This window comes from Carex rostrata, chromosome 28 (genome assembly GCF_964058835.1).
Source record: "Carex rostrata chromosome 28, lpCarRost1.2, whole genome shotgun sequence".
NCBI lineage: Eukaryota > Viridiplantae > Streptophyta > Magnoliopsida > Poales > Cyperaceae > Carex > Carex rostrata.
The window spans coordinates 6,554,378-6,626,466 of record NC_135945.1 but is presented as its reverse complement, the minus strand read 5'-3'; the positions used below and the strand labels follow the sequence as shown (position 1 = coordinate 6,626,466).

The following is a 72,089-nucleotide window of genomic DNA, read 5'->3' as shown; positions in this document are numbered from 1 at the left end:
CGGTAATGCTCATGCACCCGGCCATCCATATCTCTCCGCAGCCGATTCAGTTTGCAGATGATACCATCATCATTGCAGAGGCTCATCCAACCACTCTAAAGGTAATAATTCTTATCTTAAAGTTATATGAGAACTTGACGGGTCTCAAGATAAATCATTCGAAGAGCTCCTTTGTGCCCATTGCTATACCCACAAATCTCATACCAAGGGTGGCGGCCATTCTGGCATGCAACCGTTCTTCTCTACCGGCTAGATACTTAGGAATCCCACTCACAGTTGGGAAACCTACGAGAGATCAATATCAAGCACTAATCCTTGCGGTGCAAAACAAGATGGCGGGTTGGAAAGCAAATTTGTTGTCATATGGTGGAAGATTGACCCTAATCAAGGCGGTTATGTCAGCTATGCCTCTTCACTTCATGCAGGTAATGGAATTACCACAGTGGGTGGTAAAGCATATTGACCGCCTAAGGCGCTCGTTCCTTTGGAAAGGTAATGAGATTTGTAGGGGCATAAATTGCTTGGCTAATTGGGAAAGTGTTTGTCTCCTTAGAGAGAATGGGGGACTGGGAATTATACACATCCCCACACAAAATGGTGCCTTGTTAACAAAGTGGCTGTGGAAATTGGAATCTGATACAGATAGCTATTGGGCGGCAACAGTCACGAAACTATATGGGGTGAGCCGCCCCGACCAGCTACCTCTGCTCACCAATGGATCCTTCTTCATTAAATCACTGGCGGCATTACAACCTTTTTATGGGGCTTCAACAGTCAATGACCCACTGACATCCGCTCTAACATGGAGATGGACGGCTACTGCTATCTTCACCACCAAATCGGCATATGCCATGGTACACCGTACCGGGATAATGTGTCCATTTTGGAAGAAAATTTGGAAATTCAGAATACCGACGAAGGTCAGAATCTTTGTCTGGCTAGCCATACACAACAAGCTGCTCACTCAACAGGTACTGCACGTGCGAGGTTGCCCGGTCGCACAAGGCTGTGCACTTTGCAGGGGTAACTTGCTAGAGGATAGAGATCATTTGCTATGGCATTGTCCCTATGCTTCTTCCTTCTGGAGAGGTTTACGGGCACATTGCAATCTGGTCATACCAATCAACTCAAACAAGCCGCTACAGTGGATCTGGTGGGACCACAGACACGGACTGGCAGCTCTGGACCGGCAAAGGTGGGACGTGGTTTGGGCGGCGGGAATATGGGCTTTGTGGCGGGAGAGGAATAGAAGAGTATTTTCGCAAAAAGAGAGAACAGTGGCATTCTTAATCAATGAAACGGTACTCGAAATACAACAATGGACTCTCAATTGCTAGCTTTGCGAGACTTAACACAGAAGAGAAAAGTCCAAGAGAAATAGATAGGTTGTTTACTGTTTGGCTGTCTGTGCTTTTTTGTATCTAGAGTGACTTAATGTACCATGGGGTAAGCCGGGTACCCCCGGTACAATGTAAATATTTTTCTTATTTATACAATTGTTAGTAGGCTATCAGCCACTAACCTTCAAAAAAAAAGAATACAAAAAGGAATTTGTACATCACGCCCTAGTTTTGCTCTCTCTCTCTCTCTCTCTCTCTATATATATATATATATATGAGGAGGGTTCCAATGCCTCATGTCTTTCATACCTCATCATACCTCATATTGTATATTTTCGTTTTCAAAGTCTAAATTGTCGATCAAAACCATTCAATATGATATCCGTACTAAAATATGATTGGAGATGAAATTTTATAATTTTTGGAATTTGTTTACTATTTTTTAAGATGAGTAGAAATCCCTGTTTTTTTAACGGTCCAAAAACAGTGATTTTGTACCTATCTTAAAAAATAGTAAACAAATTCCAAAAATTATAAAATTTCATCCTCATGCATATTTTAATATAAATATCATGCTGAGCAGTTCGAATAACAGTTTGAAATTTGAAAATAAAGATATACAATATGAGCTATGATGAGGTATGAAAAATATGAGTGAACCCTCCTCTATACATATATATATATATACACACACCTGTAACTAATATTTACATAATGGATTAAGCGCGCAAAGCTGCCAAAATTAGTTATTTGGAACGTTTGTAAAGCGAAAATTGTGAGTATATAAATAAAAAGTTTAGACAAATGTTTGCTAGCATGCATGCTGCATCTTTAAGACCAGACAAGAAATATGAAAACATGCACATACTATATATTATTGTAGGATCTGTGTTTTAAAAAGCAGTCGTTAAAAGAAAGAGAAGGTAGCACAGTAGGTTAGGGAAAAAAAATTCTAAAAGTAATAGTTATTTAAATATTGAGAGTTTGATTTTTTTCACGATTTTGCAGTCTTTGTAGAGATTTTCAAAAAAGAAAAGGAAAGAAAGATTGACTTGTTGGAGTTGGTAGGCAAATTTGTCACAAATATTATGATTTGAGGATATTTTACTTATCTGAATGATTAATCAGTTGTCAAAATCTACCAGTCAGTTGTCAAATCGGAATTAACTGATCCAGGGATCTTCAAAGATATTATAAGCCATGAGAGCATTCCTTTTTACAATAAGTCATTATTTTTTTGGTGACACCGGTTACACCCTATGTTTACAAAGTCCAAACAGTCGATCCAAACCGTTCAACTTGTTGGATATGTTAAAATATGCTTGCAGATTAAATTTTATATTTTTCTGAATTTTTTTACTATTTATTAAGATGGGTACAAAAATTCAACGGTATGAATATAGCGATTTGGTTAAATACTTAATAAATAGTAAAAAAATTCCAAAAAATGTAAAATTTGATCTGCAAGCACATTTTAATATATCCAACAAGTTGAACGGTTTGGATCGACTGTTTGGACTTTGAAAACTTTTGAAAATGGAGAGTGTAACTAGTGTCACCAAAAAAATGGTCTAATCGGATCCCTCCTCTTTATATATTGCTCTTGTTAATATTTTAACATAAAAGAGTTACTAGTAGTAAGAATATTGCTCTTGTTAATATTTTATTAGTTTATTTTAACATTTAGTAGTTACCTTTATCACTTGCATAGTTATCAAGGTGTTTAATAATATTATAATAATATAGATGTCATGTGGCCTGTCACCAATACATTTTTGTGTGATCATCAGTCACTTCTTGAGAAATACAATTGTACAAGTACTGTTTAACATAAATATATACATTTTATAAGTAATAGTTAAGTTTTATATGTGTGTACATTTTTGTTTAAACTAACTAGTTTAACAATAAAAATACACAGTAACATTCACATTTTTTGATAAAAATATGTGAAATAACTAAATATTTACATAAACAACCTATCTTCTAAATCAAGTCGACTCTTAACACATTTGGCTCCGCATATTTGTCGCCTTTAATCCAAACATATTAAATGATCCAAGTTAAATAAGCAAGAGCTAGATCATGAGAATCAGTTTCTGATATAGTGATAAAGATATTGTCCTCCCTTTAAGAGGTTGCATATTTGAATTTTTTTTTTTATAAATATTAAATTAACATTAAGGTGGTTGACCTCAACTCTTACTAATAAATTAAGGTGAGGTAGATTAAGATCCGGAAGAACATTTTGACATATGAGTTTAAAATTGCCAACCAGTGAAATATTTATCATGACCCGGTTAATTACCCGGAGAAACATGAAAACTTGAAATGAGATGTTATGGACGGAATTCACATCCTCTCAAGTTACCGGACTGAATATAATACAATTGAATTGGACGGCCCAAAATTGTTCTTTTTAACTTGGCACGAATCTCAAAGCACAAATAATACTGCCTCCTGATTGAGCCATCCCGAGTAAATCTGAGCCGTCCGTTTCAATTGTGTTGAATCAGGTACCTGGGAGGATACGGATCCTTATGGACGGGTGGTCCCATGCATAATATCCACACAGGCATGAACTTTGAATTTGAGAAAAGTCGTGGGATGTGGGCATGAATTTGTAATAAATTTGCTTGAAACTCTTAAAGTTATGAAGTACTATTTCCACAATTAATGCATGTCAAGGCTCGCCCCTATGAAAATAGAGAGATGATATGAGTACCCGCACTCTCATCCTCCATTATACCCCCAATTTTATTTGTTCAATCTCGTCCACATTTCTCATGATCTATAAGGAATTTTGCGAATCTAAAATCACGAACGTCTTCTACACAATTTTATCTTTCAAATGAGATCCATGATGACATACTTTCGAGCTCGTCATCACACAAGTATTTATACCTCGTCATTTAAGTATTTATACATAGTATTTTTCACATATGACACTGCTGACATTTAAAAGTATTAATATCAAGTATTACAAGTATTTATATCTATTCACTGAAGTATTTATACTTATGTGGTCAACTATTTTTGTTAGAGAAAGGTTGACGCAGAGACGATTAGGGAAATGTGATGCGGGGTCCACGATTGGGGATAAATACTTACAAGTATAAGTATAAATACTTATACGATGCGGTATAAATACTTGTACAATGAGGTATAAATACTTGTGTGACGATGAATCCGAAAGTACGTCATCATGGATCTCATTTGAAAGATAAAATTGCGTAGAATACATTCGTGGTTTTAGATTCGCAAAATTCCTCATAGAACGTGAGAAATGTGGAAGATATTGAAAAAAAGAAAAAAAAACTCACCTCTAAAAACGTGTATGATTCTTCTCCCCATGTAGTTTGAGTGGTATCTCCATATAGTTATATATGCAAGTATTAATATCTTAATTTGCAAGCATTAATTTATTATCTTCCAAGTATTTATACTAGTGTTTTGAATAAATTTAATTAAATTAGCTAGTTAAGTTAGTTTATGGGAAGTTAAAATCTGTTTAAGAGATGAGGGTATAATGCAGGTACTGGAGTGTGGGGATTGAAATAATTATTCATGAAAATATGGGTAAACTAATTAACACTGATCTGTTCTAAACTTAATTTAGTCTATAGCACTCTGCTTAACATTATTTAATTATTTACCCACTTCGTAATCAGCGCCTACAGCTACAAATTAAGTATTAGGTCAGTATATTGTTTCTCAATTGGTGTATTATCACGAGCTGAAGAGATAAGATTAAATATACGGTCGTCAAATATAGTAATAGGTGGATCATCAGGTCGCGCACCAATTGCAAGATAAAATAGATTAGCTAGCTTCCCGTGTCTATTTTATTTCTTGTTTCAGTACCTTCTGGAGTAAGTTTTTTTTTTTTTTTCTTATGATAGAGCATATCTTTTTATATATCGTACATTTTTTTTATAAGAAATTAAGTCAAGTGGCGTTCAATGGGTCATTGGTTGATATGGCTATTGGGGTTTTATTTATTAACTTCCGAAAAATGTAAAAATGAAATTTGTTGTAGTTGGATACTTGGATCCAATGTGAACAGGTCTGAAAATAAGCAATACGGTTTAGCGTGGTGAAATTTTACTTTTTAATTGTAACCATAGTGACAAATGAATTATTCGGATTCGGTTCAGCGAAGTCAAAAATTCGTAATTCGGAAATAATTCGGGTATAATTCGGGAATGATTCAGAATTATCAGGATTAGAGATCTCAGTCCTGCAAATGAGAAAAAAAACGCCCCCCAAAGAAAAAATGTTCTGGGAAAAATTCGGGAATAATTCACGAATAATTCTTAAAATTTGAAATCTTTTTGTAAAATTTGTGAATTATTCGGGTATAATTCGATCAACCGAATAATTCAGCATTAGATTCGGTATCACCAAAAAACAAATTATTCATGTTTAATTCGCAAATAATTCGCAAATCTTGTGACTATGATTGTAACCACATCAATGGACATCTTCCCTTTCAATTATGGGTCAATTTAATGGAGAAATTTTATATGTATCTTTTAAATTTTTTGAAATTATCGTATTTATATCTTTAAAATTCAATATAAAATTATATTTGTCATTCTAAATTTTTTAACATTTATGAATTTATCCAATTTACTGTCTTTTTTATTAAAACTAATTTCAAATTATAAAGTATACTTTTTTAGTCTTTATTAAAAAAATAAAAGAAAGTGTGACATGTTTAAGAGAAATGTTCGAACTTCTAATTAGGTAGTTGTGGGACAAATGGTTCATTTTCTTACTTTCCGTACAGATACAAATGTATGCTTAAATGTCTATATGTATGTATGTGTTAGAAGCATGGTAATAATCATATGTCCTTGGGCACTGACCAATTAAGAGATTGAACATTTTTCTTACCAGCTTTAGAAGTAATAAAATACTATCAAAATATATTAATAAAATAGCTGAAAATTGTCCAACTAGTATTTTATATTTTAATTGTTTAAATTTTTTATTGTTTTGAAGGTTAGAAATAAGAATAATTATATGAAACCCCCCACTCCCATTCCTCCATTTTCCCCGCATTCTCTCTCTTCCTTAACTGTCATATATCTCCCCACTAATTTCGTTAAAAGTTTTCTTTTATCCCCGCATTAAATTAGACTGTCATTTAATACCAATCCCTGCATTAATTATGTCTTCCTCTAATAACAATTCCCGCATTAATTATTCTTTTAAAAACAATCTCCGCACTAATTATACTATTATCTAATAACAATCCCCGTTAATAAATGCTTATCTGTTAATTGATGTTCAAAAAAATATTTATCATTATTTCTGATAAGTATTTACTCTTGTAACATAGAGTATTTATTCATGTAACATAGAGTATTTATCATTATGTTTGAGAGTATATTTATCATTGATGTTTTACTGAAAGTTGTAAGTATGCCTGAGAAGTATTTATCCATGTAACATAAAGTATTTATCCATATAATGTAAAGTATTTACCTATGTAACATAAATTATTTATCATTATGTCTCAGAGTATTTATCATTAGGTGAGGGGATTGTTTATTTAATGGTCTCCAGTTGTGCGGGGACGATTCAAAAAAAAAAGAAATTTTGTGCAGGGATAATTAATGGATTGATTTATTCTTTCATAAATATAGATCATTACATAGGGTTTAATACCTGACAAATTCAAGTTAAATACTTTGATGATTCAAGTTAAATACCCGCAGTTTTTTAAACGCTCATTAATGATTGAGCGGTCCCCCCCATGTTTAATGGTCCCCAGTTGTGCGGGGACGATTCAAAAAAAAAAAAAATTTTGTGTGGGACAATTAATGAATTGATTTATTCTTTCATAAATAGAGATCATTGTAGAGGGTTTAATACCTAACAAATTCAAGGTAAATACTTTGATGCGTCAAATTAAATACCCGCAATTTTTTAAACGCTCATTAATGATTGAGCGGTCCCCCCATGTTTTTTTTGGCAGTATCTGCGTGAATAAATGCGGGGTGGAGGCTGCGGGGATTGTTATCAGCGTCCTAGAAATAAAGGGTCATGTAGCATTTTTGGCTTCCATTGGCTTTAATGTAATTTCAAAAATACAATTAATTTAATTTAATTAGCATTTTTGGCTTTCATTGACTGTTTGGACTTTGAAAATATAGGGTATAATCCAGTGTCATCAAAAAAGAGTCTAAGTGGATCCCTCCTCATTATATAAACGTGTTATAAGAAAATTAAATGGAGTAAAGGATTTAACATTTTGTGTGAAAAAATTGAAGAATAATCCATTATTTGTTTTTAGTAGAACTTCCAAAGTAGACCTTGTATATTAGAAGTAGAATATCCAAACCATGTATATTCAAAGCAGAATATCCAAAGTAGACCTTGTATATTCAAATTAAATATATATTTTGAAAAAAATCGTAAAATGAATGAAAAATATTAATAATGTATTCATGACGTGTGCCGGTTGCTTTGCTGATTTTTTGGAAAAAAAAATAATAATATACCAAATAGGCATCAAGGTCAAAATGATACCCAAATATGGACGCAGACCCAATCTTCGCTTTTTTTTAATTAATAAAAAAATATGAAAAATTTATATAATACATGAAGTTGCAAAATGAAAGCAGCCCATTGAAAAGAGGGAAAAGATAATTAAAAGAAATGAACAAAGCCAATAATTTGGCTAGATACTTAATACTTTCATAGTGACAGGGGCGGATCCAGAATTTTCATCAGGGGACAAAAAAATATCGAATTGGATTTAAATAACTAATTAGATTTAAACCTATTAACTAATTAAGTACTAAAAAAAATTAACTTATACTTTCCAATACTCTGCCTTCTAATTTCTGATTATCTAACCTATAATTCTAATTACCAATTATAATTCAAGAAATTTATTTTAATTTTAACTCTAAATTTAATCCGAATTAAAAATCAAACATCTAGAAGAGAGCACAATCAATCGAAACATTCCAATCTCCACTAAAATTCAAAATTCATGAAAGAACAACTGCCCCCCAAGACTAGATGGGTCTGCCCCTACATACCGAAAAAAAGCCTAGAAATGAATGTTGCTTATATTATGGATTCCCATTCATAGCACTAAGATAATGTTAATAATTTTTCTTTAATCGATGATAGTACGGTCCCTTAACAAAGAAAAACCCATGTTTGATTTTTTAAATTTAAAGCGCGCTTTTTAGGAATATGTTAGGCATTATGTTGTGCTATTCTAGAGGGTTCAAATGCACCATAACTTTGTGCTCCAATATATTTTACATCTTTTATCTCTGTTTTAAAAGTTCAAACAATCGATCCGAGCCGGTCAACATAATCTTCATAATAAAATATTCTTGGAGACCAAATTTTATATTTTTTAGAATTTTTTAACTATTTTTTTACATATGTACAATATCATTTATCGGATGGTAGGGCCGGTCCTGAAGATTTTGGGGCCCAGGGCGGGATAAAAATTTGAGTCCTTTATATAGGGGTGTAAATAAATCAAATATTATCCGATTTCGTTCAGATCTGAATCAGGAAAATTACTTAAATTATCTAATCTGTATTCGTATTCGAAACTATCGATATTTGTATCCATATCCGAAAAGTTATAACGGATAAGGATACTATTTAATAATTAACTATTTGTATCCGCATCCATATTCGTATCCGAAAAGTTACAACGGATAAAGATACGGTTTAATAATTAACTATTCGTAACTATCTTTATTTGACCATTTACACCTCTACTCCACAAGAAATGATTTGTTAAATACCAATGATTTATTACTTATATTTTAGTTGCATGGTATTGATATATGATCGTTAATGTAGCTGGTTCAAGACTCTCTTTGTTTTTTTTGTCCTATATGCTTAGAAAAAAACATTATTGATCTTGAATTGATATTTCTAATTAACAATATAATATTAGGAGATGAATAGTGACTAATATTTTTGTAATATGATATATGTTTTGTATCCAACAAATTTATTATGAAAAATATTAGATCTAATTAATGAATGAAAAAAAACTATATTTAGATATTATACTTTACTAGAATGTATATTAGTATTTTTTTAGTTATCCGAATTATATTCATATCCATCCGATATCTCATCCGTATTCGTATATTTAATATCCGATCTGTATCCGTATCTGAGACTAACCATATTCGCATCCGTATTCAAAAAATTATTACAGAGAAAGATACGATTTGATCACTATTCGATCTGTATCCGACCGTTTATACCCTTACCTTTATATACATATATTATTTTATTAATATGCCAATAGATCATTCCTATTTATAAAAAAGTTTAGAGCTTTTATATATACAAAATTTGATTTCTAATATTTTATTTATTTTTAATATATACAAATAGTTTTTTTGTAATATATACATACTAAAATTTTTTTTCGGACCTCTGGATCCTTGGGTCCGGGGCCATTGCCCTGGGTGCCCTGCCCCAGGACCGGGCATGTCAGATGGTCTAAAATCTCCTTAAAAGAATGATTTTGTATTTATCTAAAAAAATAGTAAAAAAATTCTAAAAAATATAAAATTTGGTCTCCAATCATATTTTATTATGATGATTATGTTGAGCGGTTCGAATCAACTGTTTGGACTTTGAAAACGAAGATAAAAGACGTGGAGCATATTGAAGCACAAAAATTATGGTGCATTTGAATCCTCCTCACAACTCAAATACAGCAGAGTTGACATTAATATTTTGAGGGTATTTTAAGAATAACAATGTACAATGAGGGTTATGTGGACTATTAGAAACGAACAAAGACGAAATGGTGTCTTGGTCCATTCGACGTACATATAATATTGAAACTCAACCTCTCAAAGTCTTTTGACAGTCTACAGTATAAGTTTATAAGAGATATATATTATGTACAAAGGATTTTTAAAAATAGCAAATCTTATAAACGTATTATAAGAAAATTAAATGGAGTAAAGTATTTAATATTTTTTGTGAATGAAATTCAAGAAGAATAATTCATTATTTGCTGTAGGGCTGCTAACGAGCCGAGTTAGCTCAAGTTATGGACAACTCGAATTCAACTCGGAAGATAGAGAGTCGAGTTGACTCGAGTTGAGAATATTGAGCCGAGCTGGCTCGCTAACTTGAATTCAACTCACGAGTAACTCGAGTTGGCTCGTGACCCGTGAGTCAACTCGTTTAAGGTATTGAAATGTTGAATATTTGAACTGATGATTGTTGTTATGTAATAATATGAGAAGTAAATATTGAATTAACAAACAATCCACAACAAAATGATCAACTGAAATGAGTTGGGTCAATTTGAGTCAGTCACATCTAGTTGGAAAAAATAAAATGGGCTGAAAATTATGAAGGAAATTATTAATCAAATGAGTCACGAGTTGTAACAAACGAGTTGAGTCCAACTCGAACTCAACTCGAATCAGACTAACTTGAATTTTAAATGAACGAGTTGTTAGCGAGTTCATTACCGAGTTGAGTTCAAGTGGCTTACGAGTCGCGAGCTTTTTATACAACCCTAATTTGCTGGGTACATTTTATTTTTAGTAGAATATCCGAAATAGAATATAATAATTTGGAAAAATCGTAAAATGAATGCCACATACTATTAATGTATGCTGACAGCTTCGCTGTTTTTCCGTTTTTTTTTTTATTAAATAATAATACTACCACAGGCAGGAAGGTTTATTAGGCTAAGGTGATGGGCAGTTTACAGAATGCATTAAGGTGCAAAATAAACGCAGACCCATTGAAAAGAAATGAACAAAACCCATAATTGGGCTAGATACTTTCATACCGAACCATACCAAGAAATGAATGTTGCCTATATTATGGATTCCGATTCATAGCATGCGCACTAACATATTATATAAATTTTCTTTAATCGATGAATGACAGCGGTCCCCTTCACAAAGAAAATTCCATGTTTTATTTTTTAAAGAGCAGTGTTGAAACTAACGTTATCCTCTTATCGGAGAGATAAAGTATTGTTAAGTGATTAATCAGGAATAACTAAAAATAATTAATTATAATCGAAAATAATCAGTTAATTATTCAGAAAAATCGGTCATCGTCAATGAATAATTGATTGATTAATCAGCTTAAACGGACTTTTTTACAACACTAGCTAGTTAGGAGTATGTTAGGCAATATGTTATTAAAAAGCATGAGAGTTGACAATAAAAAAATTAAAGAGTATTTTTAGCATAACAATGAAGGGTTATATATATGGATTGTAAACTTCAAACCCAACTGTTTATGGGCTAGGATTTTCTTTAATCCCCATAAATTTTCTTTAATCGATGAATGACAGCGGTCCCCGGGCTATCTAAAAGCACATTAAAAAGGCCCAAGAAACATAGAAGAAAAATCTGAGCTAACTTTAGAATATAATAAAAAAAGGCTTAAGCGTGGACATTTGCATTTGACTTGCAATTAGGTCTATGAAATTAAAATGCGAGATGTTTTGATTTATTATGAGAATTATTGTTAGAAATCAACAAATTGGCTAGGATTTTGTTTCTCGATGTGAAAAAAAAATAGAAACTTGGACTTAACAAGTAATAGATAATAGCAAAACACGATAAACAAATTAGACTAGTTATTACATACCAGCTCGATCTTCTTGACTCTCTCCATAGCTTGAAAGTGGTGTTGATAAGATGGTCAAGAAGAATTATATACAACAGTTAGGTTGTGTTTGACCTCGGCGCGACACACCTAAGAGTGTCATGGACATTTAAACCCACATGACACAGTTACTGAGCAGATATGTCTTGTTCTAATAACCGTCGTCAGTCCGGGCTATATTTCAAAAGCTGGCTTACAATTTACCTTTCTGAGATAAGATATATAGACTATGCAATCAGAATTACTGGTCCATCAATATGGAAGCAAAACTGACGGTCTGGCTGGCAGACAACTAGCGTACAATTGGCCACGGAGACCATCCGATCGATCGGTATACCAATTTCGTTACTAGTGAAACATAGGCAATAAATGTACGTGACAACATCAATTAATTTTCTATAATATTTGTCATCATGTGCTATCAAGGTCATCAACAGATTGGGAACAGAACATGGGACCTCAAAGCATCTTTTGTTTTTGCATTGACATAATCACCTAAGGAAATAAATCTGCTGTGATTCTAAAGGGATCACAGGACTCTGTGATTCCAAATCTAACCTTTCACTTTTTGCAATGCACAAATCTCAACAACACTTATTTTTTATGCACGAATCTCTAGACAGATAAATGGATGGATTTGAAATAACAGTCCTGCGATCCCTTTAGAATCACAGCAGATTTATTTCCATCACCTAAAGCCTTCTTTACTGTAGTTTAACTATTTAATTGGCCTCATGTACTATCTGCTTGTAGTTCTTCAACAATGTGTTAATCTACTTGTACTATGTCTAATTAAGGGCTTGTGTTCCTACAAAAATAAAAGCAGAAACAAAAACAAAAGGGTATTGGAATCCCAAGGATTTGCATATTTTACAACCAAAAAAAATAAAAAAATTAGCAACTTCTGGGTCATGTTGAACCACAAGCATGCATTGATGGCGAGACAAAATAATAACTAAATTCTTGTTTATTTTATTCTTAATGGTTTAGTATTGAACTATATAAAATTGGATGTTCCTGTTGACCATTTTAGGTACCCATACGACCAGCATATGTTAGAGCAAGATTTATTAGGCCATATATGCTAAAGAAAAGCAAGATATACAAGACAAAGCAGCAGTTGTAGATTAGCACTAGCTCTTTTATTTGAGATGACCATGAACCACATTTACATATATACAGCATTGTAACAATTTCACCTCATAAACCTTATTGCAGAAGAATAATTTTTTATCAGGTTAGATTTATTAGGATTGTGAGTATTAATACTTCCTTATCAGATATATAAATTGGACTAAATCCATTTTATTTGTCGCTGGCTTGATACCCCAAAATTTCAGATTAAATTAATGATTTCAGCTACTACTGCATTTAGGGCTTTGTTGATGGATGCCCGTTTACAATTCGACAATTTGATCCAAATCTGGGACAATAGAGTTGGATTTGATATTGAAAAAGCACCCCGTACTAGAGTGGAAAAAACGTACCGTGCCGTGATTAATACGGTGTGACTTTTGTTTCATACCGCGTTGTGCCCAAGTTAATTTCAAAAGCACCCCAAACGGTCATACATGCAAGGCCTATGGGCTATCAGGCCCGTTAAGCTACTAAAAGACTTCGCCTCTTTCCTCAACAAATTAATTTTTTTTAACTATCTTTTCAAAATCCAGAAGTCTGAGTACCAGACTAATTAATGTTAGGATGCCACTGTTCAAAGTTCAAACTGTCAAAATCAGTCCTAATGACTTTAATTTCAAAATCAACCATCTATCAATTATTAGTTTGAACTTTACTTGCTAATTATTTGGTTACATTTTCGGCTTGAATATATTCTACATTGTCTATATATAATCGTTGAATGCCACACGGGTTAATGGCCAAGATTTAATTGGGAGTAATTTCAAGTCATTTTTGACCTAGCGTAATTTCGCACCTTCACTATTTATTCCTCAAGTCATCTAATGCTTCATTAGGTCTCACTATGGACTGTGGTTTACAATTACAACGTAATTTCACACATATTATTTTGGGGTGCTGATATTACCACCAAAAATTTTTTATTATCGACACAACAATTGTACTTTCTCTGACAATATTACATTCATTATAAGAACCAACATTTAGTCTACTGGTAAAGACACATGGTCTGTAAGTGAGAGATTATGAGTTCGAAATCTGGATGGGAGAAATCATTTGTTGTAATAACAAGAATACTAAATAGTTAGGTGGCTCGACCTCCAACCTTTACTCAACAAATATTACACTCATTACACTACAACAAAAATGATTTTTAGTGACCGGCGTCAGTCCCAGTCGCTGATATTAAATTTTTCCAAAAAAAAAAAGAAATTAATCCAAAAGTATCAGTGACCGGCGCCAACACCGGTCTCTGAAAGTTTTTTTTTTATTAATGCCACTAAAATTTTGGAAATATACGCACGGCTACAAAAATAAAACGCGCCATCCCTATCGAAACCCTCTCCTCCAGTTTGTGCAAGAAAGGGGCCGCCTCCCTTCTCCTTCGTTGTCGCTGCCTACTCCGGTGCCTCTCCCTCCTCCGGAGCCGATCTCCTCTATCTCCTCTGGCGCCTCTCCCTCCTCCGGTGCTTCTCTCCACTATCTGCCGTTGCCTCTCTCCTCCCAGCGCATCACCGTCTCTTCTCCAGGTATTTCATTGAATTGAATTGGTTTAGCAATTTTGTCACTAGATTTGGATCGTTTGGTTTAGCGATTGTTTGGTTTAGCTATTGACAAATTGACAGATTGCGACTGATTTAATTAGGTGCTCTTATTTCGGCTGTTCTGTGATAGAACTAGTAACGAACTAGTAACAAAGTGACTAACTTTTCACATTAGAACTAGTAACAGTAATGCTTTCTTTTTTAAAAAAATTTATTTTCTGGTAAAGAGAGGTCTCTTTTCACATTAGTTGATAATTAGTGTTAGAAAAAGTGTTAAGTATTATTAAAAATAGCTAGCCGGAGCCATGACAGATCGAAGGTACTAAATTAATACCAGAAGGTTTGCAACTGGAATGCTCATGAAGCCTTTGGACATGCCGGGATTGTAAATTTTGGGCTTTAATAAAGTTGATGCATGTGAAAAAAAAAAACTAAACTTATGGAAAATATTAAAATAAATTACAGAATATTAAAGTTTGATTTCCTATAAAAATTTAATATCTAGTTTAAATTAAATCATTTGAACCGATGGTAAAGTCTGCTTGATTTTAATATCTTACTAAATTTTCATATCTAGTTGTAGTATATGTTTAGATTGAATGAACTAAGTCTATTTTTTTTTTTTTTTTTTTTTTTTTTTCTGGTCAATACTCCTCGCGATCCATCTATCTAACCATCATGACAGGAGGCAAAGAAAAATGGTCATTTCAGGAAATTTGGGAAGTAAAGGCACCTCAGACTGTCAAGATATTCGGCTATCTACTGCTGCAGAATCGCATCCTCACTAGAGATGTCCTCAGAAGAAGGCATATCTCCTGTCCGACTGAATGTGTATTATGCTCTACTGGGGAGCAGGAGACTGCAATGCACCTCTTCTTCCAGTGTGAATATGCAAGAAGGGTATGGCTGATGGCAGGTGGTAGATTTGGATACCATCTGATTACTATTGATCAGGATGTGCGTACCAGTTGGAGGAGGTCTTGGAACAGATTCAAATCGAGAGGCCTACATGTGTCTAAATTCATCTCTGCCTGTTTTGTTAGTATTTGTTGGCATATATGGCTACAGCGCAATAATCTCATTTTCCGTGACAACAAGATACCACCTGAGATTATCGCTGTAAGGGCTCTAGATGTTGGTAGGATGTGGGCTGAGAACTGTTAATCACAGTCCAGATATAGATAGAGTAGCGGGGGTCTGATGCTGTAAATAAATCCAGGATCACCTGCTGCTTCTCTACGAAATTTGTAAATGCTGAGCTTTTATTCAATAAAATTTTCTATTGGCAGTCACTGCCAATACTTCAAAAAAAAAAGTCTATTTTTTTTTTTTTTTGAAAAAGAAATGCGGAAAGTCTGCTTGTTTTAGTATTTACTATTTTTAATTAGTCGGCAACTTTTAATTATAATTTCTTTGGTTACACTACTTTTAGTTTGAATTCTACGTGGTCTAGAGTCTAGACCTATATATTCAAATGCCACACGGTTTGGTCAAGAATTAGAGTCGTTGAAATGCCACATGGTTTGTTTGTAAAAAAATATGTACAGAGCACGTTGACTTTTTTTTTAAGATAGATCCAGAGCACATTGACTTATCAATTTACAATTAATACTTAGCAGTTAAGTATTTGTCTTTCCTGATTTTAAAACTCCGCAGATTTTTAATTTGTTTGTATCCTTTCACCTAATTAATATCTCACTTGATGCTTATTTTAAATAAAAAAAAAACGAATACTATGTTTTATTTTTTCAGAATAAAAGCTTTAAACTCTTTACATACAAAATACAAATGTTTGTAAATTTAAATATAAACAATTAGCACATAAGTATAAATAAATAATAGTTGGGCTATTGTACTTTGTGAAGCAAATAACATATTTTACTTCACATCTATATTTTGTGATTTTAAAGTTCAAACAGCCGATCCAAACCGTTTAAAATAGTTGTTTTTTATGATCCTGAATTTAGAAAAACAGCAAATTAGTCAATCATAAGTTCTTAGATAACATATCATAATAGAACTAAATGCCTTTGCGGAGGGCCGCCAAATGCCCTTGCGGACCCTCCAAAAAATAAATTAAATAAACCTCTGAATTTGATAATATGTCACTTTGTATGAGATTTTTTTTCTCTTATAATAAATTATGTTGCAATGCACGGACACAATAATAGCATTTAATTTAACTACTACTGATTAATATTGGTTAAGAGGCAAGAATACCTAATACATTTTTTTTTTTAACCAAATCAGGTAGTGGCTACCAGATATATTAATAATAGTAAAGAGATTGTTTACCTAATACATTTTAAAGAGAAAGATAAAGGTCTAATTTTCTAAATTTCAATATCTTTAAAGGATTTCTTATTGGGATTCTGAGCATGCTACTCTCACAAAGATATTGGATATAAGAAGGGTTCATTTATGGAGGGTTTGCTTCAACAGATTGGCTTCAACGAATCAAAGATGAGAGGTTACTACTTTCCCGAGGAATTTATTGAGGCACTCAACAAAGGAAGTTCAAACAGTGGAGTGTCTGCAATAGTTCATTCAATACCTTACATCAAGTTGTTCCTTGCCAAGTATTGTGATTCTTACACAATGGTTGCACCCATTTATAAGACTGCAGGATATGGATTTGTAAGTATATCATTTCTTATGTAAATTTATATGCTACAAACTAATTATAATGGCATACTTACACAAGCAATAACTTGTAACAATGAAACTCTTAATACTTGATAAACATGACAATTTTCTCAGCAAATAATGTAAGATTCTTCACAATCTTTAATTAAATTTGGAAGAACTCACAAATAAGAAAAGAAAAGAGCAGAAAAGAGAAAGGAAGCATTTTACATTTTAAATTGTTAATTCTAAGATCAAATACGGATACCAGTTTCATCTTACTAATTTCTAGTTCTACATAGGCGTTCGCCAAGGGTTCTCCACTAGTCCCAGACATATCCCATGCAATTCGAAACATTACTGATGGAGACGACATAATATGAATTGAGAAGAAATGGATTGGAGACAAGAACTGTCAGAACACTGGCAGCATCATCCTCGAGTTGTTACTACCATCTCCCTACTAACATTTGCAATCATGTCATTTTGCAAATGACAATGATCAGCAATACCAAAATAGTGACATTTTTGGCCCATCATCAGATGAACACAACACTGATCCTTTGCCATAGATTCCATAGAATGATCGCCAATAAGAAAATATCATGATTCATGGGATTTATGTCAAGAGATCATAAGAAGTATACATTACAATTAATCAGTTGAAGTTGTGGGCTTTATATTTTAGTTAGTAATTATAGGTAGGTAATGAGCATAGTGGATGTAATCAGGTCAGACGAGGTAGCTGGTAAGTTTGTAATTTCAAAAGTAAGCTGCTCATCTATATTCAGCTTTTATAAGATTATCTTGAGTGGTATTAACTTTCAAGTCTATTTAAACTTGAGAACTGCTCAGACGAAGTGGTATTAACTGAATGCTACATAGTGGAGATGGATCTAAAGAGCAATGTAGCAGTTCATTGTCCTGAATAAAAAATGAAATAAGAACTTAAAATTGAGGTCGACATAGAATAGTTCTGAAACCCTAGCTGGGGCAAGCACCAAAGCATTGCTTAATTGCACATTTGAGGATGATGAAGATGCTAAATTGGGTTAAGCTGAGTCAAATTGAACAGCTAAATTTTGGTTTGTCATCACAATTTTGGGAACTTCTATAACCAAATTCAGCATAACACCAAATTGCAACAATTCCTAACGTAGCAACAAACTGATCCTTTTTGAAATAAGAATGTGCTGTAGAGTAAAAAAAGATTTTTCATAGAGAAAATTTACCAGAGATTCCCAATTACAGCAACGAAACATAGTTGAGTTTGAGTAGCAAACTGACCTGTTCCAATTGAGACCTTTAAATACACCTGTTTAGATCCATCTCCACTATGTAGCATTCAGCATTTCTCAATGCCTAGCAATTGCATATACAGAAATTAAATCAAATTCAATCTGTTCTTCTAATCTAATACCAGTAAGAAAACAACTTCAAAATACCTTACATCTATATATACTGACTGAGCCCTGATGCAGCACACCTCTCAGCAGCCCCATCTCCAATGAAGCCTCAAGAGAGTCTCCAACTCGAATTTAACTTGAGGAGGGGAGTTACTTGGTAGAGAGAGAATTCGCTGTAGCGGCGAGTGTGGTAGTTGCGATCGCACCTTGCTCGAATTCGAATCACAGGTAACAGAATATTTATGTTTAGATCCAGATTCTGATCGAACGGATGTGATCTAAACAGACATATTCTTTTACCTCAGACCACTTTGCTCAAGCACCAAGTTCCATCATAGAGAGGAGAAGCGTCCACCCGTGAAGTAACATCCTTTCGTAAAGGGCTTGTAGTATGGACAACCTGCCCATACATGCAAGGCCTATGGGCTTTATGGCCCGTTAATCTTCTAAAAGACTAAAAATCAGGCTAATTCCCCGTACACGGTACACCAACTTCCAATGACGATGACACGCCAGTAACCGCGCAATTTTTGTCAGCCTTGAAATATTCTGCGGCGAAATCAGCGAGTCAAATTAGTACTCTCCGACCTCCGACCTCCGACCTCCGTTGCACTGCAGACGACAACGTTAAGGCTACAGAATTTTGTGCGGGCAGCCAATATGAAATTTATGAAGGTTAAGATTACGTGCAAATATTACAAAGAATATAGGATTGACATAATATTTGAGGTGAGATGTATATGATTCTTTTAATTTTAGTGCTAAAGCACCGGATCTAAACTATATAAATTTTTTTGTTCATCTCAAATCATATGAATTCTGTAGGATCTGAACCGTGCCAATTAGTTAAATAGAATATGCATAGTTGGTAGGGTAAGTATCCGAAGATTTTTTAGTTATCACCTCAAATTTCTATAATTCACATTTTTCAGAAGTTGTCACGTGCGCAGATTCAGTATGTGCACCAAATTTTTTTTTACACATGCTAGTTTTTGAATTTTGATCCAAATAGTGGTATAAATTGTGAATTATGAAAATTTATGTTGATAACTCAAAAAAATTCGAGACAGTACCCAGCTAGTAAGATTAAGTTCTCCAATTTTGCATCTAATTCCGTCTATATAATTTTTTTTTGTAATTGTTAATTATCTAATAAAATTAGGAGTATTATATTTTTTTTTTGATAAAATGAGGTCCACTCTCTTTATACTAAATATTCACTAGGATGATGCTCTGATCAGATTTCAAACTTGCGATCTTTCATACAAACTATGTCACTGCATAGCTTCTCACAAATATAATTAAATTCAGGTACTTCTCTCATCTTTGAAATAAAAAATAATAATTAAGAGGTCCATGTTCATTTTTATTCAGATATATTAATGTTCATTAATTTTATTTTAAGATGAGTGTTACTTTTGGTTCAAATAAGTGCTCACTTTAGAGTGATTTAAACAATGAGTTTGGATGCCCAATTTTTTTTAAGTGCCATCATAATATTATAGAATTTTAATTCTACCACTTGTTTCTGAAAAAAGTCCACTCATATTGTACACATAGCCTTTGTCAGCGAGAGAGGTTTGTAGACAAAGGCTATATTAGCTAAAGTTGGTCTTCAAGTAGTGATTTTGTATCTATTTAAAAATATATTAAAAACTAATTTTAATAAAATATAAAATTTGATGTCATCTATATTTTAATATAGATATCGGATCAACGTTCTGTTTGAAATTGATGTATATTTTAACCATCATTTATTTTACAGACACATCTAGGATTTTTTTTTAAAATAGAATTTATTTTAATTATTTCAACGGAACAAGTCTTCTTTGTGTGAAAATTAGAAAACTAGCCTCCACCGATCCTAGGGATCGGTGTAGCAAGAAAAACACAACCTACACCGATCCTAGGGATCGATAGAGTCAGTTTTGCACCCGCCACATCATCATGTACTGTTTCAGGCAGAAATCACATGTTTCGATCCCAGTTTCTAGCAGAAACAGTCAGTTTCAGCCTTTTGTGCAGTATGCTATGGCGGGTGCAAAACTGACTCCACCAATCCCTAGGATCTATGTAGTGCTAGGGATCGATGGAGATTAGTTTTCTAATTTCCACGCAAAGAAGACTTGTTCTATTGAAATAATTAAAATGAATTCTATTTAAAAAAAAAATGCCACATCTAGTTGGGTTTTAATACTGGTGATTTATTTGATTGGGCCATATGTGCCAGATCAGTTTGGACATTCATTACACCAAGTCCGTAACGCATTACCTGATATATATCTTGAATTTGGGATTTCGACCGTCCAACCAGAATCTTAATCAGTCCGGTCTAAGTCTATGATGCATGTACGAGAACTTCTTCAATATTCGTGCCAAGACGGATCGGATGGTCCGAATTTGTTTTGCAGAATCTCATAATTTGAGTTACTGAAGATGATATGATTCACGGACGTGCATCCTATTATTATTATTATTATTATTATTTTTTTTTTTTTAGTGATAGTGATTCGCAAATATCTGTAGAACCCGGGTCAAGCAACCATATCTGTACAATTTTGCATAGATATATATATACAACTTGAAAGTGGGACGTGTAATGCATGTGAGCATTACACTCAAATCAATTTGCTTCATGATAAGTGTATCCACCGTATCAATATTTGTGCGGATGAAACACAGACACATACAGTGAATCCGACAGATTGATTTGAATTCAATGTCTATCGGACGCGTCGCTCCCATATAACATAATTAATGCAGGGAAGGCTTAGACATCTCCCACTTTTTTTTATTAAGAAAAGTCGACTATTTTAAATCGACTTGTACGATTAAAATGAACAAACTAATTAAAGCCACACAAGAAAATTAAATCCCTAAATTTTAAATTATTGAGAAAAACATCAACCATCAAGTACCCCCGCCGATCCGTCTCTACCAAAATTGTGGGCCACTGATAAGAATCGTTCCAAGTCACGCAACAATTCATTTGTGGTTTACGCTTCCACACTTATTCATTTGAGATAATCTATTATAAATGAGTCTGGCTAATACGCTTATATAAAAACTTCATCACCATATAATTATAATTCACTTTTGCATTTTCAAAGTTCAAGCAGTCAATCCAAACCGTTCAACATGATCTCCATATTAAAATATGATTGAAGAACAAATTTTACATTTTTTTTTATTTTTTTTATTTTTTAGGATATGTAGAAAATTCATTTATTCAGAAAATTTTGGACCATAAAAAACAACAATAATTTTCTACCTATCTAAAAAAATAGTAAAAAAAAATTCAAAAAATGTAAAATTTAAGTTCTCTAAGTACATTTTAATATGGATAGCATGTTGAATGGTTCGGATCAACTATTTGGACTTTGAAAATGTAAAAATAATTTATATGCATATGATGTTGAAGTAATTATATAAACGTATTATCCAGACTAATCATAAATAAAGAAACATGATGATTCAAATCAAGAATATTATATGGGTTAGTGTTAAAGGCACAGGTCTCTACTGTGGCAAAGACAAAGGCAATGTCCTCTGTTGTAAAAAAAGATAAGGCACATGTATTTTTATGCTGAAGGTTATGAGTTCAAAATTCAAATGAAAGAAATATTTTGTTATAATTACAAAAGTTAAAAAAAAGTGATAAATAGCTTAACCTCCAACTCATTTATTCAATAATTCAATAAATCGAGATCATGTTTTTCTCATATCCCATGAAAAAAAGGAGGAAATAAATATGCCACAACAATATTGTATCGGACAGGGGTTGTTTTTGTTAGAATAATTATTTTAGTGATCCCTAAAATGGTTAGGCCCGATAGAATAGATTAATTTTCAATGATGCTTCCGTGCATTTTTTAAAAATACAAGATGTTTCCGTGCATTTGGTATTACCACCGCTAATATTAAAAATATTTGTTTCGAACAAATACTTTGATTTTTTACATTTTTAAAGTCCAAACAGTCGATCTAAACTGTTTAACATTCAATCTACAATAAAATATGCTTGAGACTAAATTTTATATTTTTGATTATTTATTCAACCAGTTTTAAAATAGCTATTTTTAATGATTCATAAATACAAGATGTGCATATGCAACTTGAGCTACTTATTCCTCAAGTCATCTAATGCTCAAGTCCTAATGACTTTAATTTCAAAATCAACCATCAATCCCAATCCGTACGTCTCTATCAATTATTAGTTTGAACTTTGATTAGTAATTCTTTGGTTATATTTTCGGCTTGAATTCTACATCTAGAATTGTTGAATGCCACACGGGTTAATGGCCAAAATTTAATTGAGAGTAATTTCAAGTCATTTTTGACCTAGCGTAATTTCGCACCTTCACTATTTATTCCTCAAGTCATCTAATGCTTCCTTAGGTCTCACTGTGGTTCACAATTACAGCGTAATTTCGCACCTATTCATTTGGGGTGCTGATATTACAACCAACATTTTTATTATCGACACAATAAATTTGAATTTTTACATCTTTTGGATAAATATTGTGTATGTGTCCCTACGTACTCTCTTTAACTTGTATTCATATATTTTAAATTAAAACATTTCCTTACAGAAAAGTTTCTCTATTTCCTTGAAAACAAATTGTATAGAAATTTCTGACGGTATATGTTTCTCAATTTTTTTTTTTTTGGTATCCCATGGAAAAAGAGAGGAAATAACTATATATAACACAATAATGTTGCATCAGACATTTTTGTTTTTTTGTAGTACACTTTTCTTTTACTATAATTTGCAAGTATTTATTGAGTGATCCCTAAAATGATTAGGTCTTTAATATGGATAAGTTGGACTTCAATAAAAAAGAAGAAGATATTTTGATAATTTTGACAATATATTTCGAAATAATTTTATAAAAGATAAATTAATAATAAATATATAGATTTGTTGTTGAACTGATGAACTATATATGTATCAAATATCATGCAATTTTAGTACAGTCAATTGATGTCATATATATATATATATATATACAAACTAATTAAACGGCAAAGGACGATGATAGTAGTATCACATGTGTAATAGGAACGACTTAGATATCTCCCACTTTTTTTTAATTTATTAAGAAAAGTCGACTATTTTAAATCGAATTGTACGATTAAAATGAACAGACTAATTAAAGCCACACAAGAATAATCGTTAAATTTTAAATTATTGAGAAAAACATCAACCATCAACCCCGATCCGTCTCTACCAAAACTGTGGGCCACTGATAAGAATCGTTCTATGTCACGCAACAATTTATGTGGTTTACGCTTCCACACTTATTCATTTGAGGTCATCTATTATAAATGAATCCAGCTAATACTCTTATATAAAAACTTCATCACCATATAATTATAAATCACTTTTGCATTTTCCAAATTTAAAAAAGTTTATCCGAACTGTTCAACATGATCACCATATTAAAATATGCTTATAGAACAAATTTTATATTTTTTAAGATAGGTATAAATTTTATTTATTCAGAAAATTTTGGACCATAAAAAACAATAATTTTCTATCTATCTAAAAAATACTAAAAAAAATTCAAAAAATATAAAATTTGTTCTCTAAGTACATTTTAATATGGATATCATGTTGAATGGTTCGGATCGACTATTTAGACTTTAAAAATGCAAAAATTTATATGCATATGATGTTGAAGTAATTATATAAACGTATTATCAAGACTCATCATAAATAAAGAAACATGATGATTCAAATCAAGATTATATGGGTTAGTGAAAAAGGCACATGTCCTTTACTGTGGCAAAGGCAACATTCTCTCTTGTAAAAAAGATAAGGCACATGTTTTTTTTATCGTGAAGGTTATGAGTTCAAAATCTGAAAAAAAAGAAATATTTTGTTATAATTACAAAAGTTTAAAAAAATAATAGATAGCTTGATCTCCAACTCATTCATTCACTAAATCGATATCATTTTTTTCTCATATCCCATGAACAAAAAGGAGGAAATACATATATATGCCACAACAATATTGTATCGGACAGGTTGTTTTTGTTAAAATAAATTTTTGAGTGATCCCGAAAATGGTTTGGCACTTATTAGGCCCGATAGAATTGATTAATTTTCAATGATGTTTCTGTGCATTTACTCAAAAAAAAAATGATGTTTCTGTGCATTTGGTATTATCACTGCTAATATTAAAATGTTTGTTTATAAATTGTGAAATAAACACTTTGCTTTTTTACATTTTTTGAAATTTTTTACTATTAATTATACCAGTTTTAAAATCGCTATTTTTAATTATCCATTAATTTTTCACTGTTTATTAAAATCAGCAATTTTAAATTTTGATCTCCAGGCACATTTTAATATAGAGATCACATCTAATAACTGTTTGGACTTTGAAAATCGAAAAACCAATTGGTTGCACCACAGCTTCTATATCTATCTATCTATCTATCTATCTATCTATCTATCTATCTATCTATCTATCTATCTATCTATCTGTCTGTGTGTAGAGTTTGGCTAATATTAAAATGTTTGTTCTATTATAGTAAAAAACATAAAAAATGAGGCACTAACGGGTTCCAAAATTATCAATTATTATTAGTTTGAACTTTAATTAGTAATTCTTTGGTCACATTTCCGGCTTGAATTCTACATTAATTGTCTAGACTCGTTGAATACCACACGGGTTAATGGCCAAGATTTGGGAGTAATTTCAAGTCATTTTTGACCTAGCTATTATTGGAAGATATGCTTATGCATGCAACTTGAGCTACTTATTACTCAAGTCATCTAATGCTTCCTTAGGTCTGACTGTGGTTTACAATTACAGCGTAATTTCGCACCTTTTCATTTGGGGTGCTGATATTACAACCAAAATTTTTATTATGGACACAATAAATTTGATTTTTTGCATATTTTGGATAAAATATTGTGTATGTGTCCCTACTCTCTTTAACTTGTATTCATATATTTTAAATTAAAACATTTCCTTACAGAAAGTTTCTCAATTTCCTAATAACAAATTGTATAGAAATTTCTGACGGTATATGTTTCTCATTTTTTTTTTTGGTATCCATGAAAAAAAGAGAGGAAATAACTATATATAACACTACAATTTATATGTAATTGTTGAGTGATCCCTAAAATGATTAGGTCTTTAAAAATAAGTTGGAATTCAATAAAAAAAAGAGATATTTTGATAATTTTGACAATATATTTTGATAATTTCGATAATTTTGCAGGAGATCACTAGACTTTATCTTTTGTCACGAATTGATCACTTAAGTTTCATTTGTCCCTCTATAGCCACTGTACTTTGAATTTATTCCAATCAAGTCACCCCTATAACTTTTTCATCCAAAAAATTAATAAAATATACTTTTGTATTAGTATTTTGGACGAAATGAGTATATTATGTTAATATTTTGGACGGAATGAGCATATTTGGTCAGTATTTTTGACAGAATGAGCATATTCCGTTAATATTTGAGATGAAAATGTTAGAGGGTGACTTAATTAAGACAAATTCAAAGTTCAGTGGTTACAGACATACAAATCAAACTTGAGTAACTAATTCATGACAAATGACAAAGTTTAGTGACCTCCAACGAATTTTACCCTAAAATTATATATTATTTTTTACGCCAAGCTAGTTTGCAATTATATGACTAAATGATCTGGTATGCTATATATATATATTTTTTTTTTTTTCACAAACACACATATTTATGGAAAACGAAATTTTACTCTTTTTAGTTTTTTTGTTTGCTATTTTTTAGATTTTCTAAAATGACTTCTTTAACCATCTTAAAAATCAGGAAAATAGTTATCAAAATTTGATTTCCTATAAAATATTAATATCTAGTTTAAATTAAATCATTTGAACGGATGGTAAAGTTTGCATGTTTTAGTATGTGTTTAGATCAGAGGTTTAAATAGTGTTCGTAGTAGAATGACTAAAATAATGGCTTTATATTCATATTGTGTTGCTATTGTTCTATAATTTTTTATGATCTAAAAACACTATAGTGTCTTAGTGTGCTATTTAGAACGTTTATTTAGATTGAATGCACTAAGTTTTTTTTTTTTGAATAAAAAATAGAACTGCGGAAATTCTGCTTGTTTTAATTAGTATTTAATAATTTTAGTCACTTTTAATTAGAAATTCTATGGTCACACTTTTAGTTTGAATTTTACGTGGTTTAGAGTTGTCCAAATGCCACACGGTTTGGTCAAGAATTAGACTCATTTTCGACCTAGTTATTATTCCAAGTTATGATTGCAACTTGAGGACTTATTTCTCAAGTCATCTAATTTAATTAATGCTTCCGTAGAATAGATTTTTTTTTAAAACCTTCGCGGAAGCTGCGAAGTCGTGAGGGGGAATCGAACTCTCGACCTTTGAGTACAACAAATCTAGGGCTTTTTCCTAGCCAATTATGCTACCTCCCCTTTTTCTTCCGTAGAATAGATTGTGGTTTACAATTACAGCTTCCACACTTATTCGTAAGTTGAGTTTGTTCGATAAATTATTGGAATAGAGAAAAAATAAAGAAAATTAAAATTTGAAATATATTTCAATTCTTCACTATTTTGATCGTGTTCGGTTAATGTTGGAAGAGTAAAATAGTGGAAGAGGAGTATTAGTAAATGAGTCAAATTCATCTCTTGAAAAAAACTAATTCCTCTATTCTACATTAATTTCTCATAGAATAGAGAATTGACTCATAGATGAATAGAGGAGGGATCAAAATATAAAAAATAAGGATTTTACTACAAAAATTTTAGAGTGAGTCTATGGTACTATGCATATCACGGGTTGTTACCGTACTACGGCTCTATATTCGAGTTTTCAAATTCTAACGGTCGATCCGAACCGTTCATCTTGTTCTCCATATTAATATGTGTTTGGAGACCAAATTTTATATTTTTTGAAATTTTTTTACTATTTTTTTAGTTATTTAGAAAATCACTTGATCTGAAAATTCTGGACCATCCAAAAACAGTGATTTTTAATAAATCTAAAAAAATAGTAAAAAAATTAAAACAAATGTAAAATTTGGTCTCCAAACACATATTAATATGGAGAACAAGATGAACGGTTCGGATCGACCGTTAGAGTTTGAAAACTTGAATATAGAGCCATAGCACAGTGCCAAATCGTAATATGCATAGTACCATAGACTCACTCAAAATTTTAACCCATTTTTTTTTTTTAAATTTTCCAATTCCACTCGCTTTTTTTCTAAAACATCTTTTTCACTCTATTTCTCTATATCATGCTTGTCGAATGAGTCCAAAAAAACTAAAATAAAAGATAAGATAATGATTCAAACACAAGACATTTTTTTTCTTGTGACCCTCAAAGAAAAAAAAAGGAAACAAATATACCACAATAATGTTGTAGCAGACAGTTGAGTAGAACTAAGGTGTTCTTAAGTTTATCCAATATTTTTGTGGACTTAACTCAAGAATATATGGGATTGGTTTTAAATGACTTATTCAAACTGTTGAAATCATTTCACTTCATGAATGATGCATTTATATGTTAATTTTATAAAATTTTGAACTAATTTAGTTCAAAGTCAGCTGTAAAAAGAAGAAGAAGAAGATGGTTTATAAGTGAAAATTTAATGCGTTCATTTTTTATAATTTTTTAACTACTTGACTTTAATTGTACTAAATTAGTTCGAACATTTATAAAGTGACAAGTAAAAGCATTGCTTGTGAAGTCGAATATTGGTTTTAATAGTTTAGATGAATCGTTTAAAGTTAATTTGATAGATTTTTAAATTAAGTTCACGAATGAAGGAACTTGATTAATTGAAAAATATCCTAGTTCTACGAACTCTAGACAGTTTATCTTTTTGTGGTATAATTTTCTTGAGTGAGACTATGGTTCTAGTTCAATATATATATATATATAGAGTTAGGCTGGGGTGCTATGGATAGCATAGAGGCCTCTATGCTACGGCTCAATATTCGAGTTTTCAAAATCCAAACGGTCGATCCGAACCGTTCATCTTATTCTCCATATTAATATCTGCTTGGAGACCAAATTTTACATTTTTCTGAATTGTTTTACTATTTATTAAGTATTTTACAAAATTGTTGATCCAACGGTGGCTGCACAAAACAGTAAAACCGTTGGATTAGCGATTTTCAAAGTGGCTTAATAAATAGTAAAAAAATTCAGAAAATTATAAAATTTGGTCTCCAAGCAGATATTAATATGGAGAATAAGATGAACGGTTCGGATCGACCGTTTGGATTTTGAAAACTCAAATATTGAGCCGTAGCATAGAGGCCACTATGCTATCCATAGCACCCCAGCCTAACTCTATATATATATAGAGATGGGCTACGGTGAGTTGCGAAGTAAAGTGACTATTTTACTTCACGCTCATATTTTGCGATTTTAAAGTTCAAAACGTTGATCCGAACCGTTCATCTTGTTCTCCATATTGCAATGTGCTTGGAGACCAAATTTTACATTTTTTGGAATTATTTTACTATTTATTAAGCAATTTTGAAAGTCGCTGATCTGATGGTCCAGAAAATTTTACTGTTTTTTACTGTTCACAGCAAAACAGCAATTTTAAAAAATGCTTAATAAATAGTAAACAAATTCCAAAAAATGTAAAATTTGGTCTCCAAGCACATTTCAATATGGATTAAACATCTAACGGTTCGGATCAGTCGTTTGGATTTTCAAAATAAAAATACGGCGTGAAGTAGAAACGCGTTTTACTTCGCAACTCACCGTAGCCCACCTCAATATATATATATATATATATATATAAAGAGAGAGAGATGAGCTACGCTACTCCATGGAGTAAAACGTGTTGGTGCTCCATGGCACTATATTTTTATTTTGAAAATCCAAACGACCGATCCAAACACTCAACATGATCTCCATATTGAAATGTGCTTGGAGACCAAATTTTACATTTTTTGAAATTTTTTTACTATTTATTAAGCAACTTTGAAAATCGCTGATCAAATGCTCCAGAAATTTTTACTGTTTTTGACTGTTCACAGCAAAATAATAATTTTCAAAATTGCTTAATAAATAGTAAAAAAGAAATCTAAAAAATGTAAAATTTGGTCTCCAAGCACATTTCAATATGGAGATCATGTTGAGTGGTTCGGATCGGTCGTTTGGATTTTCAACATTTTTAGGTAGGTAGAAAATCACTTGATCTGAAAATTCTGCACCATTCAGATCTAGCGATTTTCTACATATCTAAAAAATTAGTAAAAAAATTCTAAAAAATATAAAATTTGGTTTGCAAGTACATATTCATATGGAGAACATGTTGAACGGTTTGGATCGACCATTAGAATTTTGAAAACTCAAATATTGAGCCGTTGTACGGATGCCCTTTATGCTATGGATAGCACCGTAGCCAACTCCTATATATATATATATGAGTAGAACTAGGGTGTTCTTAAGCTCTCCAAATTGTTTGGTGAGTTTAACTCCAAAACCCATCAAATCGGTTTCAAATGACGAATCCGAACCGTTGGAACCCGCCTACCTTACAAGTGATACGTCTACATGTGAAAATTTTAAACATTCGAATTAATTTAGTATAAAGTCAAGCGGTCAAAATTTTACGTGACACCCTTTTTAAGTGACACCAAATTACACCCTGTATTTTAAAAATTCAAACAATCGATCCAAACCGTTCAACATGATGAATATGTTAAATTGTACTTGCAGATCAAATTTTACATTTTTTTAGAATTTTTTACTATTTATTAAGATGAGTACAAAATTTCAATGGTATGAAAATAATGATTTTTGTAAAATATTTAATAAAAAGTAAAAAAATACAAAAAAATATAAAATTTGATTTGCAAGCACATTTTAATATATCCATCATGTTGAATGGTTTAAATCAACTGTTTGGAATTTGAAAACTTGGAAAATAGAGATGTAATTTGGTGTCACTAAAAAAATGTAATTGCATCCCTCCTGTGTGTGTATATTTATATATATATATATATAGAGAGAGAGAGAGAGAGAGTAAGGCTTGGGTGCTATGGATAGCATAGAGAGGTACGGTGCTACGGCTCAATATTCGATTTTTCAAAATCCTAACAGTCGATCCGAACCGTTCATCTTGTTCTCCATATTAATATGTGTTTGGAAACCAAATTTTATATTTTTTGAAAATTTTTTACTATTTTTTTAGCTAGGTAGAAAATCACTTGATCTAAAAAATTCTGCACCATTCAAATATTAGATTTTCTACCTATCTAAAAAATAATAAAATATTTCAACAAAATGTAAAATTTGGTCTCCAAACACATATTAATATGGAGAACAAGATGAACGGTTCGGATCGACCGTTAGGATTTTGAAAACTCAAATATTGAACCGTAGCACCGTAGCCCTCTATGCTATCCATAGCACCCAAGCCTTACTCTCTCTCTCTCTCTCTCTCTCTCTATATATATATATATATAAGCATCACTCAAAAAACATCTCAAAACAAAATAACACGATCTACTACTGTTATTAATTCCTCCTATCAAATATAACTCACACATAACTTACTAATGATAGCCAAATTAACTTTAATTAAACGAACCACGTTCTCTTGCAAAACATGTTTGATCATTATGACTCTTGATTATGAGAAAATTCAAAATATAAAAGTTAATTATAACACCCCTTTAAAGAGTTCCACATAATTTTGAATCACCGGAATTGGAACTTGTACAAGAAAATTTTACCGAAAATACGGAAATGTGTCAATCTATCCAGAAAATAGTTTGGAGAGCAGGGATCAATGCTGTTTGATTTATAGGCCTGCTTGTTTATCATGTTGATATTTCCAATTTATTTATCTTGCTGGAACTTCATGTAATATTGCCAATAAATTATTTTGATAAACCTCTGGTCAGCCCCAGCCAAGTTACCAAAATATCTCAGAGAAATTAAGTAGAGTATAAATTATATAGGCTGCAATTACCATACTAATTAATGGATCAATTTAGTTATCAACATATTAGTCATCACTGATCGCTGCGCTGACCTGAGGAGCATTCCATGCACTTACCCATTTCAATATGTTTCTTAACTAGCGAGGTCCAACATTGATTTTTAACTTATGATGCAATCATCACCATTCTCCAATGGAATATATAGCTCAACATCAATAGGATATTGTGTTTTAATGACAATCCGAAACGTCAAGAAGTGAATTATTAGGAAATTCAGTCAAGTAAACTCATGGTGGCATTTTTTCCTTGATTTGTCAAAGTAAACTCATGAAGTCATGGGCAGCCTATAAAAAGAGAACATAAAGAGAAGTGTACTGTGCATAAAAATGGGGAAACCAAACAAACTTACGTTTCTCCTCTTTGTTATCATAGGTTCAGTTGTTACAGGTAAAAATTCGAACAGAAACATCTCAGTAGGAGTTATACTCGATTTGGACACCCTTGAGGGCAAAATGGCTCGAACAAGCATTGAGATGGCTCTGCAAGATTTCTACACTATACATTCGAATTATAGTACCAGACTTGTGCTTGATATCAGAGATTCCCACCAGGACAATGTCAAGGCTACATTAGCAGGTGACTGATCAAATTATTAAACTGTAGTAATGTATTTATTGATTGTGCAAAGTACTCAACTTGAACCAAATCCCACTGTAATTGTTTTACTCTTTCTAGATTAACAAACCTACAGTAGATCTCTTTTCTTTTATTTTTATTTTTTACCCCTTACCCTTAAATTCCGGTCTAAAAAGTAAAAACTTCAATCTTCTTGCAGCACTAGACTTGCTAGAAAACAATAAGACTGAAGTCATCATTGGACCTCAGAAGTCCTCACAAGCTGCCATTGTCTCTGAAATCGGTAACACCAGTCAGGTGCCAGTAGTTTCATTCTCAGCTACCAGCCCCACTCTTGCTTTCATGCATTTGCCCTACTTTATTAGGACAACCATAAATGATGCGGCTCAAATAAAAACTATTACCTCACTCATCAAAGCCTATGGATGGCGAGAGGTAGTTACAATCTATGAAGATACTGATTTTGGATGGGGCATTCTCCCCTTCCTTGCTAATGCGCTTGAAGAGATCAATGTGCGTATCCCTTACCGTAGTCTAATATCAAAATTGTCAACGGATGACCAAATCAAGCTTGAACTCTACAAATTACAGACCAATCAAACTAGGGTTTTTGTTGTACACATGTCATCTTCCTTGGTCTCTAACCTATTTTTGATGGCTAAAGAAGTAGGGATGATGGGTGAAGGGTATGTATGGATTATGACAGATGGAGTGACAAACATGGTCTATTCCTTAAATGAAAGTGTTACCAGTGCAATGAAGGGGGCTCTAGGTGTACGGCCATATATACCCAAGACTGACGAGTTGAATTACTTCACAATCAGATGGAAAAGGAGATTCCATGAAGACAATCCCCAAGAAATGTCTAATAAACCTAGCATCTATGCATTATGGTCTTATGATACCATCTATGCAGTAGCAATGGCCGTAGAAAGAATAGGGGTTCAAAACACGAAATTTGATAACTCTACCGCTCCTCCGCCACTCCATGCCTCTTCCAATGGACCACGGCTTCTCGAAGAGATCACAAATATCAAGTTTCAAGGATTGAGTGGCAACTTTGAGCTAATAAACAGAGAGTTGCAGTATTCTTCGTTCGAAATAATTAACATTGTTGGAGGAGGGGTAAGAGAAGTTGGATACTGGAGAGAAATACAAGGATTATCAAGGGTATTAGATGAAAGCGATAAGAAGAACTATTCAACATCAAAAGAAGATTTAAATCCTGTCATTTGGCCAGGGGAAACAATTGTTATTCCCAAGGGTTGGGAAATCCCACTCAGCGGGACAAAATTACGTGTTGGAGTAACAATGAGTTCATATCCTGAGTTCATTAAGTGGGAGATAGACCCTCAAACAAATGCAACAAGAGCAAGTGGATACTCGGTTGATGTGTTTGAAACAGCTGCAAAGCGATTGCCTTATGCACTCCCATTCGAGTATGAACATTTTGGAGAAGCGACTGCGAATAGCTCACTCACCTACAACGAATTTGTCTATCAAGTTTTTCTTGGGGTATGTATCTCCTTATGAATTATGATATAGCTTAATAATTTTTCTCAAAAATAATATGATCGTAATCAAGCAACAATTGCTATTAGTTAAGTTAAATATGGTTGATGTTTTTTATAACTAATGTATTTCACATCTCTGTAGTTTAGTTTTTCTTCCTTGGATAAGAGTAAATCCATTTGATAAATAAAATTTGTTAAGACTACTGTATTTCTACTCTCATGTCATGCATATTATTTGAGGTACTACATTTTAAGTACCTATTGATAATTACAATTAGCCAATCATTTTTAACAAAGCAACGACATGTATATATATCAGTGCTCCATCATCCTTTTTTTTTGTAATTACTTGCTATAAAAGTTGACCTTTATTTTGAACTTTTCCCACTTCCTTTGATGAATGATCAATACTTGATAACACCAAATATATTTTGACTAAACAAATTACTGTCTTGCAGAAATATGACATAGTTATAGGGGACATTACAATAAGGTACAACCGTACACTCTATGCTGACTTTTCAATGCCATACACCGAGTCAGGAGTAGCCATGATTGTGAGACTCAAGCAATCTGAAAATAAAAACACATTTATATTCTTACAGCCATTATCTTTGGATCTATGGTTGGGTACCTTTGCATTTCTCATCTACACTGGCATCACCATATGGATATTGGAGCCAAAAATGAGGGCCCCCCTGAAGAGATCTGTATCAAGGCATGTTGGAACTATAGTGCAATTATCCTTATTCGCATATCGTAAGTTCTTTTATCAGAAAATCTCTCACAATACCTAGAATGGCTTTTTTTTATAAAAACAATATTTATACTCAATCAGAGGATCCTAAAATTATTTACTTAGTCACAAGCTAACATATTTGCAAATAAATGTAGAAGAGAAGCTAGAGAGCATCCTATCCAAGATAGTTGCTATTGTGTCTATCTTTGTTCTGCTTATATTGACGTCAAGCTACACAGCTAGTCTCTCGTCGATGTTAACAGTACAACAGCTTCAACCAACAGCAACCGACATCTATGATCTAAAAAATAAAGGTGACTATGTTGGATATAATAAACATTATTTTGTGGAGGGCTTGCTTCTGGAGATCGGCTTTGACAAATCAAAGATGAGAGGTTACTCCCCGGAGGAATTTGCTGGGGCCCTTGACAAAGGAAGTGGAAATGGAGGAGTTGCTGCAATCGTCGATGAAATACCCTACATCAAGTTGTTCCTTGCCAAAAATTGCAAGTCATATACAATGGTTGGACCCATTTACAAGACAGCTGGGTTTGGATTCGTAAGTTTAACGTTAATTTTGTTTATTCATATGCTACAAACTAATTGCAAGGACATACTTACACATACAAAAAGTTCCACCCAAAATGACAACAACAACCTGTAGTCAATTAATAAGCATGTCATTGTTTCTTAGCAGATAAAAACCAAGAGTTGGTATTATTCAACACCATAATCTTATGTACCACTAGGGAAACTTAAAACAAAGGAGCATTTTTTTCATGTTCACTTTGTTCATTAATCTTCATAGTATGGACACCATGCATATTTACTTTCACGATTTCCAATTGATGGACAGGCTTTTCCCAAGGGCTCTCCACTAGTTGCTGACATTTCGAGAGCAATCCTCAACATAGCGGATGGGGATGAAATAAATGAAATTCAGAAGAAATGGATAGGAGACTCAAACTGCCCAAGTAATGGAAGCAGTAGCATGGAGTCAAACAGACTGAACTTTCTCAGCTTCTGGGGGCTTTTTTTCATGACAGGAGTTGTTTCCACAATCTGTCTACTAATATATGCAACCATGTCATTTTGTCAAAAACAGCAAAAGAATATTAATGTTGTGAGCCTTGAAACAAGCAATGATGAGACAATTGATACTGAAGCCTTGCCTGCTATGAACCAAGAGGATGACCAAATCAGTGATGCTGTTGTCATATCACCCGCTGAAAGTGACCCCGACACTTCACCAACAAATGCCACCATGATACCATGATATGAATTTATAATATAATTTTTTTTGGGTTGTGTCAATATATATAATTTACTTGTTTCTCTTCTTTTTATTAATATCTTAGTGTTTGCTTAAAGTTTTAAGCTGATCCATATGTTTTGTGCTTGGGTTAATATCATGGAAGGCTAAGCATTTATTCTAGGAATTGGCCGGGGATGTAGCCTAATACTCTTGACTATGTACATTAAAAAATAGATCCACTAATTTAGATTGAGACCTAAATTAAAGAGATGTCTATATTCAAAGTTAGATCCATGAATGTCTCTAGGTAATTTAGATGATGTTCTGAAAGAAGAAATTAAAATGCCCGAAAAACATTAATGAACTTGGGTATTCGGATCAACAAAACTAGTCTAAAAGGCCTTTGGGTAAAATATGAGTTATCAAGGAAAAGCCTTATTTTTTTTTGAAGGTTAGTGGCTTTAAATGCACACTAATAATTTTATTGATAAAAAAACAGACTTACAACGGGTCAAATGACCCTCCTTCCTAGATCTAAACTCATTTATTCTCATGAAATCACGTAAACTACTCTAATCAACTAATCATATTTATCTACTCTAAAAAACACCCTATTACATCTTTCTCAATCTCTATTGATGACCGGATTTGTCGCGCCCCGATCAAGATGGGGGGTAAAGGCTCTACACTTCGAACTTTGACGATACCGCACTCTCAACTCCAATCGGCTCCGCTCGACTCAGCTCCCTTCCCTCTCACTCATTCTCTTCTCCGCTTAAGGGGAGATAGAGACGAGAGAGAGGGAAGGATATCGCTATGCCAAAGAAGAAGAGAGGTGAGAAAGAAGGAAGCAATGACGGCTAGAGTTTCTCCTCTCTAGAAAGCTCTTTTTTTAGGGCTAGCTCTTCTTGTTTTCCTAGAGTTCCCGGACCTATCACTATTCATGACAACTATAGAGGAATATGCTAATTCCTCAAAGACTTGTTTTACTTTACGCTTATATATGAGATGGGCTATGGTGAGTTGTGAAGTACGATTCTTATTTTTTTATGCTTATATCTTCGTTTTCAAAGTCTAAAAAGCCGATTAGAACTACTCAACATATTGAAATGTGCAGTTCAAATTTAACTTTTTTTGGAACTTTTTTATTAATCTTTTAGATAGGTAGAAAACCGCTATTTTTGGATGGATTATTGGCCATAAAAAACAGTAATTTAAAAAATATTTTAATAAATAATTTTTCAAAAATGTAAAATTTGGTCTCCTAGCACATTTCACTATAGAGATCCTGTTGAGCGGTTTGGATTGTCACTTTGAAGTTTCAAATATAAAAAATATGGGCGTGAAATAAAACAAGACCCTATATAGAGAGAGAGTTGGGCTATGGAAAGTAAGGGTCTTGTTTTACTTAATGCCCATATTTTCTATATTTGAAACTTCAAAGAGAACATACACTACAACAAAATTGCTCATCTGAGACCGGATTTTGAGACAGATTCAATCTCCGGTCGCAGAAAATCTCCAAAAAAATAAAAAAAAGAGGCAGCGGGGACAGATTTGATCCAAAGCTTTCGGGGACCGGCGCCACACTCTTCTGGGACCGATATTGCCCAGTCCCAGAAGGTCACCTGAAATACGCGCCTCGGTCCTCTCCCGCGTTGTGTTAGGTTAGCAAAAAAAAAATCGAGACTGGACGCCTCCGCTGAAGAACGCCTCAGTACTCCTCTCTCGAAAGAACGACTCCGCTGAAAAATCGGAAGAATGCCTCCGTTTTCTCTTCTCCTTCGGTAGCTGTCGTTTTCTCCTCTCCTCTCTGACCACCGACCATTGACCGTTCACTGCTGGGAACACTCTTTCCTCTTCTCCTCTCCGTTGTTCAATTTTGTCAAGGTTTGCCTCCTTTGTAATCGATTTTGTTTTCTCTTCTCCTCCTAATTTTCTTTTCGATTTTAATCGATTTTGTCCCTGGTTTTTGCGATCAGATCAAATCTCTCATATCTTGTTTGGCTTTCAATCCTTGTACCAGGATGCAAAGGGGAATAATGTTGATCTAAGCACGTACAGCAGTTCATCCTTGGTTCTGGACGTACAGCAGTTCATCCTTGGTTCTGGCTTCGCAGTGGTACAGCAGTTCATCTCTGGTACAGTTAAGTGCTGGTACAATAAGGTGTTTCATATTTTTGTTAATTATAAATTTTTATTAACTTGATTATTGATTTCCCTGGGAAGTAATTAGGGCGCAGAAATAGGTTCTGGTTTGATCTGGCCTTTGTAGTTCTCCTGTTAAGAAAAAAAAATGTAAATTTGGGTTATTCAAAGGATAAAATGATGTAAAGTTTTCGGTAATAATGAAATTAAGTACTACTTATGTACTATGCAGAACAAAAAGGAATTAGGCTATTGATTTGATTTTCTATTATATGATGAAAAATACACCCTTTCCTCCCTCCAAAAACTCCAAATAATTACTTTGAAAAATTTGATTGGACCAGATCAAATGGCTTTTGTATGTCAGTTAGGTTTACCAGTACTTTAGATTAACATGGCACTGTCATCAAATTGGTACTAAATTGAATGATAATTTGTATCTAATATTGAGCTGGCATTATTTTTCATTCGTGCAGCTTTTGTTGACATCAAAAGGGAAAAAAAATATACTACAATAGCCTGATGGACAATTAAAAGGATCTAGCTAGATGGATTCAATGGGCTACTAATTGGTGTAGTGCACTAGTGCTTTCTATAGAAGTTCCTGTACATAGGTAACATTCATTTTTTCTTCTTTTTGGCTGACATTTTTTTCTTCTCTGATTCTGTGATTATGTGAATTGAGGGACTGTATTTTCTGTGGATTGAGGGAATTGAGGTACTGTGACACTTAGGTTATGTGAATTGAAGACTGGGACTACAACAAAATAATTATATGCATCCGGTAATTTGTTTCTTCTCTTTTGATCTATCTCAAGAATGCAATGAGATAAATGGTGATTTACTGAGAATGGTAATTTGTCCATTTCAGATGTCAAATAGCTGTGCATCAAGAGTGTTTTGGTGTGAGAGGCACACAAGACTTCACATCTTGGGTTTGCCGGGCTTGTGAAACACCTGACATAAAAAGAGAATGTTCACTACAACAAAGTAGACACTTTTTGCGAGAGAAAAAGCGCTTTTACGACGGTCGTCCGTCGCTAAAAGTACCGTCGCAAAAAGAAAAAACTGAACAATGAGAGTAATCCATCGCAAAAAGTCACTTTTTTATCCTCGCGAAAAGTGTCTCATTCTTGTTGTGGTTGTCTCTGTCCTGTGAAAGGTACTTATTATTATTTTTTTTCTTGGATAATATATGCATGATGCAATGTTTGCAAATAATAAGAAATGTCACATATAGGATATATGAAATCTCCTTTGAGTTTGTTGCTTTCCGAAGTTCCAATGTCTTTTACATAAATGAGGGAGACATGAGGAGGTAGTTTGTATACTTTATAATGGTATTAAAATTAAATAGGAGTAGTATGGGCTTGTTCTCTGAGTTACGGTCTGAGTATATGGAGTTCTATAGTAATTTTACAGAGTTGGGAACTAATTTTCTAGGAATTGGTTGGACATATAATTACTAACTTTGCTCGGAGCATGGATAACTGATGAGTATTATGCTTGTAATTTACAGGGGGTGCGTTGAAGCCTGTGTGATGCAACAAAATATTTGGTGAATTGTGTACTATACTGTTTAACCACTGAATGAAATTGTGTACTATATTGTTATGATATTATGATTTCTTATTTCTGCCTAGTTATGTATGTATTGTAAAACAACTTTAAACATTCTTGGGGCCAGAGAAAAAAATATATAACAGTATGTGTTTAATGTTGTATTTATTTGGTATATTTTAAACCAATTGGGGAAAAGAAAAATAATAAAAAATATAAAATAAAATTAACCTTCTGCGACCGATTTGAGACCCTTCTGTGACCGCTCAATCGGTCTCTGATAGTCCTCTAGCCACGTAAGCGTATAGCACCAGTGACGGATCTCGTCGGTCGCTGAAGGGGTCATCTGCGACCAGTGCCTTTACTTTCTGCGACCAATGACGTCAGCGGACGAGTCATCTGTGACGGAGCAACTGCGACCGGGTCATCTGCGACCCATTTTGGTCATCTGGGACCGGTGCCCACCTTCTACGACCGGCGCTTCACCCATCTGCGACCCATTTTACCAGTCGCAGAAGGGTATTTCTGCTATATGATCTTTACATTGAAATGTGCTAGGAGACCAAATTTTACATTTTTTGAAAATTATTTACTAATGTTTTAGAATATTTTAAAATCATTATTTTAAAGGACTGATCTTAAAATTATATATTATATATTTTTTACCCCAATCAGGTTTACAATTATATAACTCAACGATCTGGTATACTATATATATTTTTATCACAAACAAACACAATTATGGAAAACGAAGTTTTATTATTATTAGTATTTTGTTTTCTACTTTTTAGATTTTTGAAAAATGACTTTTTTAATCATCTTCAAAATCTGGAAGATATACAGTAAAATAAATTAGAATATTATAATTTGATTCCCTATAAAATTTTAATATCTAGTTTAAATTAAATCATTGAACCGATGGTAAAGTCTGCTTCTTCTTTTTTTCTTCTTTTTTAAGGAAATGCGGAAAGTGTGCTTGTTTTAGTACTGAATAATTTTAGTCGGCAACTTTTAATTATAGTAATTCTATGGTTACAATTTTAGTTTGAATTCTACGTGGTCTAGACTTATTCAAATGCCCACACGGTTTGGTCAAGAATTAGAGTCATTTTCGATGTCCTAGTCATTAATTATTCCAAGTTATGAATTAATGCAACTTTGACTTATTCCTGATCAAGACATCTAATGCTTCCGTAGATTCAATTGTGGTTCACTAGTGTTCCTGATCAAGACATTTATATATTCCTGATCAAGGTCATTAATAATTATGGCCATACGGTTTGTATGTTTAACAGCCGACAAAACTAATATTTCCGTTGGTTCCTAATTTCTAACCGATCGCGTTAGAACTAAACGCTACTGGCTCATACCGATGGCGTATGGATACATATTTCCTATCGGGGAGATAAGCAACGGTTCGGATCCCGATGGTGGATAGCAATTTCAACCGATAGCAAAGTGTTTTTCTCTAGTAGTGACAATTACAAACAAGTTGATGTGTCAAAGACAAGATTATTTTTTGTTGTATCCATCCAAGAAAAAAAGAGGAAATAAATATACCACAATAAATGTTGTATTAGATAGTTTCTCTTTGTGATATAATTTTCTAGACTGAAAGCTATGTTAATATGCACAATACAAATTGGTCCGTATTATGAAGTAATTAAAAGAATAGTTAAAAGTGATCTATTCCGAAAACAATAATTGTCTACCTATAAAAATGACTTTTGTAATAAATTATATAGGCTGCAATTACCATACTAATATTAATGGATCAATTTAGTTATCAACTTATTAGTGATCGATCACTGATCGCTGCACTAATTAACCTGAGGAGCATTCCATGCACTTACCCATTTCAATTATGTTTCTTAACTATGCGTAGCATGCTAGCATATTCCTATATATATATATATATATATATATATATATATGAGCTATGCTACTCCATGGAGTAAAACGCGTTGGTGCTCCATTGCACTATATTTTTATTTTGAAAATCCAAATGACCGATCCGAACCACTCAACATGATCTCCATATTGAAATGTGCTTGGAGACCAAATTTTACATTTTTTAGAATTTGTTTACTATTTATTAAACAATTTTGAAAATCGCTAATCCAATGGTCCAGAAATTTTTACTTTTTTTATTGTTCACAGCAAAACAACAATTTTCAAAATTGCTTAATAAATAGTAAAAAAATTCCAAAAAATGTAAAATTTGGTCTCCAAGCACATTTCAATATGGAGATCATATCTAACAGTTCGGATCGGTCGTTTGGACTTTGAAAATGAAAATACGGCGTGGAGTACAAACGTGTTTTACTCCATGGAGTAGCGTAGCTCATCTCATATATATAGATATATAGATATGTGTGTGTCTGTGTGTGTGTGTGTATGTGTGTGTGTGTGTGTGTATGTATGTGTGTGTGTGTGTATACATATGAAAATGCTAATATGCTATGCGTAACATAGAGGGTCTTCGTGCAACAGCTCAATATTCGAGTTTTTAAAATTCTAACAGTCAATTCAAATCGTTTAACATGATCTGCATATGAATATGTACTTGCAAACCAAATTTTACATTTTTTAGAATTTTTTTTACTATTTTTTTAGGTAGGTAGAAAATCACTTGATCTGAAAATTCTGCACCATTCAGATCTAGCGATTTTCTACATATCTAAAAAATTAATAAAAAAATTCTAAAAAGTATAAAATTTGGTTTGCAAGTACATATTTATATGGAGAACATGTTGAACGGTTTGGATCGACCATTAGAATTTTGAAAATTCAAATATTGAGCCGTTGCACGGATGCCCTCTATGCTACGGATAGCACCATAGCCAACTGCTATATATATATATGAATAGAACTAGGGTGTTCTTAAGCTCACCAAATTGTTTGGTGAGCTTAATTCCAAAACCCATCAAATCGGTTTCAAATGACGAATCCAAATTGTTGGAACCCGCCTACCTTATGAGTGATGCGTCTACATGTGAAAATTTAAACATTCGAATTAATTTAGTATAAAGTCAAGCAGTCAAATTTTATGTGACACCCTTTTTAAGTGACACCAGATTACACCCTGTATTTTTAAAATTCAGACAGTCGATCCAAACCGTTCACCATGATGAATATGTTAAATTGTACTTGCAGATCAAATTTTATATTTTTTTTGAATTTTTTACTATTTATTAAGATGAGTACAAAATTTCAATGATATGAAAACAATGATTTTGTAAAATACTTAATAAAAAGTAAAAAAATACAAAAAAATATAAAATTTGATCTGCAAGCAAATTTTAATATATCCATCATGTTGAACGGTTTAAATGATTGTTTGGAATTTGAAAACTTTGAAAACTGAAGCTGCATGGGTTAGTTTCTTATTGAGATCATTTTATCGCATTTTTTTTAGATCTTTCTATTCTATTGAGTTTGAATAAGAAATTTCATGTATTACGAGCTGAATAAGAAATTATTTATGTTCTTTCTTTTACTTGCAGTACGTGGCTCTTATCTCATGTTTGGAAACCTAAGGTGTCTCGAGTAAGGTAAAATTAATAAGTTACTTAATTTATCTTAATACGCTTTCTCCAAAATCAAATATTCATTATCTACTCGCAACCTGGGCTTGCTGGTATTCAGTAGGATTGTTTTGGAATGCACTTTGCGTTAGTTCTTTTTTCTGAAAAAAAAAAGCTCACATAGGATTGTTTTCTTTTCATTTTGATTTTTTTCTGTGAGGCTTGAAGAGAGGAAGTGACCTCACATTTTGATTTTTGCATTTGGAGCCTTTCTCGGGTAATTTCAAGCACTTCCTTTTTTCTTGATTGATTGTTCCTCGAGATGTGATAAATTGTGAGCTGAAGGAGGTACCTATGATTTCTTGAATGCACTTAATGAAAATTGTGAGCTGAAGGAGGTACCTATGATTTCTTAAATGCACTTAATGATCTCCGTGTTAATTTCTTGAATGCACTAAATGAGAAACATCTATGATTTTTTTTTTTCAGGATTTACAGAATTGGAGGGTAAAGCTGGATACACAGGTCAAGACATACAAAGATGTAAGTTGCTTTCTTTTGTTATATTTTGTTTCTAAATACTTGATACTTAAATGATTGATGATTGGGAGTACAGTATACACAAGGTTCTGATCGATTTGATTGACAATTTTAACCTTTTCTAGACAGTCTATCTTTGAAAATTTATTGGGACTGTTTTTTGGAAGTGGTATTTGTACCAATATAATGAAACCATATCGAGTTAGAAATTTTTAGTTTTTTTTGCATGAATGACCTTGTACTTGTTTCTATTTATATGTTTATCTAGGAATAACTTATAATTTTGACTTGTATTAATGTAGGTATATGATGTGATGTAATCCTTAACCATGTCGGTCATGTCTTGTGCGTGAGGTGTCAATGATAGTAAGAACAAAAAGACTGACGAGTTGAATAACTTCACAACCAGATGGAGAAGGAGATTCCAAGTAGACAATCCCCAAGAAACGTCTAATGACCCTAGCATCTATGCATTATGGGCTTATGACACCATCTTTGCACTAGCAATGGCCATAGAAAAAGTAGGGGTTCAAAACACCAAAATTGATAACTCTACAGCTCCTCAGATGCTGCCTGTCTTTCCCAATGGACCACTACTTCTCGAGGCGATCACCGATATCAAGTTTCGAGGATTGAGTGGCAACTTTGAACTAATAAATGGACAGTTGCAGTATTCATTGTTTGAAATAATTAACATTGTTGGAAAGGGGATAAGAGAAATTGGATATTTTTTTTTGAAAATGCTGACAGTGGCTGTCAGTTACATATGCAAAAGTAAAAACAGGAAAAATAAAAACTACAATGACAACCACAAACAAACAAAAAAGAACATCAAACTGCTTCTAGCAATATTGCATCCACAACTTTGCATCTTGTAATGCACATTCCTCAATCATCTTCAAAGGGAATTCTTTCCTTTCAAAGATCTTTTTGTTCCTCTGCTTCCAAATCGTCCAGCAAGTCGATATGAAGTAAACCGACCACTGCTTTGTCCCCATCCCCATCCTTGCTGCATCACTCATCGATTTTTTCCATGTATCCTTCACCGTTTCCTCTCTTGTCATGAGACGAACTCCTAGGATGGCTTCCATCCTATCCCACAATCGGATTGCCTTCGGACATGTAGATGAAAGCAAGAAGAAGAAATATTATTCAACATCACCAGGAGATTTAAATCTTGTCATTTGGCCAGGGGAAACAATTGTTGTGCCCAAGGGTTGGCAAATCCCAGTCAATGGGAAAAAATCACATGTTGTAGCAACAACGGGTTATTATCCTGAGTTCATTAAGGTGGAGATAGACCCTGAGACAAAAGCAACAAGAGCAAGTGGATACGCGGTTGATGTGTTTGAAGCAGCTGTAAAGCGATTGCCTTATGCACTCCCATTCGAATATGAACATTTTGGAGGAGCGACAGCGAATAGCTCACCTACCTACAACGACTTTATCTATCAAGTTTATCTTGGGCTATGTATCTCCTTATGATATAGCCTAATAATTTTCTCAAAAATAATATGATCGTACTCAAGCAACAATTGCTATTAGTTATGTTAAATATGGTTGATGTTTTTTATAACTAATGCATTTCACATCTCTGTAGTTTAGTTTTTCTTCCATGGATAAGAGTAAATCCATTTGAAAATTTAAATGTGTTCATCCTACTGTTAAGGCTACTGTATTTCTACTCTCAGGTCATGCATATTATTTGAGGTACTACATTTTAAGTACCTACTGATAATTACAATTAGCCAATTATTTTTAACAAAGCAACGACATGTATATATATCGGTGCTCCATTATCCATTATTTTTGTAATTACTTGCTATAAAAGTTGACCTTTATTTTGTACTTTTCCCACTTGTTTTGATCTATGATCAATACTCGATAACACCAAATATATTTTGACTAAAGAAATTGCTGTCTTGCAGAAATATGACATAGTTATAGGGGACATTACAATAATGAACAACCGTACACTCTATGCTGACTTTTCGATGCCATACACCGACTCAGGAGTAGCCATGATTGTGAGCCTCAAGCAAGCTGAAAATAAAAACGCATTTATATTATTCCAGCCATTATCTTTTGATCTATGGCTGGGTACCTTTGCATTTCTCATCTACACTGGCATCACCGTATGGATATTGGAGCCAAAAATGAGGGCCCCCCTGAAGAGATCTGTCACACCCCGAGGCCCACGAGGCATGACAGATGCTCCTGCCGTAGGCATACGATTGCCCGTATACCTACTAGGCAATTACAATATGATAGAAAGTAAAACATAACGCGCAAACAAAACCAATAAATAACATAAACATATCACAAATCCCAGCTGGTCAGGTTACAGTATACAAAACCCGTATCTCGATGGATACGCATCACAAAATGACATAGAGAATATATATATATAACCAAAACATAACTATATACATAATCTATAATGTCACAATACCAGACAAGCTAGGCAGCGGTGAACCCAGGGCCTACCGACCTCGTGCCTCTCCCGGATCAGCTGAACCAGCACCTGAAAAATTTATCCAAAAGAGGGGATGAGAAATAAATTCTCAGTGCGATAAATTGCCACAAATCGTTCATGGACTTGCAATCACAGATTATATTCAAAAATAAAACACAAATAAAGCTCCTATCAGTTTATAACCATATATAAACAAGAATGCATAAATCCAACAACATACATCCAAATGAAATCACAATTCAGAATTGTCAAGATGAAATTCAATCACACAATATTTGGTTTAACTCGGTTTCAGAATATCTGGTAGTAACTACAAATGTTCCACCAATCTGGACCCCAATTCGTTCCCTCTCATCTGTAGGGTTACAGACACCTACAGACGGCTGCACCAGGTAAAACCTTTTCTCATGACACTCATCTGTAGTTACAGGCCTAACCGTTTAATTAAAAGTCTGGTTTCAATTCACATCCAGAAAATCCATATAAAGCAAATTGACCATCCAAATGCATTACCCCCTGGGTAATGCCTGTGATACACAAGTCACATATAACCACCATCATAATACAAAGTCACTTGCCCCTCGTCCCAACCGGTACTGGGAACTGCCGAGGGCCAGACGATCTAAAGCTTTAGAACACTGGGCATCAAAGTCCCTGCAGAGACTTTGACAAATCCGATTTCACCCCCTGGGTAACGTCATCACGGTGGATAACAATAATACCATACCCACACCAATGGTGATATGAAGCACGGTGACTTTAATTCCAAAATCAGATCATTCAGATCAACACAATTAATAACCATACCAGCATGCAAATCAATCAGATAAAACAATTCAAGTTTCACTTTATTTGGGCAATGCAATGCATATGCAACACAATCCGATAATGCAATTCAATCAATAATCAACATGTCAATCGAAACACAGTTTAATTCTGAATATAAAATATCAAACAAGTCCAGAAACCCCGCACCTGAGTGAATCACGTGTTCGCCTAAGGTTCAGACGTTCCGAAGGATCCTGAAATCCTTTGCCTTACCGATTCAGTGCCTGACGTAACATATTAATTGATTTATTTCATGGTACAAAGGATTAGAGTTTACACAGATTTAAAATACTCAATTAGGGCAAAACTGTGCACTGGTTACGGCCCGTAATACTTGTACATAAATCCTAATTCCTTTGGTTTTAATCGGTTCGATCGAGGCTCGATTACGGTTAATCAGTGTTACGCATTGCATCAAGTTCAAAGTATATACATATACATGGCCATTCTCAATTTCTAAGTTTCTTTATATCAAAACCCTAATTCAAAATTCAACGGTTCAAATGTTCGGTTTATTCCGATAACACGAATCGAAACGAATACCAAGTTATAACTCGATTAATTCCAACCAAATTTGAGTTTCACATCAACACATACCAAATCGACAAATCTCAAATCTCGATACAAACCCTAAATCACAAATCAATGTTTCACAAAAGAATTTAAATTCAATTAGCAAATTTCAAGAGATTATCGAGTTATAACCGTTCAATTCAAACTTTCGTTTCGATTTTCGAATAATAACTCAACGAATCAAAATCTAGGGTTTCTCAAGAGAGGAAATCAATAGAATTTTACCAATTGGAAGTAGTAGAAGGATTAATTGTCGTCGATTCGGTTCAGATCTCGAGTTTCCGAGCGATTCGCGTACACAAACCCTAGCTTCCCTCTTTCTCTCTTTGGTTCGCCACACACACCCACACTCACGCATGCACACATAAAATCGGGAGAGAAATGGAATGGGACGGTGAAGAAGGAAAAGAAAATTAATAGGTCTTTGGTATTTTTGCACATAAGTCCCTCAAAATTTTGAATATCACAAAACATGCATATTTTGCACTTAAACCCCTCATACTTATTTTTATTATACTTTTTCTTATAATGTTACATTTCTCCCCCCCTTAAATTAAAGTTCAGTCTGCTGAACTTGATTACGTACCTGAATCGTCGAATAACTCTGGATATTTTTCTCGGATACTCTCCTCGAGTTCCCACGTTGCTTCCTTATCGGAATGCCGTCCCCATTTAACTAACACGAGCCTGATCACCTTACTTCGAAGCCGTTGTTCTTTTCGGTCCAATATCTGCATTGGTTCTTCTTGATAGGTCAGATCATCTTGCACGTGTAAACCCGAATGATCAATACAATGCGATGGATCTCGCACATATCGGCGCAACTGTGAAACATGAAATACCGGATGAACCCGGTCCAGCGCTGGTGGTAGCGCAAGCTCGTATGCTACCGGCCCAACTCGTCGCAAAATCTGAAACGGCCCAATGTATCGGGGACTCAACTTGCCCGAAACACCAAATCGATGCACGCCTCTGACAGGCGAAACTCGAAGCCATACATGATTACTTTCTTGGAATTCCAACGGTCTTCGATGAATATCAGCGTATTTCCTTTGTCTCTCTTGAGCCGACTTGAGCCGACTCAGAACCATCTTCATTTTCTCAGAAATTTCTTCTAACATTTGCGGCCCTGTAGGTGGATATGTACCCACTGGTCCCCACCACAGCGGAGTACGACACTGCTGCCCTGTCAGCGCCTCTTGCGGTGACATACCAATACTCGAATGATAACTGTTGTTATACGCAAACTCCACCAGATACAAATGATCAACCCACGAACCTTGTAAACTTAGCGCGCAGGAGCGCAACATGTCTTCCATTGTCTGAATAGTGCGCTCAGACTGACCGTCAGTCTGCGGATGGTGCGCGGTGCTGAATCTCAACTTGGTACCCATTGTCTCTTGAAAACTCTCCCAGAAATGAGAAGTAAATCGAGGATCTCGGTCAGAAATGATATTGCGCGAGCAACCATGGTATTTAAACTGATATTTCAGAAACAATTCCGCCAATTCTTGCCCAGATGTCTCAATTCGAAGCGGAATGAAATGCGCTATCTTCGTCAGCCGATCCACAATTACCCAAACGGTATTATACCTTCCAACCGTCCTCGGAAATCCACTTACGAAATCCATTGTGATTGATTCAAATTTCCTTGTAGGTATCTCCAGAGGTCTTAGCAATCCTGCTTTTCTCTGCCGATCCGCTTTAACTTGCTGACATATTTGGCATTTTTCAACGTACCTTTGCACTTCTCGCTTCATTTTAGGCCACCAAAAATACTTCTTTAGATCTTGATACATTTTTACTTCTCCCGGATGGATAGCGTATCCCGAATCGTGCGCCTCTGACAAAATCAGATCTTTCAATTCTGAATCACTTGGTACACAGATGCGATCGTGAAACCGCAAGATGCCATCTCCTTGAATTTGAAACGGTGAATCTGCATTTGACTCATAGTGCAATTTGAATTTCTGACATCTCGGATCATTCTGTTGTGCTGCACGAATCTGTTCGTGTGACTCCGATCGGATCTCAACTGCTGCTAGCACAACCGACGCAATTGCAGTTGCGCTAGTTCCAACCTCACTTCTATTACACTTAGATGCCACTTCCAACGCTAATTCGCGCGATGCGCTAACATGTATTTTCAACCTGCGCATTTCCTCAAGAAGATGCGCTTCACTTGTAATTACCAACGCCAGGTTTACCTGACTCTTTCTGCTTAACGCATCTGCTACACTGTTCGCTTTTCCTGCATGATACTGGATATCCAAGTCGTAGTCTTTCATCAACTCTAACCACCGCCTTTGCCTCAAATTAAGCTCTTTTTGCGTGAAAATGTATTTTAGACTTTGATGATCAGTATAGATGCGGCATTTCACACCATACAGATAATGCCGCCAAATCTTTAGTGCAAATATCACCGCCGCTAATTCCAAGTCATGCGTCGGGTAGTTTTGCTCGTGCGGTCGCAATTGCCGAGATGCGTAGGCAATTACATGATCATCTTGCATCAATACGCAACCCAAACCCGATCGAGATGCATCGGTATAAACCGTGTACTCTTTATCAGCAGTCGGCATAGCAAGGACTGGCGCGGATACCAGCCGACTCTTCAATTCCTCAAAACTTTTATCTTGCGCGGTACCCCAATCGAATTTCACGCCTTTATGCAACAATTTTGTAAGTGGCGCGGCTAACCGCGAAAACCCGAGTACAAATCTCATGTAGTACCCGGCTAACCCCAGAAAGCTGCGAATTTCAGTAACTTTTTTCGGCCTCTTCCATTCAGTAACTGCCCGAATCTTTTCGGGATCCACCGCTAATCCTTCTCCGGAAACTACATGCCCCAGAAAAGTCACTTCATTTAACCAAAACTCACATTTCGAAAGCTTCGCAAATAACTGATGTTCACGCAATCTCTGCAATACTATTCGGAGATGTACCTCATGTTCTTCTCGCGACTTCGAGTATATCAGTATGTCATCAATGAAAATCACCACTGTCGAGTCCAATAGGTCGTGGAATTCTCGGTGCATCAAATCCATGAATGCTGCTGGAGCGTTCGTTAGCCCAAACGGCATGACCAAGTATTCATAATGCCCGTACCGCGTACGGAATGCTGTCTTGTCCACGTCACTCGGCCGAATCCTCAACTGATGGTACCCTGTTCTCAAATCGATCTTCGAATAAATCGAAGAACCCTGCAACTGATCAAACAGATCGTCAATCCGAGGTAACGGGTATTTGTTTTTAATTGTTACCTTGTTTAACTCGCGGTAATCAATACACAACCGCAATGTCCCGTCTTTCTTCTTGACAAATAACACAGGAGCGCCCCTAGGTGATGTGCTAGGTCTGATTAGTGGTTTGCTAAACCCGTTAGGGGTTGAACCCGTTTTGCCCGGCCCGTACCCGTTACCCGTGGTACCCGTACCCGTTGCCCGGGTACAAACGGGTAGACGGGTAGACGGGTACGGGTAATAAACGGACCGGACAACATAATTTTGAAAAAAACCCGTTGTACCCGTACCCGTCTACCCGCCAACCCGTACCCGTCTACCCGCCAACCCGTACCCGCCTACCCGTACCCATCTACCCGTACCCGTACCTGACCCGTTACAAAATTTGAATTTCAAAAATTTTTTGGCGGCACCATATAGAATTCAGATCCAGTGCAATACCTGACTTTGTAGAATGAGATCTGAGTCATCAATTTTAATTTGGCATGAATCTCAAAACGGACTCCTATATCTAAACTCCATCTGGGATGTCCTTTAACTTGGCACGAATCTCAAAGCATAAAAATTCAGAAAAAAACAGAAAGGAAAAAAAAAACCCGCCCGTACCCGGGATACCCGTACCCGTCAACCCGCAACGGGTACGGGTAATAAACGGGTAGGGTAGTGGTTTTGGGAAAACTACCCGTCTACCCGTTGCGGGTTGTACCCGTACCCGTCCTACCCGTCTACCCGCCCTACCCGTTACCCCTAACGGGTTACCTGGAACGGGTCACGGGTAACCCGTTAGCAAACCACTAGGTCTGATAAATCCGCTTTCTAACATGTCCTCAAGCTGTGATTTGAGTTCCTTTAGTTCTGCCGGTGACATTCGATACGGTGCCTTTGAAATCGGTGTTGTGCCCGGTACCAATTCGATACCAAACTCCACTTCTCGCTCAGGTGGCAACCCCACAATCTCTTCTAGAAATACATCCACAAATTCTGAAACTACCGGTATAGCACTGATCTCTGGAACTGCCGCAGCCGCATAAACCACGGCCACCAAATAAGCATCACACCCTGATTCTATTAGCCGCCTCATTTCTACGGCTGAAACACAAGTTGTTAATTTCCCAAGTTCTCTACAATTTAGAACACATGACATATCTCTTGAATTCGCAAAATGAATCCGACGGTGCGGACAATCAATAGTCGCTGCGTGCCTTGTTAACCAATCCATTCCAAGCAATACATCATACCCGGAAATATCCATAACCAGCAAATCCGTCTCGAATTCCCTCCCATCTACTTTAACTATTCGGTTTCGGCATATGGTGATTTCTTGATCAGTGGATCCGAATGGAGTTTGAACATTTAAAATTTGGTTACTTTTCTCGATTGGCCAACCCTGTTTTTCTATCAACTCCCTCGACACAATAGAATGGCTGCATCCCGTATCTATCAAACAGTACGCATCATGATCAGATATAGAGAGTATACCTGTCATGACATCAGTCTGGCCATCTCCCAGCGCAGTTGCAGCGTTGCGCGAAGTTCCAGCAATGTTAAGCGCATGCGCCGCCGCCCTGCCGTCGTTCCTGCCAATGCTGCCGGCGCTGCCAGCGCCGCTAACCCTGCCGACGCTACCGGCGCTGCTAGCCCTGCTAGCGTTAGCCCCGCTAGCTTGAAATGCGCCACGTCCGCGTCCCGTCGGCGCGCCGCGCCCAACGCTAGCGGATCCTCCCGCGCTGCTAGCACCTCGCATCCTCATAAGCGCATTCGGGCATTCCCGCGCCCAATGTCCCGCGCTGCCACACACGAAACAAGTATTAGTCTTGCGCCTACAATCAACCTCGTCGTGCGCTTGATTGCACGATCAGCACCACTGCGAAGGCATCACCGGTCTAAAACCCGGCATAGAGGTCTGTCTGAACGGGGGTCTCGGCGCCATACTCGGCCGAGGGGGTCTAACAATTGATGGTCCTCCCCTCGACCTCGACATCTGCCCACTCTGAGTCTCCTTCTGTTTTACATTTCTCTCAGTCAATTGCTCTTTCCTCCTCTTACCATGCATCTCTACCTGTTCCGCATGATCCATCATAGATTGCAACTCCGTAGCAGTCGGAGTATCAACAATTATTGAAATATTTCCATCCAAACCATCCAAGTATTGCCTATTATACCTCTCTACATCATTTCGTACATCCGAAGCATAGCGCGACAAAGCCAGAAATTCACTATTGTATTTCATCACTGGACACCCATTTTGCCTCAACTCCAAGAACTTTCTTCTCAGCGCTTCACGCTGAATATTACTCAGAAAGCGTCGATTGAACTGCTGTTCAAACCATTCCCAAGGTATCTTGGCTTCCTCCCCGACATAACTGCGTCGGGCCCCGTCCCACCAGAACCTTGCGTCACCTGCCAGTTGCTGCTCCGCTAGTTCCACATTATCTTCTTCCGGTGCACGGCATAGAACCAGCTTTGAATTAATTTGTGCCAACCATTCCTCTGCTACTGCATAACCACCGGTTCCATCAAAGTGCGGTGGGTTCAAACGCATAAATGCATCGTACAGCTTTCTGAAATCCTCAGGAGCATCTCCGTGAGCTACCGGTATTGCATCTCGCCTTTCAGCTTGGCGACCCCTCTCGTAGGCCGCAATCAATCTCTCATCCAGATTCTAATCTCTATCCGGTCCTCCCGCTCCTCCAGCTCCTCCAGCTGGCTCGATCACTAATTCCGGGTTAGGTTCAGGATTCCTCCGAGGTCTACCTCTGCCTCGGTGTGTTTCCATTTTCTGAATAAACAAAGTTAGTTTATAACATTCTATATTCTTTTCTTATTATACAATATTCGTATAATCGCGACGACCCCATTAATACGCATATCACTCTCGTATCCAAACAAGTCTGGTTCAGGTTTTAAACCATGCTCTGATACCACCAGAGGAAGACCTGTCACACCCCGAGGCCCACGAGGCATGACAGATGCTCCTGCCGTAGGCATACGATTGCCCGTATACCTACTAGGCAATTACAATATGATAGAAAGTAAAACATAACGCGCAAACAAAACCAATAAATAACATAAACATATCACAAATCCCAGCTGGTCAGGTTACAGTATACAAAACCCGTATCTCGATGGATACGCATCACAAAATGACATAGAGAATATATATATATAACCAAAACATAACTATATACATAATCTCTAATGTCACAATACCAGACAAGCTAGGCAGCGGTGAAACCAGGGCCTACCGACCTCGTGCCTCTCCCGGATCAGCCGAACCAGCACCTGAAAAATTTATCCAAAAGAGGGGATGAGAAATAAATTCTCAGTGCGATAAATTGCCACAAATCGTTCATGGACTTGCAATCACAGATTATATTCAAAAATAAAACACAAATAAAGCTCCTATCAGTTTATAACCATATATAAACAAGAATGCATAAATCCAACAACATACATCCAAATGAAATCACAATTCAGAATTGTCAAGATGAAATTCAATCACACAATATTTGGTTTAACTCGGTTTCAGAATATCTGGTAGTAACTACAAATGTTCCACCAATCTGGACCCCAATTCGTTCCCTCTCATCTGTAGGGTTACAGACACCTACAGACGGCTGCGCCAGGTAAAACCTTTTCTCATGACACTCATCTGTAGTTACAGGCCTAACCGTTTAATTAAAAGTCTGGTTTCAATTCACATCCAGAAAATCCATATAAAGCAAATTGACCATCCAAATGCATTACCCCCTGGGTAATGCCTGTGATACACAAGTCACATATAACCACCATCATAATACAAAGTCACTTGCCCCTCGTCCCAACCGGTACTGGGAACTGCCGAGGGCCAGACGATCTAAAGCTTTAGAACACTGGGCATCAAAGTCTCTGCAGAGACTTTGACAAATCCGATTTCACCCCCTGGGTAACGTCATCACGGTGGATAACAATAATACCATACCCACACCAATGGTGATATGAAGCACGGTGACTTTAATTCCAAAATCAGATCATTCAGATCAACACAATTAATAACCATACCAGCATGCAAATCAATCAGATAAAACAATTCAAGTTTCACTTTATTTGGGCAATGCAATGCATATGCAACACAATCCGATAATGCAATTCAATCAATAATCAACATGTCAATCGAAACACAGTTTAATTCTGAATATAAAATATCAAACAAGTCCAGAAACCCCGCACCTGAGTGAATCACGTGTTCGCCTAAGGTTCAGACGTTCCGAAGGATCCTGAAATCCTTTGCCTTACCGATTCAGTGCCTGACGTAACATATTAATTGATTTATTTCATGGTACAAAGGATTAGAGTTTACACAGATTTAAAATACTCAATTAGGGCAAAACTGTGCACTGGTTACGGCCCGTAATACTTGTACAGAAATCCTAATTCCTTTGGTTTTAATCGGTTCGATCGAGGCTCGATTACGGTTAATCAGTGTTACGCATTGCATCAAGTTCAAAGTATATACATATACATGGCCATTCTCAATTTCTAAGTTTCTTTATATCAAAACCCTAATTCAAAATTCAACGGTTCAAATGTTCGGTTTATTCCGATAACACGAATCGAAACGAATACCAAGTTATAACTCGATTAATTCCAACCAAATTTGAGTTTCACATCAACACATACCAAATCGACAAATCTCAAATCTCGATACAAACCCTAAATCACAAATCAATGTTTCACAAAAGAATTTAAATTCAATTAGCAAATTTCAAGAGATTATCGAGTTATAACCGTTCAATTCAAACTTTCGTTTCGATTTTCGAATAATAACTCAACGAATCAAAATCTAGGGTTTCTCAAGAGAGGAAATCAATAGAATTTTACCAATTGGAAGTAGTAGAAGGATTAATTGTCGTCGATTCGGTTCAGATCTCGAGTTTCCGAGCGATTCGCGTACACAAACCCTAGCTTCCCTCTTTCTCTCTTTGGTTCGCCACACACACGCACACTCACGCATGCACACATAAAATCGGGAGAGAAATGGAATGGGACGGTGAAGAAGGAAAAGAAAATTAATAGGTCTTTGGTATTTTTGCACATAAGTCCCTCAAAATTTTGAATATCACAAAACATGCATATTTTGCACTTAAACCCCTCATACTTATTTTTATTATACTTTTTCTTATAATGTTACAAGATCTATATCAAGGCATGTTGGAACTATAGTGCAATTATCCTTGTTTGCATATCGTAAGTTCTTTTATCAGAAAATCTCTCACAATACCTAGTGGCTTTTTGTTATAAAAAATTAAAAACAATATTTATACTCAATCAGAGCTATCCTAAAATTATTTAGTTAGTCACAAGCTAACATATTTGCAAATAAATGTAGAAGAGAAGCTAGAGAGCATCCTATCCAAGATAGTTGCTATTGTGTCCATCTTTGTTCTGTTTGTATTGACGTCAAGTTACACAGCTAGTCTCTCGTCTATATTAACAGTACAACAGATTCAACCAACAACAACCGACATCTATGATCTAAAAAATAAAGGTGAATATGTTGGATATAATGAACGGTATTTTGTGAAGGACTTGCTTCTGGAGATCGGCTTTGACAAATCAAAGATGAGAGGTTACTCCCTGGAGGAATTTGCTGGGGCCCTTGACAAAGGAAGTGCAAATGGAGGAGTTGCTGCAATTGTCGATGAAATACCCTACATCAAATTGTTCCTTGCCAAAAATTGCAAGTCATATACAATGGTTGGATCCATTTACAAGACAGCTGGGTTTGGATTCGTAAGTTTAATGTTAATTTTGTTTATTCATGTGCTACAAACTAATTGCAAGGACATACTTGCACATACAAAAAGTTCTACCCAAAATGACAACAACAACAACAACCTGTAGTCAATTAATAAGCATGTCATTGTTTCTTAGCAGATTAAAACTAAGAGTCGGTATTATTCGACACCCTAATCTTATGTACCACTAGGGAAAAACTAGAACAAAGGTGCATTTTTTTTCATGTTCACTTTGTTCATTAATCCTCATAGAATTGACACCATGCATATTTACTTTCCCGATTTCCAATTGATGGGCAGGCATTTCCCAAGGGCTCTCCACAAGTCGCTGACTTTTCTAGAGCAATTGTCAACATAACGGAGGATGACAAAATCCAAATTGATAAAAAATGGATAGGATTCTCAAACTGCTCAAGTAATGGCAGCAGCAGCACGGAGTTAAACAGCCTGAATTTTGTCAGCTTCTCGGGACTTTTTATAATGACGGGAGTTGTTTCCACAATCTGTCTACTAATATATGCAACCATGTCATTTTGTCAAAAACGGCAAAAGAATATTAATGTAGTAAGCCTTGAAACAAGCAATGATGAGATAATTGATACTGAAGCCTTGCCTTCTATGAACCAAGAGGAAGACCAAATCAGTGATGCTGTTGGCATATCACCCACTGAAAGTGACCCCGACACTTCACCAACAAATGCCAACATGATACCATGATATGATTTTACAATATAATTTATTTTTATGGGTTGTGTCAATATATAAAATTTACTTGTTTCTCTTCTTTTTATTAATTTCTTATTGTTTGCTTGAAGTCTTAAACTGATCCATATGTAATTTGCTTGGGTTAATATCATGGAAGGCTAAGCATTTATTCTAGGAATTGTGGATGTAGCCTAATACTCTTGACTAGCTACATGTACATTCAAAAATAGATCCACTAATTTAGATTGAGGCCTAAAAGAGATGTCAAATTAAAAGTACTTTATACAAGGTCGTGTATCCATGAATGACTCTAGGCAATTTAGATGATGGACCGAAAGAATAAATTTAAATGCCCGAAAAACATAAATAAACTTAGGTATTCAGAGCAACAAAACTAGTCTAAAAGGCCTTTACGGAAAATATGAGTTATCAACATGGTTTGGAAAATCAGCCGATTCTGAGTCAACTCGGTATCGGACGGGACCGGGCCGAGTTTTACTGAAGTCTCATGCCTAGGCGAGTTTTTCAGCAAAACTCGGATGAACAGTGCTTGACTAGGCCAAGTTTTCAGATTTTCCGGCCGAGTCAAGCCGAGTTACACGAAGTCAGGCCGAGTTACACCGAGTTGAGCCGATTCAGGCCGAGTCACACTAACTTGGACCGAGTGAGCTGTGCTGTCGTAGGTCGAGCAATCAACGCTGTCGGTCAAGCAATCTACTGCGCTGTGCTGTGATGTCCATTCGATTTTAATCGAAGTCCCATTCGAGTTTAATTGACGCTATCCATTTGATTTCAATCGGCGCAGAAATTTCAGTTGGAGCAGGAGTAAAAGGGAAAATTACAATCCAACCCTCCTATTTTGATCTATAGTCATTACATTGGATGAAACCAAAACTGCTCTGTTAAAATCTTTACGCTGTGGCCGAAAATACATTTAGAAAAATATTTGCCAAAAAGAGTATGGAAACAGAAACTGCTCTCTTAAATTATGTTAAAATCAAATATGGAAATGGAAACATTTAGAAAATTATGTTAAAATCAAATATGGAAATGGAAACATTTAGAAAATTATGTTAAAATCAAATATGGAAACTGCTCTGTTAAATTTTGTCCCTAAAAATATATATAAAATTAGACATTTAGAAACGCAATTGAAAGAATTTTAGAGAGCAAATACATAATTTCTACGTATGGAGTACAACTAGACTACAATTCGAGTAGTAATCCAGAATTTTCTAGCACATACAATCTATATGTTGGATATGAAGATGCTAATAATTCTTCATTTGACACTACATTAATGTCTTCATTTTTTGGCTCTGTACAACAATATCCCCATTTGTATTTTAATATAGAGGACGATGAGATGATCCAGCCAGCTCGGCATAGCTTCTGGCAATAAAAGTGTGTTATATTTGTAATGTTTGTAAAACTTTATATAATGTTTTTTTTCCTACTTTTTGGCTACAAAACAAACTTCTGCCAAAAAAATTCGAGTTACCGATCCGATTCCGGCCGATTCATCCAATTCCGATTCCACGGTCAAAAGTCCGATTCCGATTCCGAGTTTCAGAACCATAGTTATCAAGGAACTTAATGACTTTGGGTTAAAGTGGTAAGCCTCAAAAGTAGGAGACTAATTAAATCAACTTGAGCACGGTATAGAGCCACAAAAACCTTAGGATAACACCTCCTTAATTGTGACAATTCAAAATATTACGGTGAATTCATAATCCTAGAAACTCATTCTAGAAATTCATTCCATAGCATTTTCATTATCTACTGCATTCGCATAATTCAACTTGTATTTTAGGATTCAACTTGCATTTGCATAATTCAATCCGCATTTGTATAATTCAACCAACATTCGCATAATTAACCGTGCATTATTTAGGATTCAGCATGCATTTCTTGAATACACCCAAAATGTTTGGTCTATATTAATGACAATTGGTTAACCAATACTTCCAATACCTCTCTATCGTTCGACAACCCATAGTACTATGAGGTAAGGTTGTGTGCTAGTGACCAAACTGTGTTTAGAACTAAGGCTTATTTTGTTAAGCTACCAATCGTACATCAATACTAGTAAACGCATGGCTGTTATTGTTGTGCTATTTCGACAATCTTCCCAATTCACAAGTGAGGCAAGTAGAAACAAAGGCTACACATGAGTTTCCATTAGACGCGAGATGCTCTACCCCTCGCTGCTTCACTATGCTTCTAGTGGTTAATAATATCTTAGATCTAATTTAAATTACTCATGGATATTGGTACGAAGAGTGATTAAATTTAGAAATTTCATTAGAACCCTAGAACCTACCCGATTTCCGAACAATATTAGCACTTAAAACCTGAAAATATGTCAAACAACTGATAGCAGTGCAAATAAAAGAATATAATCAATAATACACAACAACCACTTTTCCTATTTACTCATCTCATGATGCCAAGAAACCATACCTATTTGTTGAGAAGTCAAAGCATCCTCAGTTTCTTCATCAATATTATCATTACCACTATTTATCAGATTTGTCACTGTGAGGTGAGCTTGCGTGCTCTGACAAACTGACCTTATCTCTGGGTTAGAACCACTTTTTGTAGGCTCTAAAACTCTTCTAAAGAGCAATGTAGTAGTTCATTGTCCTGAAATATAAAATGAAATATGAACTTAAAATTGAGGCCGACATAGAACAGTTCTGAAACCCTAGCTGGCACAAGCACCAAATTAGCATTGCTTAATTGCACATTTGAGGATGATGAAGATGCTAAATTGGGTCAAGCTGAGTCAAATTGAACAGCTAAATTTTGGTTTGTGATCACAATTTTGGGAACTTCTATAACCAAATTCAGCATAACACCAAATTGCAACAATTCCTAACGTAGCAACAAACTGATCTTTTTTGAAATAAGAATGTGCCATAGAGTTAAAAAAAAAAAGATTTTTCATAAAGAAAATTGACCAGAGAATCCCAATAACAGCAACAAAACTTTATCAGTTGAGTTTTGAGTAGCAGAACTGACCTGTTCCAATTGAGACCTTAAAATACACCTGTTTGGATCCATCTCCACTATGTAGCATTCAGCATTTCTCAATGCCTAGTAATTCAAGTATACAGAAATTAAATCAAAGTCAATATGTTCTTCACTTCTTCTAATCTAATACCAGTAAGAAAACAATTTCAAAATACCTTACATCTATACTGACTGAGCCCTGATGCAGCACACCTCTCAGCAGCCCCATCTCCAATGAAGCCTCAAGAGAGGCCTCCAACTCGAATTTAAGTTGAGGAGGGGAGTTACTTGGTAGAGAGAGAATTCGCTGTAGCGGAGAGGGAAAGCTGCAGAGCAGCAGAGGCGAGTGTGGGAGTTGGGACCGCACCTTGCTCGAATTGGAATAGGTAACAGAATATTTATGTTTAGATCCGGAACGTCCAAGAAGAATTCGCACGAATATAAAAGGGAGCCCGTGCATTCCACCTCGGACCGGATTGATCCAGATTCTGATTGGACAGTTATGATCTAAACAGAAATATTATGTTACCTCAGACCTCTTTGGTCAAGCAATAAGTTCTATCGTAGCTAGGAGAAGCGGAAAGGACTATGGGCTATAAGGGCTTGTAGTATAGACAACCTGCTCATACATGTTAGGCCTATGGGCTATCAGGCCCGTTAATCGGGCTAATTCCCCGTACGCGGTAGACCCACTTCGGCACCTCCAACGATGACTAATGGGCCAGTGACCGCGCAATATTTGTCAGCCTTGAGATATTATGCGGCGAAATCAACGAGTCAAATTAGTACCTATATTGAATTTGTGCGCTCTTCTACTCTCCGATATAAGATTGACATAATATTTGAGTTTAGATCCGGATCGTAGTCTGGATCATTTATTAAGAAAAGTCGACTATTTTAAATCGAATTGTAAGATTAAAATGAACAGACTAATTAAAGCCACACAAGAATAATCAATAAATTTTAAATTATATATTGAGAAAAACATCAACCAACAACCCCGATCCATCGATCTCTACCAAAATTGTGGGCCACTGATAAGAATCGTTCTAAGTCACGAAACAATTCATTTATGGTTTAGGCTTCCGCACTTATTCGTTTGAGATTATCTAAATATATATTATAAAATACGCTTATATAAAAACTTCATCACCATATAATTATAATTCACTTTTGCATTTTCAAAGTTCAAACAGTCAATCCGAACCGTTCAACATGATCTCCGTATTAAAATCTTTTTTTTTTTAATTTGTTTATTATTTTTAGGATAATGTAGAAAATTCATTATTTTTAGGATAATTCAGAAAATTTTGGACCATATAAACAATAATTTTCTACCTATCTAAAAAAGTAAAAAAATAAAAAAAATGTAAAATTTGTTTTCTAAGTACATTTTAATATAGATATTATGTTGAATGATTCGGATCGACTGTTTGGACTTAGAAAATACAAAAATAATCTATCCGCATATCATGTTGAAGTGGCTATATAAACGTATTATCAAGACTCATTATAAATAAAGAAACATGATGATTCAAATCAAGATTATATGGGTTAGTGTTAAAGGCACAGGTACTCTATTGTGGCAAAGAAAATGTCCTCTTCGTAAAAAAGATAAGGCACATGTTTTCTGACATTGAAGATTATGAGTTCAAAATTGAATAAAAGAAATATCTTGTTATAATTAAAAAAGTTTTAGAGTGAGTCTATGGTACTATGCATATCACGAGTTTGTTACTGTGCTACGGCTCTATATTCGAGTTTTCAAATCCTAACGGTCGATCCGAACCGTTCATCTTGTTCTTCATATTAATATGTGTTTGGAGACCAATTTTACATTTTTTGAAATTTTTTTACTATTTTTTTAGATTTATTGAAAATCACTGTTTTTGGATGATCCAGAATTTTCAGATCAAGTGATTTTCTAAATATCTAAAAAAATAGTAAAAAATTTTCAAAAAATAAAAAATTTGGTCTCCAAACACATATTAATATGGATAACAAGATGAATGGTTCGGATCGACTGTTAGGATTTGAAAACTCGAATATAGAGCCGTAGCACAGTAACAAACTCGTGATATGCATAGTACCATAGACTCACTCAAAGTTTTAAATTTTTTATATTGACCTCCAACTCATTCATTCAATAAATCGAGATCATTTTTTCTGATATCCCATGAAAAAAAGGAGGAAATTAATATGCCACAACAATATTATATCGGATAGGTTGGGTTTGTTAGAATAATTTTTTGAGTGATCCCTAACATGCTTAGGCCCCATAGAATAGATTAATTTTCAATGATGCTTCCGTGCATTTTGATCTTGTTTCCGTGCATTTGGTATTACCTTTGCTAATATTAAAATATTTGTTTCTAGGATGTGGAATAAATACTTTGATTTTTTACATTTTTGAAGTTCAAAAGGTGGATCTAAACAATACAACATTCAATCTATAATAAAATATGATTGGAGACTAAATTTTACAGTTTTTAAATTCTTTTACTATTTATTAAATCAGATTTAAAATTGCTATTTTTTAATCATTCTTAAATTGTTCACTGTTTATTAAAATCAACAATTTTAAAAATGTTTAATAAATAGTAAAAAAATTCCAAAAAATGTAAAATTTGGTCTCCATGCACATTTTAATATAAAGATCACATCTATCTGTTTTGGACTTAGAAAATTGAAGAACCAATTGGTTGCATCACAGCTTCTATATCTATCTATCTACATATCTGTGTGTGTAGAGATTGGCTAATATTAAAACATTTGTTCTATTAATAATATTAAAAAATATATATATGTGGCACTAATGGGTTCCAAAATTATCAATTATTATTAGAATGAACTTTAATTAGTAATTTGAGTAATGGTTGGAGGTAACTTTAATTAGTACTTTGGTCACATTTTCGGCTTGAATTCTACATATTGTCTAGAATCGTTGAATGCCACACGGGTTAATGGCCAAGATTTGGGAGTAATTTGAAGTCATTTTTGACCTAGCTATTATTGGAAGATGTGCATATGCAACTTCACTATTTATTCCTCAAGTCATCTAATGCCTCCTTAATTAGGTCTCACTGTGGTTTTAATTTCGCACCTATTATTTTGGGGTGCTGATATTGCAACCAACATTTTTATTATGGACACAATAAATTTGAATTTTTATATGTTTTGAATAAATATTATGTATGTGTCCCTACTCTCTTTAACTTGTATTCATATATATTAAATTAAAACATTTCCTTACAGAAAAGTTTCTCTATTTCTTTGAAAACAAATTGTATAGAAATTTCTAACGGTATATGTTTCTCAATTTTTTTTTTTTTTTGGTATTCCATGAAAAAAGAGAGAAAATAACTATATATAACACAATAATGTTGCATCAGACATTTTTGTTTTTTTTGTAGTACACTTTTATTTTACTATAATTTATAAGTATTTATTGAGTGATCCCTAAAATGATTAGGTCTTTAATATAGATAAGTTGGACTTCAATAAAAAAAAATAACATATTTTGATAATTTTGACAATATATTTCGAAATAATTTTATAAAAGATAAATAAATAATAAATATAAAGATTTATTGTTGAACTGATGAACTATTTATGTGTCAAATATCATGCAATTTTAGTACAGTCAATTGATATCATATATACAAACTAAACGGCAAAGGACGATGATAGTAGTATCACGTGTGGTGTAATATTGATTTGATAATCAATCATATATTGTTAAATATAAACCATTGCAAGCGTCAAGTCATTTAATAAACAGTAAAATTTGTATTAAAATCCTATCAATTTTATATGCATCATATAAATATAACTTTAATCACTTTTTAAATGTATGATCCTAAAATTATCGGTAAATTTTGCTGGAGGTCACTAAACTGTCCTTTGTCACGAATTGGCCGCTCAACTTTGAATTAATTCCTGTCCTTCAAAAAAAAACTTTGAATTAATTCCAATCAAGTCACCTTATAACTTTTTCATTCAAAAAATTAATAGGACAAATCAATTCATGACAAAGGACAAAGTTTAGTGACCTCCAACGAATTTTACCCTAAAATTATATATTATTTTTTACCCCAATCTGGTTTGCAATTATATGACTGAATGATCTGGTATCCTATTTTTTTGTTTTTTATCACAAACACACACATATTTATGGAAAACGAAATTTTACTCTTTTTAGTTTTTTGTGTGCTATTTTTTGGATTTTCTAAAATGACTTTTTTAACCATCTTAAAATCAGGAAAATAGTTATTAAAATTTGATTTCCTATAAAATATTAATATCTAGTTTAAATTAAATCATTTGGACCGATGCTAAAGTTTGCATGTTTAGTATGTGTTTAGATAGTGAAATGACTAAAATAATGGTGTTATGTTAATATTGTGTCGCTATAGTTCCATAGTTTCAATAATCTAAAAACAATATAGTACTGTTGCTATAATGTTATTATAGTGTATTATTTAGATTGAATGCACTAAGTCAGGTTGTTTTCTTTTGTTTTGAAGAAAATAAAATAAAACTTCGGATCGAAACTCTGCTTGTTGTAGTTACTATTTAATAATTTTAGTCGGTTTTCATTAGAAATTCTATGGTCACACTTTTAGTTTGAATTTTACGTGGTCTAGAGTTGTCCAAATGCCACACAGTTTGGTTAAGAATTAGACTCATCATTTTCGACTTGACGACTTATTCCAAGTTTTGAATGCAACTGGACGACTGGACGACTTGACGACTTATTCCAAGTTATGAATTAATGCAACTTGAATTAATGCAACTTGATGACTTATTCCAAGTTATGAATGGTACATCAGATCAAGTGATTTTCTACCTATCTAAAAATAGTAAAAAAATTCTAAAAAATATAAAATTTGGTTTACAAGTATATATTCATATGGAAATCATATTGAACGGTTTGGACCAACCTTTAGAATTTTGAAAACTCAAATATTGAGTCGTTGCACGGAGGCCCTCTATGCTAAGCGTAGCATATTAGCATTTTTCTATATATATATATATATATAGAGTAAGGCTTGGGTGCTATGGATAGCATAGAGACCTTCTGTGCTACGGCTTAATATTCGAGTTTTCAAAATCCAAACGGTCGATCCTAACCGTTCATCTTGTTCTCCATATTAATATGTGTTTGGAGACCAAATTTTACATTTTTCAAAGAGATGATCCAAACCACTCAATATGATCTCTATGTTGAAATGTGCTAGGACCAAATTTTACATTTTTTGAAAATTATTTACTAATATTTTAAAATCATTGTTTTAAAGGCCTGATCTTAAAATTATATATTATATATTTTTTACCCTAATCAGGTTTGCAATTATATAACTAAACGATCTGGTATACTATATATTTTTTTTATCACAAACACACACAATTATGGAAAACGAAGTTTTATTATTATTAGTATTTTGTTTGCTATTTTTTAGATTTTTTAAAAATAAATTTTTTAATCATCTTCAAAATCTGGAAGTTATATAGTAAAATAAATTAGAATATTATAATTTGATTTCCTATAAAATTTTAATATCTCGTTTAAATTAAATCATTGAACCGATGGTAAAGTCTGTTATTTTTTTTTTCAAGGAAATGCGGAAAGTGTGCTTGTTTTAGTACTTAATAATTTTAGTCGGCAACTTAATTTTAATTAGTAATTATATGGTTACAATTTTAGTTTGAATTCTACGCGCGTGTTCTAGACTATTCAAATGCCCACACGGTTTGATCAAGAATTAGAGTCATTTTCGACGTCATAGTCATTAATAATTCCAAGTTATGAATTAATGCAACGTGACTTATTCCTGATCAAGACATCTAATGCTTCCGTAGATTTAATTGTGGTTCACTAGTATTCCTGATCAAGACATCTATATATTCCTGATCAAGGTCATTAATAATTATGGCCACACGGTTTGTATGTTTAACAGCCGAGAAAACTAATATTTCCGTTGGTTTCTAATTTCTAACCGATCGCGTTGGAACTTAACGCTATTGACTCATACCGATAGCGTATGGATACATATTTTCTATCGGGGCGATAAGCAACAGTTCGGATCCCGATGGTGGATAGCAATTTCAACCGATAGCAAAGTGTTTTTCTCTAGTAGACAATTACAGAAAAAGTTGACGTGTCAAAGACAAGATTATTTTTTGTTGTATCCATCCAAGAAAAAAAGATGAAATAAATATACCACAATAAATGTTGGAGTAGATAGTTTGCCTCTTTGTGATATAATTTTCTAGACTGAAAACTATGTTAATATACACAACACAAATTGGTCCGTACTATGAAGTAATTAAAACAATAGTTAAAAGTGATCTATTCCGAAAACAATAATTGTCTACCTATAAAAATGACTTTTGTAATAAATTATATAGGAAGCAATTACCATACTAATTAATGGATGAATTTAGTTATCAACTTATTAGTGATCACTGATCGCTGCACTAACCTGAGGAGCATTCCATGCACTTAACCATTTCAATTTGTTTCTTAACTAGCAAGGTCCAAAATTGATTTTTAACTTAACAAATTGTGGTTCAACTATGTTTATTGGATAGTCATCCACTTCAAATTTTAATTTGATGATGCAATCATCACCATTCTTCAATGGAATAATAGCTACAATCCGAAACGTCAAGAACTGAATTACTAGGCAATTATGTCAAGTAAACTTATGGTGTCATTTTTTCCATGATTTGTCAAAGTAAACTCATGGTGTCATTTTTTCCTTGATTTGTTAAAGTAAACCCATGAAGTCATGTGCAGCCATGCTATAAAGAGAGAACATAAAGAGAAGTGTACTGTGCATAAAAATGGGGAAACCAAACAAACTTATGTTTCTTCTCTTTCTTATCATAGTTTCAGTAGTTACAGGTAAAAATTCGAACAGAAACATCTCAGTAGGAGTTATACTCGATTTGGACACCCTTGAGGGCAAAATGGCTCGAACAAGCATTGAGATGGCTGTGCAAGATTTCTACACTATACATTCGAATTATAGTACCAGACTTGTGCTTGATATCAGAGATTCCCACCAGGACAATGTCAAGGCTACATTAGCAGGTGACTGATCAAATTATTAAACTGTAGTAATTATTATTGATTGTGCAAAGTACTCAACTTGAACCAAATCCCACTGTAATTGTTTTACTCTTTCTAGATTAACAAACCTACAGTAGATCTCTTTTCTTTTATTTTTATTTTTTACCCCCTTACCCTTAAATTCCGGTCTAAAAAGTAAAAACTTCAATCTTCTTGCAGCACTAGACTTGCTAGAAAACAATAAGACTGAAGTCATCATTGGACCTCAGAAATCCTCACAAGCTGCCATTGTCTCTGAAATCGGTAACACCAGTCAGGTGCCAGTAGTTTCATTCTCAGCTACCAGCCCCACTCTTGCTTTCATGCATCTGCCCTACTTTATTAGGACAACCATAAATGATGCGGCTCAAATAAAAACTATTACCTCACTCATCAAAGCCTATGGATGGCGAGAGGTAGTTACAATCTATGAAGATACTGAATTTGGATGGGGCATTCTCCCCTTCCTTGCTAATGCCCTTGAAAAGATCAATGTGCATATCCCTTACCGCAGTTCAATATCAAAATTGTCAACGGATGACCAAATCAAGCTAGAACTCTACAAATTACAGACCATGCAAACTAGGGTTTTTGTTGTACACATGTCATCTTCCTTGGGCTCTAACCTATTTTTGATGGCTAAAGAAGTAGGGATGATGGGTGAAGGGTATGTATGGATTATGACAGATGGTGTGACAAACATGGTCTATTCCTTTAATGAAAGTGTTACCAGTGCAATGAAGGGGGCTCTAGGTGTACGGCCATATATACCCAAGACTGACAAGTTGAATTACTTCACAATTAGATGGAAAAGGAGATTCCATGAAGACAATCCCCAAGAAATGTCTAGTAAACCTAGCATCTATGCATTATGGGCTTACGATACCATCTATGCAGTAGCAATGGCCGTAGAAAGAGTAGGGGTTCAAAACACCAAATTTGATAACTCTACCACTCCTCCGCCACTCCATTCCTCTTCCAATGGACCATGGCTTCTCGAAGAGATCACAAATATCAAGTTTCAAGGATTGAGTGGCAACTTTGAGCTAATAAACAGAGAGTTGCAGTATTCTTCGTTCGAAATAATTAACATTGTTGGAGCCGTAAGAGAAGTTGGATACTGGACAGAAGAACAAGGATTATCAAGGGTATTAGATGAAAGCAATAAGAAGAACTATTCAACATCAAAAGAAGATTTAAATCCTGTCATTTGGCCAGGGGAAACAATTGTTTTACCCAAGGGTTGGGAAATCCCACTCAGCGGGACAAAATTACGTGTTGGAGTAAAAATGAGTTCATATCCTGAGTTCATTAAGTGGGAGATAGACCCTGAGACAAAAGCAACAAGAGCAAGTGGATACTCGGTTGATGTGTTTGAAGCAGCTGTAAAGCGATTGCCTTATGCACTCCCATTCGAGTATCAACATTTTGGAGGAGCGACTGAGAATAACTCACTCACCTACAACGAATTTGTCTATCAAGTTTTTCTTGGGGTATGTATCTCCTTATGATATAGCTTAATAATTTTTCTCAAAATTAATATGATCGTAATCAAGCAACAAATGCTATTAATGAAGTTAAATATGGTTGATGTTTTTTATAACTAATGTATTTCACATCTCTGTAGTTAAGATTTTTTTCCCTGGATAAGAGTAAATCCATTTGAAAACTTAAATTTGTTCATCCTACTATGTTTCAACTCTCATGCAATGCATATTTGAGGTATTACATTTAAGTACTTACTGATAATGACATTTTGCCAATAATTTTTAACCAAGCAACAACATGTATATATATATCTGTGCTCCATCTGTCCATCATGCATTATTTTTGTAATTACTTGCTATAAAAGTTGACCTTTATTTTGAACTTTTCCCACTTCTTTTGATCTATGATATTCAATACTTGATAACACCAAATATATTTTGACTAAACAAATTGCTGTCTTGCAGAAATATGACATAGTTATAGGGGACATTACAATAAGGTACAACCGTACACTCTATGCTGACTTTTCAATGCCATACACCGAATCAGGAGTAGCCATGATTGTGAGAACCAAGCAAGCTGAAAATAAAAACACATTTATATTCTTACAGCCATTATCTTTTGATCTATGGTTGGGTACCTTTGCATTTCTCATCTGCACTGGCATCACCATATGGATATTGGAGCCAAAAATGAGGGCCCCCCTGAAGAGATCTGTATCAAGGCATGTTGGAACTATAATGCAGTTATCCTTGTTCGCATATCGTAAGTTCTTTTATCAAAAAATCTTCACAATACCTAGAGTGGCTTTTTGTTATAAAACAAAATTTATATTCAATCAGAGCTATCCGAAAATTATTTAGTTAGTCACAAGCTAACATATTTGCAAATAAATATAGAAGAGAAGCTAGAGAGCATCCTATCCAAGATAGTTGCTATTGTGTCTATCTTTGTTCTGCTTATATTGACGTCAAGCTACACAGCTAGTCTCTCGTCGATGTTAACAGTACAACAGCTTCAACCAACAGCAACCGACATCTATGACTTAAAAAATAAAGGTGAGTATGTTGGATATAATAAACATTATTTTGTGGAGGGCTTGCTTCTGGAGATCGGCTTTGACAAATCAAAGATGAGAGGTTACTCCCCAGAGGAATTTGCTGGGGCCCTTGACAAAGGAAGTGTAAATGGAGGAGTTGCTGCAATCGTCGATGAAATACCCTACATCAAGTTGTTCCTTGCCAAAGCCAAAAATTGCGAGTCATATACAATGGTTGGACCCATTTACAAGACAGCTGGGTTTGGATTCGTAAGTTTAACCTTAATTTTGTTTATTCATATGCTACAAACTAATTGCAAGGACATACTTACACATACAAAATGTTCTACCCAAAATGATAACAACAACCTGTAGATTGGTATTATTTAACACCATAATCTTATGTACCAATAGGTAAAAACTAAAACAAAGGAGCATTCTTTTCATGTTCACTTTGTTCATTAATCTTAATAGTATGGACACCATGCATATTTACTTTTGATATTCCAAATTGATGGACAGGCTTTTCCCAAGGGCTCTCCACTAGTTGCTGACATTTCGAGAGCAATCCTCAACATAACGGATGGGGATGAAATAAACCAAATTCAGAAGAAATGGATAGGAGACTCAAACTGCCTGAACAGTGGCAGCATCACCATGGAGTCAAACACCCTGAACTTTCTCAGCTTTAGGGGACTTTTTATCATCACAGGAGTTGTTTCAACAATCTGTATAATAATATATGCAACCAAGTCATTTTGTAAAAACCGGCAAAAGAATACTAATGTAGTGAGCTTTGAAACTAGCACTGATGATAAAATTGATGTTGAAGCCTTACCTGCTATGAAAGAGCAAGACCAAGCAGTGATGCTTCTGGCATATTACCTGCTGAAAGTGACACTGACACTTCACCAACAAATGCCAACATGATATCATGATCTGAATTTTCAATAGAAGTTTTTAATCAGCCATGTAATTTATAGAAGCTTCGGGCATTTTCTTTTGTAGTTGGTGGTAGTCGATAGGTAGCAGTAATCTGGTAGATAGTTAGCTAGTATGTTCTAATGCAATAGATACATATCTGAATTTTTCAGATGCATACTAATCATTAGCCAGCCTATAAAAACTATATACAGTAATTTAACTTTGTTTCTTTTTAAACTTAGAGAATCAAAGAAGTTACAAAATATACTAGTCATCTCTCTCCTCCAATAACGCCCCCTCACTGTCAGAATAAATCATGTTTTTCATCAGTTTCCCAGGATGCAATGGATGAACATGAAAAGTACATTTCAGCACCATCCAACTGTGCAAAGGTGACTGCTACTGGTTAATAAAGCAGACTAGTATGGACTATGGAGTCTAGTATCTTGGTTAGATCTTAGATGTATAATAAACTAATTAGATTTCCCTTTGAACTATTTGCCATTCTTCAAGTGGAAGAGAGATTACCTGACATTGACTGATATATATTAAGGCAGAGATCCCATTGTGCAAAGTAGTCAACTTTTATTTCGATGTCACAAATTCATATTTAAAAAAACAAAATAATCATCAAACAACTACCACAAAATTATAATTATGGTCTTCGGATTTGTGTATTAACAAACCTACAGTAGATCTCTTTTATTTTTTGTTTGTGTATGTGTGTGTGTGTGTTAGGTTGTGTTGTGTTGTATTTTATTGTGTTTTGTTGTGGGCATGGGCGTGGGTGTGGCTGAGCAAACTGGCAATGGCCAATGACAGTGTAAACTATCATTTGGTACCAGTTTTGGATCTCCTCTTCCTTCAATTCTTCTATATACGAGTTAACAGAAGGTTCTTACATGTATGATTTTTGTTCTAAATCCTAAAATCTGATTAAAAGGGTAAATTCATAATCAAGGTTCACTAAGCTCATCAACAAAATTTGGAACTGACAAGGAGGTATATGAATTAAGAAATAAGTCCTTACAGATTTTTATTTTTATCTTAAGATGAAACTGGGTGTTTTATTGTTATTGCAAACATGAGACTCTTATAAAGCATAAGGATTGAACTTACCTAAACTTCAAAACATTATCAGCTGATAAACATTAACCGAGAATTAACAAAAGCAAAAAAGAAATCAGATTTCTTTCAACCTATTACCAGATAACATATTTGTAAAGGACTGAAAATCTCTAGGTTACTTTATTATATTAAAATCATAGTAGGAATTATCGGTATCAGGATCGGGATCGGTCCCTGCCGATACCGATACGGGATCGGGGT

General features: G+C 34.5%; 5 protein-coding genes and 1 long non-coding RNA gene across 8 annotated transcripts; 5 read left to right on the top strand and 1 right to left on the bottom strand.

Moving 5' to 3' along the window:
- Positions 1–15,355: 15,355 nt before the first annotated feature.
- Positions 15,356–15,841, top strand: LOC144545702 (uncharacterized). Its single transcript, XM_078294250.1, has one exon. The coding sequence runs from the start codon at positions 15,356–15,358 to the stop codon at positions 15,839–15,841; it is 486 nt and encodes a 161-aa protein (XP_078150376.1).
- Positions 15,842–31,918: 16,077 nt separating this feature from the next.
- LOC144545778 (glutamate receptor 2.8-like) lies at positions 31,919–35,928 on the top strand. Its single transcript, XM_078294341.1, has 5 exons — positions 31,919–32,293; positions 32,493–33,808; positions 34,266–34,566; positions 34,702–35,105; positions 35,403–35,928. The coding sequence occupies exons 1-5, from the start codon at positions 32,044–32,046 to the stop codon at positions 35,820–35,822; spliced, it is 2,691 nt and encodes an 896-aa protein (XP_078150467.1). The 5' UTR covers positions 31,919–32,043; the 3' UTR covers positions 35,823–35,928.
- Positions 35,929–37,168: 1,240 nt separating this feature from the next.
- On the top strand, positions 37,169–38,933 carry LOC144545903 (uncharacterized). 2 transcript variants are annotated; one of them, XR_013508625.1, is made up of 5 exons: positions 37,170–37,691; positions 37,828–37,947; positions 38,426–38,563; positions 38,659–38,733; positions 38,821–38,933. It is a non-coding gene; the product is annotated as an uncharacterized LOC144545903 (long non-coding RNA). The 2 variants fall into 2 exon arrangements; XR_013508624.1 differs by having other exon boundaries at positions 37,169–37,691; positions 38,426–38,733.
- A 16,939-nt stretch (positions 38,934–55,872) lies between these two features.
- Positions 55,873–57,421, top strand: LOC144545790 (glutamate receptor 2.5-like). The gene is made up of 3 exons (XM_078294359.1): positions 55,873–55,921; positions 56,064–56,467; positions 56,773–57,421. The coding sequence occupies exons 2-3, from the start codon at positions 56,297–56,299 to the stop codon at positions 57,187–57,189; spliced, it is 588 nt and encodes a 195-aa protein (XP_078150485.1). The 5' UTR covers positions 55,873–55,921; positions 56,064–56,296; the 3' UTR covers positions 57,190–57,421.
- Positions 57,422–59,023: 1,602 nt separating this feature from the next.
- Positions 59,024–60,652, bottom strand: LOC144545700 (uncharacterized). Its single transcript, XM_078294249.1, has 3 exons — positions 60,374–60,652; positions 60,202–60,276; positions 59,024–59,823 (listed from the first exon to the last, which is right to left on the bottom strand). The coding sequence occupies exons 1-3, from the start codon at positions 60,650–60,652 to the stop codon at positions 59,785–59,787; spliced, it is 393 nt and encodes a 130-aa protein (XP_078150375.1). The 3' UTR covers positions 59,024–59,784.
- A 6,361-nt stretch (positions 60,653–67,013) lies between these two features.
- LOC144545781 (glutamate receptor 2.8-like) lies at positions 67,014–70,977 on the top strand. 2 transcript variants are annotated; one of them, XM_078294346.1, is made up of 5 exons: positions 67,014–67,291; positions 67,490–68,802; positions 69,409–69,562; positions 69,697–70,106; positions 70,359–70,977. In XM_078294346.1, exons 1-5 carry the CDS (start codon positions 67,042–67,044, stop codon positions 70,764–70,766), a joined length of 2,535 nt encoding a protein of 844 aa, XP_078150472.1. In that variant the 5' UTR covers positions 67,014–67,041; the 3' UTR covers positions 70,767–70,977. The 2 variants fall into 2 exon arrangements, with proteins under 2 accessions (XP_078150472.1, XP_078150471.1); XM_078294345.1 differs by having other exon boundaries at positions 69,262–69,562; positions 70,359–70,976.
- Positions 70,978–72,089: the final 1,112 nt, after the last annotated feature.

What these genes read in the sequence shown, in the direction of transcription:
- LOC144545702 (XM_078294250.1), top strand. Translation starts at nt 15,356, where the DNA reads ATGACAGGAGGCAAAGAAAAATGGTCATTTCAGGAAATTTGGGAAGTA.
- LOC144545778 (XM_078294341.1), top strand. Translation starts at nt 32,044, where the DNA reads ATGGGGAAACCAAACAAACTTACGTTTCTCCTCTTTGTTATCATAGGT. An exon ending in TCTATCAAGTTTTTCTTGGG is followed by an intron (nt 33,809 to 34,265) that starts GTATGTATCTCC and finishes ACTGTCTTGCAG; the next exon opens with AAATATGACATAGTTATAGG. An exon ending in AGACAGCTGGGTTTGGATTC is followed by an intron (nt 35,106 to 35,402) that starts GTAAGTTTAACG and finishes ATTGATGGACAG; the next exon opens with GCTTTTCCCAAGGGCTCTCC.
- LOC144545790 (XM_078294359.1), top strand. Translation starts at nt 56,297, where the DNA reads ATGAGAGGTTACTCCCTGGAGGAATTTGCTGGGGCCCTTGACAAAGGA. An exon ending in AGACAGCTGGGTTTGGATTC is followed by an intron (nt 56,468 to 56,772) that starts GTAAGTTTAATG and finishes ATTGATGGGCAG; the next exon opens with GCATTTCCCAAGGGCTCTCC.
- LOC144545700 (XM_078294249.1), bottom strand. Translation starts at nt 60,652, where the DNA reads ATGCACGGGCTCCCTTTTATATTCGTGCGAATTCTTCTTGGACGTTCC. An exon ending in AGGGCTCAGTCAGTATAGAT is followed by an intron (nt 60,277 to 60,373) that starts GTAAGGTATTTT and finishes TTGAATTACTAG; the next exon opens with GCATTGAGAAATGCTGAATG. An exon ending in TAAGGTCTCAATTGGAACAG is followed by an intron (nt 59,824 to 60,201) that starts GTCAGTTCTGCT and finishes TTTATATTTCAG; the next exon opens with GACAATGAACTACTACATTG.
- LOC144545781 (XM_078294345.1), top strand. Translation starts at nt 67,042, where the DNA reads ATGGGGAAACCAAACAAACTTATGTTTCTTCTCTTTCTTATCATAGTT. An exon ending in TGTCAAGGCTACATTAGCAG is followed by an intron (nt 67,292 to 67,489) that starts GTGACTGATCAA and finishes ATCTTCTTGCAG; the next exon opens with CACTAGACTTGCTAGAAAAC. An exon ending in TCTATCAAGTTTTTCTTGGG is followed by an intron (nt 68,803 to 69,261) that starts GTATGTATCTCC and finishes GCTGTCTTGCAG; the next exon opens with AAATATGACATAGTTATAGG.